Source organism: Neopelma chrysocephalum, unplaced genomic scaffold (genome assembly GCF_003984885.1).
Source record: "Neopelma chrysocephalum unplaced genomic scaffold, ASM398488v2 Primary Assembly neopelma1_96721, whole genome shotgun sequence".
NCBI classification, from domain to species: domain Eukaryota; kingdom Metazoa; phylum Chordata; class Aves; order Passeriformes; family Pipridae; genus Neopelma; species Neopelma chrysocephalum.
Window position 1 is genome coordinate 1 of NW_020925365.1, and position 72,089 is coordinate 72,089.

The 72,089-nt window shown below is 42.5% G+C and overlaps 1 protein-coding gene across 1 annotated transcript; it reads left to right on the forward strand.

Annotated features, from left to right (window-relative positions):
* The first annotated feature begins 556 nt into the window (after positions 1–556).
* LOC113981717 (zinc finger RNA-binding protein-like) lies at positions 557–31,376 on the forward strand. The gene is made up of 12 exons (XM_027709272.1): positions 557–634; positions 1,068–1,187; positions 9,668–9,813; positions 10,204–10,366; positions 12,598–12,803; positions 13,048–13,198; positions 15,385–15,526; positions 24,430–24,527; positions 25,316–25,411; positions 30,096–30,207; positions 30,314–30,411; positions 31,138–31,376. The coding sequence occupies exons 1-12, from the start codon at positions 557–559 to the stop codon at positions 31,315–31,317; spliced, it is 1,590 nt and encodes a 529-aa protein (XP_027565073.1). The 3' UTR covers positions 31,318–31,376.
* The last annotated feature ends 40,713 nt before the right edge of the window (positions 31,377–72,089 follow it).

Below are 72,089 nucleotides of genomic sequence, written 5' to 3' on the forward strand. Positions count from 1 at the left end.
ACCTTCTTTGCTACAAGGGCACATTGTTGGCTCAAGTTCAGCTTGGTGTTCACCAGGACCCCCCCATGACCTTTTCTGCAAGCTGCTTTCCAGCTGGGTGGTCCCCCAGCCTGTTGAGATCTATCTCTCTGGATGGCAGCGCAACCCTGAGGCATATCAGCCACTGCTTCCAGTTTTGTGTCGTCAGCAAACTTACTGAGGGTACACTCTGCCCAGTCATCCAGATCATTAATGAAGATGTTAAACAGAACTCGACCCAACATTGCGCCCTGGGGTACACTACTAGATACTGACCTCCAACTAGATTTCATTCTACTGATTACTACCCTCTGGCCCTTGCCATTCAGCCCACTTTCAATCCACCTCACTGTATGCTTATCCAGCCCATACATCAACACTTTGTCTATGAGGATATTATGGTGAGACTGTATCAAACACCTTACTGAAGTCCACATAGACAATATCAACTGCTTTCCACACATGTTCCAGGCCAGTCACTTCACTGCAGAAGTTGATCAAGCATGACTTTGCTTTGGTGAAGCCATGCTGACTACCGATGATGATTTTCTTCTCCTTAATGTGCCTGGAAATGGTTTCCAGAATTAGTTGCTCCATCACCTTCCTGGGGATTGAGGTGAGGCTGACTGGCCTGTAATTCCCTGGGTTCTCCTTGAAGATAAGAGGGACAAGGCATTGAACCTGCAAAGGCTTGAGCTTATGTTTATGTTTTTGTATTGTGCATGTTTCTTTTGACCTCAGTGGGGCATTCTTCATGTTGGTGGCATGAGATATGTGGATGAAATCTGATGTAAATTATTCATCATTTGTAATTATTCAACTCATTATGTTCAGGGTCAAGTTTAAAGCTGTGGAAGAACTTTGTTGCCAATCACAATGGTGTGTCTATCAGAATTGAAAGTTCTATTTTGCCTTTTTTCAGTTACTGTGTGTACTTTTAAGCATGTTTTGAGATGGGTAGACATTATCCAGTGTCACTGAATTAGATGAATTTTTACATCAACTTTTGTTTAAAAAAAAGTAAAGGTGTTATAACTTTAATTTTCCAGGTAAGAAATGATGAAGGAAAGGTGATCCGCTTTCACTGTAAACTTTGTGAATGCAGTTTTAATGATCCTAATGCCAAGGAGATGCACTTAAAAGGGAGGCGGCACAGACTTCAGTATAAGGTTGGTAGAAGTGCTAATACTTTTATATGAAAATCTGCCAGATGTCAGCTGACTGATTACATGTTGTACTGGGTTTCTGGGGCCAGGCTTTGGTGGTGGTGGGGCTATAGGGGAGGCTTCTGTTAGAAGCTGCTCGAAGCTTCCCCCCATGTCCCACAGAGCCAATGTCAGCTGGCTCCAGGACAGACCCACCACTGGCCAAGGCCAAGCAAATCAGGAGTGATAGTAATGCTTCTGTGATAACATATTTAAGAAGGGAAAAAAAAGTTGTTGGGCAGAGGAACATTGCAGCCAGGGAAGAGAGGAGTGAGAACATGTGAACAGCAATGTAGACACTAAGGTCAGTGGAGAAGGATAGGGAGGAGGTACTCCAGGTGCCAGAGCCGAGGTTCCCCTGCAGCCCATGGTGCAGACCATGGTGAAGCAGGCTGTCCCCCTGCAGCCCATGGAGGACCACTGGGGTGCAGAGATCCACCTGCAGCCCGTGGAGGAGCCCACGCCAGAGTGGGTGGATGCCTGAAGGAGGCTGTGACCCCATGGGAGGCCCATGCTGGAGCAGTGTCCTGCCAGGGACATGCAGCCTGTAGAGAGAGGAGCCCACACTAGAGCACATTTCCCTGGTAGGACTTGTGGCCTTGTGGGGGACCCACATTGGAGCATCTTGTTTCTGAAGGACTGCACCCCATGGAGAAGTGACTCATGTGGCAACAGTTTTGTGAAGAACTGTCTCCCATGGGATGGACTCACACTGGAGAGGTTCCTGAAGGTCTGTCTCCAGTGGGAGGGACCCCATGGGAGCAGGGAAAGGACTCCTCTCCCTGAGCAGCAGCAGAAACAACTGACTGTAACCCCCATTCCCTGTCTCCCTTCACCACTGGGGGGGAGGAGGTAGAACTTGGAAGGAAGGAGGGGTGGGGGGAAGGTGTCTTTAAGACTGTTTTACTTCTCACTCTCCTGCTCTGATCCTGTTAGTAATAAATTAATTTAAAATCCCCACTTTGAGTCTGTTTTGCCCATGATGGTAATCAGTAAGTGACCTCTCCCAGCTCTTAACTCATGAATCCTTTGTTGTATTTTCTCTCCTATGTCCAGTTGCAGAGGGGAGTGAGAGAGCGGCTTTAGTGACTACCTGGCATCCGGCCAGGGTCAACCTGCTACACGTGTTCTTACATTTAAAGACTAGTCAGAAGTAGGTGCTCTGAGTAAACAGTGTATTAAAAAAGCTAGAGAAATATATTTCTTAGGGAGTATAGTCTTTAAAGTTGTATTGCCTAAAGAGACCGCAGAGAAAAAGACTCCAGGCCAATTTAATGTATAAGATAAGATAAAATATTGGATACATTTTACAAAAGCCAAATGCAAATTTTGGTTCTAAACCCAATCCACAGTTACCAACTGTACAGATAATATGTATGGAAGAAACAGTTTAAGCCACATCCTCTTCATCGGTGTCAGGCTCTGATTTGCTAGTTGTTCCAGGAACAGAAGCTTTCTTAACTCTGGAGTAATGAAACCAGGGTCCTTTGCCAGCAACTTTGACTGCAGTGAAGGAGGTCAGCAGGACTTGGAATGGTCCTCTCCACTTAGCTCGCAGAGGGTCACTGTCCCACCATTTAACATAGACCCAGTCTCCAGGCTGGAATTGATGAGCAGGGGTGTCCAATCCTATGGATCTGGATAACTCAATGAATCTCTGGAGTTTCTGTAAAGTAGAGCCTAAAGCCATTAAATACTTTTGTAAATCAATTTTCCCCCTCATGTGAATGTCCCCTGGAATATGCAGAGCTTGATATAGTCTCCCATATAATATTTCATAGGGACTTATGTTATCTCTCCGCCTTGGTTGTATGCGAATCCTCAGCAGAGCTAGAGGCAAAGCCTGAACCCATGACATGGATGTTTCCTGACAAATTTTACCAATTTGCATTTTAAGAGTACCATTCATACTTTGCCCCTTGCCTGAGGTCTGTAGGGAGTATGCAAGTCCCAAACAATTCCCAGGACGAGACAAACCTTCTTCACTACTGTTGCAATGAAATGTGTCCCTCTATCTGATGACATTCCTAGAGGAACCCCAAATCTTGGAATTGTATGATTGAGCAAAGCTTTTACCACTTCCCTTGCTGTGTTAGTGCGACAGGGGTAAGCTTCAGGCCATCCACTGAAGGTGTCAACCAGTACTAGTATGTACTTGTATCCCTCCCTGGGTGGTAACTCAGCAAAATCTATTTGCCAATAATCTCTGGGAAGGTCCCTGACCTTTGTTACCCCTAGCACCACTCTCTTGCTTGTATCAGGATTATTTTGCCTGCAGATTTCACATTTACTTACAGTAGATTGCAGGACTTTGGTCATACCTGTCCCTATTACTACCTTCTTCAAATGTTTTAAAAGATTTTCTGTTCCCTAGTGGGTAGCCTCATGCTCCTGCAGAGCTATCTCCCTGAGGAGTTGGGGTGTGATCACAACCTGTCCTGTAGGTGTAACAGCCCATCCACTTTCCTTGATTTCAGCTTTAAGGGACTTAATTAACTGGTGGTCTCTCTCATCATATTTTGGGGTGAACCCTGTCAGATTGATTTCCTTCTGTGGTGTTACTGCTAGGATACCTTTTTCTGCAGCCCCTTTTGCTACCTGGTTGGCAAAATGATTTCCCAGTTTGGGAGTTGTTTTCCCCTTTTGATGAGCTCTGCAATGCGTGATAGACACTTCCTCAGGCTTCCAAATATTCTGCAGGAGTGCATGGATTTGGTCTGCATGTTTGTTCCCACTGCCTTGGGCGGTTAGTAGCCCTCTCTCTTTCCAGATGTCTCCATGGGCATGTACAATGCTGAATGCATATTTAGAATCAGTCCAGATATTTACCTTCTTTCCTTCGCTCAGTTCTAGAGCTCTTGTCAGTGCAATCAGTTCTGCTTTTTGGGATGATACATCCACTGGCAAGGCCTTCGCCTCAATTACCTCATCCTTGGTTGTCACTGCATACCCTGTCATTCGCTTGCCATCCCGCATGAAACTGCTTCCATCCATGTACAGTTCCCAATCTGGGTTTTCCAGAGGCACGTCCTTCAGGTCTGGTCTGCTGGAATAGACCTCCTCAATGGTCTGCAAACAGTCATGCTCGGGCACACTGTCAGTCAGTGTTGAGGACAGAAACATAGCAGGATTAACAGTAGATGTTGTTTTCAGGATAACATCATCCTGTTCCAACAACACAGCTTGATATTTAAGCATTCTGCTAGGGGACAGCCAGTGGCCCCCCTTTTGCTCAAGCACAACTTGGACTGCATGGGGTACGTACATGACAATGCGCTGCCCAAGGGTGAATTTTCAGGCATCCTGGATCAGGATAAGAGTTGCTGCTACAGCTCTCAAACACCCGGGCCATCCTTGGCTAACACTGTCTAGCTGTTTGGAGAAGTAGGCCACAGCCCTTCACTGGTTTCCCAGGGTCTGTGACAGTACCCCCAGAGCAACATTCAGTTGCTCATATGTTAACAGTTCAAAAGGCTTAGTTAAGTCTGGTGGTCCCAATGCTGGACCTGACATTAAAGATTGTTTCAGCTGTTTAAATGCGGCCCTGGTTTCATCTGTCCATCTCATGACTCCTTCCTTGGCCGCTTTTAGTGCTCCATATAGGGGTTTGACTAGTAACCCATAGTTAGGTATCCACAGGCGACACCATCCTACCATTCCTAGGAAAGCCTGCATTTCTCATATGGTGTAGGGCTCTGGAAGACAACAGATGGCTTCCTTCCGGTCTGTGCTGAGTCATTGATGTCCACGATAGATCTCAAGCCCCAAATAGATGACTATTTCCTTTGCAATCTGTGCCTTTTCTTTTGAGACTCTATACCCACTTAGTCCCAAAAAGTTTAAAAGACTTACAATGAGCTGGATGCACTCATCCCGACTTTTGGCAGCAATTAGTATTGTCCGCATACTGCAGGACAACTCCTTCTGGCTGCTGCCTTCTCCAGTCCTCCAGTTCTTTTGCCAGTTGGTTTCCCAATATAGTCGGACTGTTCTTGTAGCCCTGGGGTAGAACCGCCCAGGTGAGTTGAGTTCTTCTCCCTGTTTCAGGATTTTCCCATTCAAAAGCAAAAAGCTCTTGACTTTCTTTATGCACGGGAATGCAGAAGAAGGCATCCTTGATATCAAGCACAGTAAACCACCCTAAATCATCTGTTAATGTGGTCAATAAGGTATAAGGGTTGGCCACTACTGGGTGTATATCCTCTGTTATTTTGTTGACTGCCCTTAGATTCCGCACCAATCAATAGCTCTTGCCATCAACCTTTTTTACCAGTAGGATGGGGGTATTGTATTTAGATTCACATTCTACCAATAACCCAAATGTAAGAAACTTTTCAATTAGGGGTGCTAATCCTTTACAGCTTTATATCTTCAAAGGGTATTGTTTTTGTCTTACCACTGTTGCTTCTGGTTTGAGTGTGATGCTTACAGGTTCTGCTTGCTTGGACCTCCCAGGACAATTGCTAGCCCACGCTATAGGGGTGACAGCATTCTCAACCTCTGCAGAGATCTCTCCGTGGTTCTCCTGTATGAAAAAGGTAGCTGCCTCGATATATTTAGTGTCAGGAATTATGACTTTTATTCCCTCCCCTTGCAAAATTTAATTTTGGCTTCTAATTTCTCCAATAGATCCCTATGCAGTAAAGGCTTAGGAGAGTTTGGCATATAGAGGAATTGATGAGTTACCCAGTGCTTTCCCAATTTAAATCTCAAAGGTTTAAAGAAAGGCCTTGTTTCGCTTACCCCTGTAGCACCAACCACCGTTACAGTATCATGACTCAGTTTCCTTCCCAAAGTATTTAACACAGAATATGATGCGCCTGTATCAACCAAGAATTCAACTTCTTCTCCCCCCAGCTTAGCTACAACCAGAGGTTCTGCTGGGGAAGAATCCCCCAGTCCTCTTCAGACACCCTGTCCATCCTGGTCCACAGTCAGTTGAAGGACTGGGGTTCCACTTTTCTTCAGATCTGGACAATCCCTTTTCCAGTGCCCTTTCTTTTTGCAGAAAGAACACCAGTCATTCCCCTTATCATGCTGGCAATTCCATTTAAAACACCTGTCTTATCGCTCTTTCTACATAAGTAGCCACCTTCTCTGGGTTCTCTCTATATTCCCCAACTGAGGCCTTCCATTGTTGTAACTCAAGCAGAGAAAAAGGGACTTTTATCAAAATCGATCTTTGATTACCCATGGCCTGTCCCTTTTGTTCTCGTTCTCCTAGCCACCGGGCTTGGGTCTGACAAAGCCTCACGCACCATTCTCCCCCTTCCCCTCGCAGTTGCAGCAGAAACTTTTCCCTTTGTTTTTGGTTTTACTATGGGAGCTCTTTCCTCCTCTGAGATGTTGTCTGATTCGTCATCAGAGGCTTCTGTACCTGGGTCAGTGAGATCACTATCTCTAGTTTTGGTTTTCATGCTCGAAGGGTCAAAGAGACCGGGAGTGACTTGCTTCTCCTCAGGGAACCCATTCCCTCATGATATGGGGCAAAAGCTGAAAAAGCCCCTTCCCCCCCAAATGGGAAAACCTGCATACCGGGGGGGGGCAGTTGGAATGACCCCGCCCCCAGTGTACCCTGAGGGGGGGGTAAGGTCCATACAGGACTGGGAGTTGGAATGGGGAAGAGGTGGCTCTGGCTCTGCCCTTAATGGCGTAGCCAGAAGCACCGGTGTCGATCGGAGCAGCGACAGCGCCTTTAGGCGCCACCTCTGATCCTCCTCCTGTAGCGGCAGTCACTTTGCCTGTAGCTGCCGAGGTATCGTGGGCAGCCGAGTTGGCACCGCTTGTAGCCGCACAGCATTCAGACACGGGGCGAGCCGTGTCTGTGCCGGTCGCAGCTACGGAGTGTTCTGCGCCTGCCACGGTCCCTGTCTGGTCCGCCAGACCCGCAGCAGCCCCTGCTCCAGCACTACTTCCCCCAGGACCCGCGGTTGTGGCTCCTGCCGTGGTGTCCACAGGGCATCCAGTCCCTGCTTGTCCCATAGAGGCAGCTCCCGCTGCCACTGCTCCAGTAGCTGCCACTCCTGTCCCCACCTGTCCTGTAGCAGCAGCTCCCGCCACTGTCGCTCCCACAGCGGTAGCTCCCGTGGCAGCCCCTGTCTCCGCCAGTCCCGTGGCTCCCGCTGCTGCCAGGGCTTTCTCTAACTTATATTCCTTCTTCCATTCCGGACGGTTTAAAAAAACCAGAAACAATTCAGCATACACTACTTCTCTCCACCTTATGGAGGATTGACATAAGCTGTAACACTGTATTCATTTGAAAAGAGCCAAACTTGGGCCAAGTGTCCCCTTCGTGCAGCCTCTGCAACGGCCACATGTTTATAGACAGCCTGCATAACTCCTGCCTCTTTAAAGATGTTTCAGGACCTGTCAAATGCCTCCAGTGCCGCAAAACCAAGGCTAAAGGAGATCCTTTTGGAATCTCCTCCTCTCAGGACTCGATACAACCCATAATGACAACTACCAGGCAGGAAGAAACTCCCCAGCACCCAATGTGAACCCCTGGCCTCAGGATTACCAAACAGGCTCTCTCTCTGCACGCCACCACCGACTTCAAATGAGGGTGGGCTATTTGATGCAGAAAAGGTGTCCCTTTTCCTTCCAGCTGTACCAAGCCAATACAAAACCCCCTGACTAACCACAGTGGTACTGTCCCTGCCCTGCCTTTACAGAAGCCGCACCAGTGAGGGGGGGTCCTCCACCTGCACCCCCTTAACCATCCTGGACCAGTCAAGCTGCCCATCCAGGCGAAATGCTTTTTGCCCACAGACTGGGAAAACAGCGACTTTTGCAACAACACAGGGCCCCAAAGTCTCACTTCCCAGCCCACCATATTCCCCAATTTCCAGGAAAAACCCAATTTACAGTTGCTAGCAAAATTAACCCTAAAAGAACTGCTCTTTTATCTCACCTGTGCCCAGGATTGTTAGGAGCTGGGGCTTCTCAGGCTCAGTGCGGGAACCCTTCAAATAAGTGGTGCCAGATGAAAAGGTCTCGCAGGATGAAATGGCTCTATCCAAAGAAGTTGCAGGTCCAACAGCTTCCAGGGTGCTGGATTTCAATTTCCACCTTTTGGGTGCCTTTTTATTGCCTAAAGAGACTATGGAGAAAAAGACTCCAGACCAATTTAGTGTATAAGATAAAAGGAGCGGGTCCTTTAATCAGGCCTCAGGCCCAGGGGAATACACACGACGCACCCACCCAGACAGTGGTTCTATGATTTTATAATAAGGTCCATCCAATCCCGGATCTATCCACCCCCGGTTCTGCCCCCCGACACACGGCTTCGGGAATTGGGTCTGGGGGCATTTGAGACCCCTTCTTCCTCATCTTCATTTTCTTCACAGCACGTACAGTCCTTGGAGCTACTCCAAAGTTCTGGGCTTGAAGGTTGCTTTGTCTGTGTGATACCTTCTGGTCCAGGCCTAGGGTACGATGTTCTTAAACAGAGGTGTTTTTCTACAATTCTACCTTGAAAGGAAGACTAAACACGCTAACGGAATTTAGAGGGATTGATATGAAATGGGATAATAGGGTTGGGTATGTGTAATTACTATGTTAAAGGGTAAGGGATTATACAGCTACATTAAAATCTACATTTACTACACAACTACTTCTAAAATCTACAATAGTGAAAAAATCCGAAAAACTCTGAGGCATCATTGTAATGCAGACTGTGAAACCGCATTTTGGTTTGGGTGTTTTTTAAACATTCTGAACATTGCTTTGCAACGTTTAAATATTGTACGATGTGCAAGCAATAGTAGGTGCTTTGTTGTTTACCGTGAATTTCAAATGCTTGATATTTTTGGCAGGATAAACCACATAAACCCCTTGTGGAAACATTTGAGAAACAAGTATTGTAGACTTTTTAGTCGTGAATGGACAGACACCTACAGTGACACATAGTGTGCGTTTTCGTTATTGTAAGATTATATAAGAAGAATCTACTGTGGTCTCAGGAGATACAATGGGCCTGCATGATCATGAAAGGGATGAAAGAAGAGGGAAAAATTGCCAGAGAAATGTATTCAGTGACTCGTGATTATGCTCCTGTATGAGGGACCCTTCAGGAACAGTGCATCAGGAAGCACATTGTAGTTAAGATGACATGTTTTTTTTCAGGCTATAGAGTAATCATCCTGCTACAGAATGAACAGCAAATTACATAGTATTTCATGTAACATTTTAACCTTAAATAGCTTTGTTCTCATATAGCTGAAGAGGGAATTCATGCTATATGTAATACATTGCTATTTCTTTCCTTTGTAATACTGGACACAGATTTTCATCAGTTGTTCATTCAGTGTAGTTCTAAAACTGCATTTTACTCCCCCTGATTTTATTGTAGACCAGTAGTGTGTGCTAAATGTGTCAGAAGAACTTCGTAACCTTGAGATGGCAAGAGGCAAACCAACATTTCACTTGTTATTTTTCTGAACTAGAAAAAAGTAAACCCAGATTTACAAGTAGAAGTAAAGCCCAGTATTCGAGCAAGAAAAATTCAAGAAGAGAAGATGAGGAAACAGATGCAGAAAGAAGAATACTGGAGAAGGCGAGAAGAGGAAGAACGCTGGAGGATGGAAATGAGGTAATGCATTCTGTTTTATCAATGAATGAGACAAAGCTGCAGTCAGATTATCTAAAACTACTTCTGTAGTTACTTATTTTGATTACTTGTTTTGGGAACTCTGTACTGTCTTGTTTTAAATTAAGCTGTCATTATCCCTCTGGGGTTTTGTGGGTTTTTTTGTTTTGTTTTGTTATTTGTTCAATCCCTCTGAGGAATGTAGACTTACTAGAATTATTTGCTATAAATTCAGGCCTGCTTTCAAAATAACCATTCATTTTAGGTACCCTCTGGAGCTCATTGGTATTTGCTCTTGATTACTAGAAATGAGTTAGTGAGAACATTCAAGAATTTATTTAGAATGGTTGCAAGTATTAACTGCTATGTAAAGAGAACACTGATGCTCTTCAGGCGATATGAAGAGGACATTTACTGGAGGAGAATGGAGGAAGAGCAGCATCAGTGGGATGACCGCCGCAGAATACCAGATGGAGGATATCCTCATGGTCCTCCAGGACCTCTAGGCATGCTGGGAGTTAGACCAGGAATGCCTCCTCAACCCCAAGGACCAGCTGTGAGTTTCTTAACTTGAGGGGGGAAAAAAAAGAAAGAAATCATACTTACCAAGAGGCACAGTTAAGAACTATAAATTGTTCAGTGATACTTCAGTTGTCTCCAGTGTTTCTTAAAGGATTGAGAAAAGTGAAGAAAAAATTTTATACTAATTAAACTCTGTAGGTGGACCTGTCTTCTGAAATAAGCCCACTTATATGATGAAAGAATGCCTTGAAGACAAATATTGTTTCTTCTGAAATACAAGTCACTCTGGATTTGTGTACTACTTCTTAATTTATTTAGTTGCATTATACTTTTATTTATCGAATTGTGGACAAATGTATGGATAAAAAGTGGTTGGATCGTCAGTCCCAGAGGATAATGGTTAGTGGTGGGCCTTACTTTACCTGGAGGTCAGTAACAAGTGCAGTGACGCATGTGTTTATACTGGGATTTGTCTCATTAGCACCTTATCAATGATCTGAAAGGTGATGGAGTGAGTGCTCACTCATCAGGTTTGCAGCTGACATGAAACTGAATTGGTTTGGGGTGGGGAGAACAGCTTAAACCTTTGAGGGCAGGGCTACCATCCAGCAGGACCTAGGCAGACTGGAGGAATGGACCAACAGGAACTTTATAGGATTCTGCAAGGACAAATTCCTAATGCTGCACTTGGGAAGGCATAATCACTTGCACTGAGGGGCTGGGTAGCAGCCCTGCTGAAAGGTACCTGGGGTTCTTGGCAGATAGTAAGCTGAACATGAGCCAACCATGTGCCCTGGCAGCAAGCAAGGCTAACAGCCTCCTGGGTGATGTTAACAGGAGCATAATCAGTAGATAAAGGGAAGCGATCTGCTTTCATTAGACCCAAACTGCAGTACTGCATTCAGTTTTGGGCTTTCCAGTACAAGAAAGATACTGATAAACTGTAGCAGGTTCAGTGTGGGGCTACTGGGATCAGGGGTCTGGAGTGTGTGCCCTGTGAGGAGAGACTTGAGGGATCTGGGCCTGTTCAGCCTGGAGAAGAGATAGCTTCAGTGGGATGTAATAACCTTCTAATACTTCTAATACCTGTTCATTATAAAGACAATGGAGCCAGGCTCTTTACAGTTGTGAGGGGGCGGGAGATACAACCGGCTTAAGTAGAGACAAAAGGGGTGCAAACTGAATACAGGAATGTTTTTTCTTTTTTTCTCCACACAGACGTTTTGAAGCTTCCATCTTTGGCGGTTTTCAAGAACCGACTGGATGAAGCTCTGAGCAACATGATATAGTCTTATAGCTGACCATGGTTTCCACAGGAGGCTGGACTAGAGGACCTCCTGAGGTCCCTTCCTATTTGAATTCTTCCATGATTCTATGAAAGCAATCATAGATATTTATTTTGCAGCAGTATGCAAGTATTTCCCAGTTAACAAATGACAATAGATATTTATGTTGGGGAGGTACTTTTGATCCTGGGATTTCCCAATTTGTTTATTTTTGATACATTTCATGTTTTTTTCAGATATGATAGATTGTGATCAGTGTAAGTTGTTAAGGACACCAGTTCATGTTTTGTTACATCTCAATAATTTGAGGTTTGAATATTCTGTTGTTTAGCCACATGTTTGGTTTTTGGTCACACATCACCTGTGAATTTGGAAGTATATCATAGAATAGTTTGTGTTGGAAGGGACCTTAAAGATTATCTAGTTCCAACCCCCCTGCCATGGGCAGGGACACCTTCCACTAGACTAGCTTGTTCCAAGCCCTCTCCAACCTGGCCATGAACACTTCCAGGGATGGGGCATCCACAACTTGTCTGGGCAACCTGTTCTAGTACCTCATCACCTTCACAGTAAAGAATTTATTCCTAATATCTAATCTAAACCTACCCATTTTCAGTTTAAAGCCCTTGTCCTATCACTACATGCCCTTGTAAAAAGTCCATCTCCAGACTTCTTGTAGGACCCCTTTAGGTACTGGAAGGTGCTATAAGGTCTCCCTGGAGCCTTTTCTTCACCAGGCTGAACAGCCCCAACTCTTTCAGCCTGTCTTCATAGGAGAGGTGCTCCAGCCCTCTGATCATCTTCCTGCCCCTCCTCTGGACTCACTCCAACAGGTCCACATCCTTTTTATGTTGGGGTCCCCAGAACTGGACGCAGTACTCCAGGTGGGGTCTCATGAGAGCAGAGTAGAGGGGGAGAATCAACTTCCTTTACCTGTTGTGTACCCAAATTTCAGAAATGTGCTTTTTCATCTGTTTAGCCTCTTCGCCGCCCTGACTCCTCTGATGACCGCTATGTGATGACCAAACATGCAGCTATATATCCAACAGAGGAGGAACTTCAAGCAGTCCAAAAAATTGTTTCTATTACTGAGCGTGCTTTGAAACTTGTTTCTGACAATATGACTGACCATGAAAAAAGCAAGAGCAAAGAGGGAGACGACAAAAAAGATGGCAGTAAAGACAGGTATTTTTTTCCTTATTATTTGTTAAGAATTTTATGACTTGTTTCTGAAGTAATTTTATGTTTTTCCTTGTACTGTTATCAGTGCTTTCAGGAATTCTGTTCCTTTTGGGTTTTGATATTACATATGTCACTGTGACCTCAAGAGTATAAGGAATACTTCTATTTTATTTAATTTTTCTATCTGCAGGTTTAGTTTTATGATTTTTATATTATTTTAAATGCAACTTTTAACTGTAATTCACAGAGCTTTGAAAGGAGTTTTACGGGTGGGCGTTTTGGCTAAAGGTTTGTTACTCCGTGGAGACCGAAACGTCAGTCTTGTTTTGTTATGTGCTGAGAAGCCTTCAAAGATGTTACTCAGTTGTATTGCTGAAAATCTTCCCAAACAACTTGCAGTAAGTAATATTTAGATTTTTGGATTTGAATTTTGGTAAAGATACTGTAAAAGTGTGTCCTCGAGTCAAATATCTGTAGGGCTGACCATGCTGCATTTCATAGCTCAGGTTCAGTTTTTTTCAATTTCTGAGCATTTCTGTCTGAATTCAGGGACTATGCTGCATGTTTGGCTTTTTGTATATTGTGTCCATACAAGTGCCTAGGTGCTTATGAGAGTGGTGTAGTATCAATCATTATTTAATAGATTTCATTTAACTGGGAAATAGAAATGAGCAGAAGAAAGGCTATTATCCAGTTACCAGCAGCAATAGAGGTAATTTGTGCAGTGTTGCAGGAAGCTTGCACTGCCTGAAGGTCAAAGTTCTCCATTAATGCCAGTCTGTTTGTACTTGTGTATTAGGGAGAGGTTCGAGGATATACTGAAGCTTGAAAACTCAGACACCATTGAAAGCTTAACAAAAAACCAAGATTTATTATCAAGAGGGTGGCCAACAAAACAAACAAACCCAAAAGGGAGGAAGGAGGAGAGAAATAAGCCCCAGTTACCCAGCTGTTGCCCATAAAGTTATCTTACCGACCTAGCATGCCTATAATTACCCATAGCAGAAGCGGCATCCTTGGAGAGTTAGTAAGTTCACAAAACTGGCAGGCGTCCCCACCGAAAGGCAATGTTGTCCTTGGTGTGAAGTTAGCTCCCCTCCAAGAAAGCACTATCTACTTTTATACAATTAACTGAGTGACCACAACCTCCCAGGTGTGGCCAGCACCGCCCAGCCAGAGGCCCTCAGTTCCACCTTCTGATTATGTAAGTGCATCTCTTCTGCGCATGTGTGAGAACTTCGGAAATCCCCTCACGCAGTTGCAGTATGTTTTGGGGGTCTTTCTTAATTGAGTCTGGGGGTGAGCCTTCCTCCCCTCCTCATCAAAATCTCCCTTCAAATGCCCTTGGCAGACAATTAGCCAATCACAGACCACCAGTTAAAACAGTTTATACAAGAAGCTCTCTTCAAGGACAACTTTCCCGTTTATCAGTGCTTGTTTTCCCATAACTTGGCAGGGAAAGAGCAAAGCTTTCACAGGTGGCAGGGCCAAACACAGACCAAAAATATCAGCATAATTCACCCTGGTACATACTTGTCTTGTTTCCAGTTTGTATGTGTCAATGCTTTGTAGTCCCACAATTATTTAACTATGTCTTGTGTGTGTTTTTTTTCATTTGGCACTAAAAAAAAGAATACACACAGTCTTCAACCATTCAGCAAAATTCATATAAACCATTTACTGTATTTCTATAAGAAATGAAAGTACAGAATAAAGTTTTTAGCTTCAGTGTTCTCTACTGAACAAAGCCTGTCCACCATTATTATAGAATGCTTGTCACAGCATCAGTATTTCAATGCAGTCTGGTAAAATGCTTGACAGAATCAGGGGCATGGTAGAGACATTAGCAGGATCAGATTAATTAGAAAAATAATCTTGGGTTTGCTCTTGTTTGAAATAACACAACAGAAAAAAACTTAAAAACTACACATCTTGGTCTGGCTTTGTGGAGAATTCACTTGTCCCTCTAGTTTGTGGAAGGTGATAGAGGTGCCTACAGCTTTATTTTGGGAGTGTTTAGAGTTATTAAATCTAGTTGCAAGAAGCAATTCTGAGTAACTACCTTGTTACTCTTACTTTTTTTCCCCCTGGTGTTAATCTTGCCCTTTGTTCTCATCAGAGGATGTTGCGATAGCCAAGTATAGAATGTGACTTGCAGTACCCACCCTGTAACTGCGAACTTGAAGAACTACCACTGCATCTTTGTGCTTTTTAAAAGCTCCTATGTTCCAATGAGAAAAATATCGAACTGGCATTTGAAGTGGCACTAAGGCTTTTCTTTATCTCAAACGCTGTTATGTAATTTACTTAGTATTTGAATTTCACTTATGGGTAGGTTTGCTTTTTTCTTTTGCATGCTTGGCAACTGCTGTGTGTTTTCATTAATGATTTGGAAACAGTATGCAAGTCCATATACATATATATCTTAATTGTGTATAATGTTGTTTCTTTGAATACAGAGGTATCTGCTTCATATAATTATATTGTGTTTCTGTCTTTCTGTTCACAAAGACTATGTTGAAAAACATTTTCTTCCCCTTACTTGGCCACATGCTAATAGAAATTTCTGTTTCTTGATATTTAGGTAATAAGTCCCGAGAAATATGATATCAAGTGTGCAGTCCCAGAAGCCGCAATAATTTTAAATTCATGTGTGGAACCCAAAATGCAAGTTACTATCACACTGACATCTCCAGTCATTCGGGAGGAGAACATGAGGGATGGAGGTTGGGAAGTTGTTCAAGATGTTACTTCTATCTATTCTGCTTAAGATAGCATTAAGGTCCTAGAGGGCAACATACTGGCATAACTAATGTAGTTGATCAAAACAAGCAGTCTCAGTAGAGAAAAATTAGTTATAAAAAATGCTTATATGGTGCATTTAATTTTTAAAAATTCTAGCCTAAATTCCAAACTCAGCTTTCTGGAAAAGATACAAACTTGATTTTTTTCCCCTCTTATACAATTCTATGGAAAGTTAAGTATTTTATAGCAACTGGCTATAAACTGGCTTTCTAGTGCAGTCTTGCCCTAAAGGAAAGATTGTATGGTTCTAGAAAAATCACGTTTTCAGATTTTAGCTGGATCAGTATTACCATCATTTACACATTCCAAATAGCAACACTACTTTTGATGGTAACAGTGCTTATAACTTTAAAAGATGTAATTTTTTTTCCAGCTCTCTGAGGTTACTTTTTGGTCTGGAGTGATTTTTGAGTATATTTAGGCTCCTGATATTGCAATCAGTCTTCTATCCAACTGGCAAACTCAGACTTGTAAAATAAAAAATAGCTTTGTCATTTCAGCTGTAGCAGAAAGTGGAGTTTGTAAATAAAATTATGTTTCTGAAGTTAACAGTTTCTCTGGTGCCAGCAATGTTGCTTTAAGGTCTGTTTTGTAATGCTTTGAAAGCTCTAAAAGCTTTTTAAACCAACAAGCATGATTAATGTCTGCAGTACATTGGTTCTTTCTGTTTACGGGTCAGATAAAATTAACTTTTGTTTCCTTTTAATCCTGCATTTTCATAGTTGAAAAAGATTGTGACAAACAGGGTTCTAGTGTTTGACAGTGAATCTACGGATAGGAAATCTGAGGCTATCTTAACATTTCTCCTATGCAGGTTGAAAACAAATTGTGTGTGTATACATACATGTGCTTGTATTTATATAAGCCACAGAGACTTTTTTATTTCATCTCATCATTACATGTCCTCGAAATTTTTAAATTGCATTAGTAAATGTTCTGTAGCATTAGTGCATTGTAAGCAAGCTGTGTCAACCAAGTCATCTTACATAATCAGAAAGAAAAATATCAAGATATATTCTCTAGTTTGGATGACTTCTGAAGAGTCTTGAAGAGTCTTAAAGAGTGCTTTGTACATGATTTTTGAGCTGTACGTATTATTCCTAGCTATAAAGTCTTTGTACATGTACTGTCACACTCAACCAATTCTACTTGTTTTTTGAAAATCTAAGTGTAACATGACTCTAAATTTGTCTATGCTGAATCAGACTTCATGTATTATTTAATTTCATAAAGAATACTTTAAAATATTTGATTATTAAATTACATTAAGCATTAAATGAAATTAACTTTAAACACCATGTTTGTTTATTAACATACTGTGAAAAAGTGCAATATTGATCATGCCACAATACTAAATTTCTGTTTTCTGGCCTAAAACTCTATGATGTAGACTAAAAAGAAAACAAATTTCAAATTACTGTGATCAATCCCGTAATTTATGCTACCTAAAGGAAACAAATCTGTACTTTTGTCTGACCCATACTTGAGTTAAAATGATCATTGTCAGTTTATTCACTTCTGGAGTACTGCCTCTAGGTAAGCAAAATCCAGTTAGATTTCTCTTCTAAGACACTGAGCAGTATATAACATTCACTTCTGAAACTAGAACAAATAGAAGACTGAATTGAAAATTATTGCAGCAAAAAGGCCTTATTATGAAGACTGCTGCTTATTTGCTGCAGAGTAATAGTATGTGTTTGTTTTTTTTCTTGCTGCAGCTCCTCATGCTCTGTGTCTTACAATGGTTTAAAGTTTTCTTTCTTTTTTTTTTTTTTAGCCTGTTTGGAGAGCTAGTTCAGGTGATAAGGAAGGCTTTACTGGAAGAACCAGTTTGAGTAAAGATGAGACTGAGACTTGCATGTGGAGTAGAATCATGTTTGATGTGTAATAATCCTATTACATGATAAAAGGCTAAAAAAACCCCAACAAACCAGTGTCAAATAAAATTGTTAACCATATAGCTACTGTTCCTTACAGTATTGTGCATTTGACAGTTTACCGGATCTGATATGTACAAAGGGCTCTAACCCCCGCTGTGGAGTCTTTCCTTCAGCAAACAAAGTGTACATACTTATAAAAACATATATGTGTGCGCGCATGTCTTTTTTTCATCCTTAGCTAACAGCCCTGGTCCAAAGCCTTCTAGCAGAGGGACTTTGTTTCTGTCAGGGATTGCTGCCAAGACATTGGAAGGATTTTTGACCAAGGTCTTCTAAAGCTCAGTGTCACACCTGCCATGCTTTACAAAGGAAGGGGTTTGGAGGCATAGACCTAGCATCTGCTGTTACTTTAAGTTTTTTCTTTTTGTCTTTGTCTCTATCCTAGAATTAAGCAGTGTTCACACTAGTCTTTAAATAGTTGACTGGGTAAAATGTATTTCACATAATAAAACTTAGCAAAATTGATATGCCTGTTAGCTTTTAATGAAGAGGTAGGGTGGACACAGCATGTCTAACTGAAGATTAACCCTTTATATTTAGGGTAGTAATAAATTAAGTTATATAGGGTAAGAATTCATGCTTGTGTTTTGTAAATTAATTCAATTTTTTTGTCTTAGCTTAACAGGGTGGTAGGTTAGGCATCTGAATTTAAAGACTATTTAAGGGGTTAATTCTGAAATGTGAAATAGATGCAAAAAAATCACATATTAACTATTACAAGAGTTTCCTTGATACATTTTTTTCAGTCAATGTATTCTCAGTGCAATTAGGTGTCTTGCAACTTCTGAATTAGTCTTTTTAAGTTTCAAGGATATTCATATCATACCTATTAGTACCACATTTTAGACTGACATTTCCAGCACTGAGCAAGATTCTCTTCTGTGCACTTAAACTGTAATTCTTTTTAGTAAAATTATTTTCCATATTGAAGTTTTTCAGAGCTAGAAGTAATTGGAGTTTCAAATTATATAGGGAGTTATTGTGATAAAAATTTGCATAGTGTAATCTATTTGCATAGTAGTTTTAAAAGAATGTAAAAAATGGACTGATTAGGCTACTAGACACAACGGACACATATTTTTAATTTCTCAACCTTATTTTGCCTCTATTTACCTGCTGTGGGTTTTCTCTAAATATACTCCTTGTCTTTTTATATCCAAGTTTTACTTGTTTCATCAGTTATCTTACCTGGCACCCCTCTTGTAGAGGTGTGGGTTTGATTTTTTGTTTTAAATGAAATACCACTTTAAATGTCTTCATTTGTTCTGTAAATACCTTGTTGGTGCAGTTCTTCTTCTTTCCACTTTAACATATAGTCCATAAGTTTAAATATCTGTGTGAGAAGATACCTATGTTCTTCTCAGCTTTGTTCTTATTTTGAAATCCTCCCCCTTTTAGCCCTGTGCAGAGCAATGGGACTATCCTATTAAAAAATGTCCAAATCTGAAAGGAGTACTTCATATTTAAGTTTAATTATTATTTTGCAAAGTTATAGCACCATGTTAATTCATGGCTTTTTAGTTCTCTCTAAAGTACCCTACTATTTATTTTGCATTTGTATATAAATAGGTGGTTTCTGAGCTGTCTCTCTGCAGCATCCCTAGAAGCTTCTTCTTGCTGGCATGTTTCATGAGACTACATATATAAATTCTGTTCTCGGAGTTTCACCCCAGATCTAAGCATTGGCACCTCATCGATTATGTCTTGGTGCGATGGAGAGATGTCCGCAATGTCTACCATACCCGCGTGATGCCCAGCGCAGAATGTCAAACAGACCATCGGATTGTGCACTGCAAACTCAACTTCAATCTCAAATTCAAAACTAAAAGGGGCAGTATCCCAAGGAGAAGACTCCAAGTTAACAATCTCCAATCAGCCACAGTGAGAGACAAATTCCAGGCAAACCTTCAAACTAGGCTCGAAAACCTTTCCATAGATTCTACAGATTCCTCTCCTGAAACAATTTGGCACCATATTAAAGACAGTATCCTGCAATCCTCTGAAGAATCCTTAGGGTTCTCCCTCAAGAAGAACAAGGACTGGTTTGATGAAAACAATCAAGAGATCCAGGAATTGTTGAGGAAGAAGAGAATCACCCATCAAGCACACCTTGCACTGCCATCCTGTCACATAAGAAAAGCAACCTTTTGTGTTGCACGCAGCAAACTCCAACAGAAACTCCGTGACATCCAGAACAAGTGGTGGATAGATCTAGCTGAAAAAACTCAATTATGTGCAGATACAGGTGATCAAAAAGGATTCTATGAGGCCCTGAAAACAGCATATGGGCCTACATACCAGGTCCAAAGCCCTCTACTCAGCGCTGATGGTCAAATGCTTCTGACAGATAAAACCTCCATTCTGAATCGATGGTCTGAACACTTTCAGCCTCTTTTCAGTACTAGCCGTGTAGTCCAAGACTCAGCAATTCAGTCCATCACACAATAACCAGTAAAGTATGAATTGGATACTGCCCCCCCTTTAGGAGAAACCCTCAAGACCATACAGCAGGTGAAAATTGGCAAGGCAGCTGGGGTTGATGGAATTCCACCTGAAGTCTGGAAACATGGGGGCCATGCACTCCATGCTAAATTTCACGAGTTTGTGGTGCGCTGTTGGGAACTAGGCGAACTACCATCAGACCTTCGTGATGCAGTCATCACTTTATATAAGAAGAAAGGAATTAGATCAGATTGCTCAAATTACCGTGGTATTACTCTGCTCTCCATTGCTGGCAAAATCCTGGCAAGAATACTCTTGAACAGACTAATACCCACTATCACAGAAGGAATTCTACCTGAAAACTAGTGTGGTTTCAGAGCCAACAGGAGCACCACAGACATGGTATTTGTTCTCAGACAACAGCAAGAGAAGTGTAGGGAACAGAACAAAGGTCTCTATGTAACCTTTGTCGACCTCACCAAGGCTTTCGATACTGTGAGCAGAAAAGGTCTATGGCAGATTTTGGAACGTTTAGGTTGTCCCCACAAGTTCCTTAAAATTATCATCTCACTCCATGAGGATCAGCACGGCCAAGTCAGATATGGCAATGCACTTTCTGAGCCCTTTCTAATAAAGAATGGTGTGAAACAAGGCTGCGTTCTGGCACCAACTCTATTCACAATCTTTTTCAGCATGATGCTCCAAAGGGCCACGGCAGACCTCGATGATCAGGACGGTATCTATATTCGATATCATACTGATGGAAGCCTATTCAACCTAAGGCGACTGAAGGCCCACACCAAGACCTTAAACCATCTTGTCCGGGAGCTGCATTATGCTGATGACGCCACCCTTGTTGCCCACACAGAAGCAGCGCTGCAGCGTTTAGCATCCTGCTTTGCAGACACTGCTGAGCTCTTTGGGCTGGAAGTCAGCTTAAAGAAGACAGAAGTTCTCCATCAACCTGCATCTCAGGAAGTCCTCCATCATCCCCACATCACCATTGGCCAATCAGCTCAAATCAGTCCAACAGTTTAATTACCTAGGTAGCCTCATCTCCTCGGATGGTAAGATTGATGGGGAGATAGACAACAGGTTAGCAAAGGCATATCGTGCTTTCAGAAAACTGCACAAAAGAGTATGGCGTAATAAACACTTGAAGAAAGTACCAAGATCAGTGTTTACAGAGCCATAGTGCTTTCTACTCTCTTATATGGTTCCGAATCATGGGTCATCTACCGCCACCACCTGCGTCTCCTAGAATGCTTCCATCAACGCTGTCTCCGTACAATCCTAAACATCCACTGGTCAGATTATGTGACCAATACATCTGTTCTAGAACAAGCAGCAGTCACAAGTATTGAGGCCATGTTGCTGAGAACACAGCTGCGATGGGCAGGGCACGTCTCCAGGATGAAGGACCACCGCCTCCCTAAGATCTTGCTTTATGGTGAACTTGCCACCAGCTGCCACAAGAGAGGAGCCCCAAAGAAAAGATACAAGGACTCCCTGAAACAACATCTCAGCCTCGGCCATGTTGATCATCATAACTGGTCTACTCTGGCCTCAGATTGGGAGGCCTGGAGACACACCATCTATAACGCAGCTGTCTCCTTTGAGAACGCACACAGGATCACTCTCGAGGAGAAAAGACAATGCAGAAAGAACCATGTCTTGCAGAATATACCACCTAAGGAGTCTTTCTGCTGTGCCTTTTGCAACTGGATATGTCTATCTCGTATTGGCCTCATTAGCCACCTGCGTGCTTGTAACAAATGTGGATAGAGCCTTCCTAAATCTTCGTTCGCGAAGCCTAGCCATGATGATGAAAGTACCCTACTATTTATTTTGCATTTGTATTTAAATAGGTGGTTTCTGAGCTGTCTCTCTGCAGCATCCATAGAAGCTTCTCCTTGCTGGCGTGTTTCATGAGACTATATATATAAATTCTGTTCTCGGAGTTACCTAACTTTATATCTTGCTGGAGTAAACTGTATTCCATACAGTCAGCTCCTGTGAAATGAGTGCCATTGATTGAGGGCTTTTTCTTTTGTCTTATCTGGTATATCACCAGTTATGCTACCAATATACTTTGTCACTAGTCACAATTGCCATTTTCATAATTAGTAAAACAAAAAACTTTAAAAACTGATTATTGCATTATATCCCTACAATTTTTAAAGTAACTTGAAGGTACCATTTCATATTGTTCAGTGTTTCCAGTTTCATTGATTTAAACCACTTCCAAAAGGGCCTTGTGGTCTTTTCCATTTTGGTAACAAAGTTATCTCCTTTGTAATTAATCCTTTTCTGAATATTTAAATATACAAGATCTACTATATTTTAGAGTAATAGAATCATAGAATCATTTTAGTTGGAAAAGCCCTCTAAGATCATCGACTCCAACTGTTAACCTAATGCTGCCAAGTCCATCACTAAACCATGTCCCTAAGCACCCCATCTACACGTCTTTTAAATACCTCCAGGAATGGTGACTCCACTGCTTCCCTGGGCAGCCTGTTCCAATGCTTGACAACCCTTTCTGTGAAGAAATTCCTCCTAATGTCCAACCTAAGCCTCCCCTGGCACTGCTTGAGGCCATTTCCTCACATTTGTTACTTGGGAGAAGAGACCAACACTCACCTTGCTACAACCTCCTTTTGGGTAGTTGTAGAGAGCAATAACGTCTCCCCTGAGCCTCCTTTTCTCCAGGCTAAACAACCCCAGCTCCCTCAGCCGCTCCTCATAAGACTTGCACTCTAGACCCTTCACCAGCTTTGTTGCCCTTCTCGGGACACACTCGAGCACCTCAATGTCTTTCTTGTTTTGAGGAGCCCAAAACTGAACACAAGATTTGAGGTGCGGCCTTACCAGTACTGAGGTACGAGGGGTCAATCACTTCCCTAGTCCTCCTGGTCACACTATTTCTATTACAGACCAGGATGTCATTGGCCTTCTTGGCCACCTGGGCACACTGCTGACTCATGTTCAGCTGGCTGTTGGCCAACACTCCAGGTCCTTTTCCACTGGGCACCTTTCCAGCCACTGTGCCCGAAGCCTGTAGCACTGCATAAGGTTGTTATGACCCAAGTGCAGGGTCACTTTGCCTTATTGAACCTCATACCGTTGGCCTCAACCCATTGATCCAGCCTGTCCAGATCCTCTGTAGAGCCTTCCTACCTTCCAGCAGATCAACACTCCCACCCAACTTGGTTTCATTTGGAAACTTACTGGGGCTACACTCGATTCTCTTGTCCAGATCACTGAGCAAGATAATAAACAGAACCAGCCCCTATACTGAGCTCTGGGGAACACCACTTGTGACCAGCTGCCAGCTGGATGTAACTCCATTCTCCACCACTCTCTGGGCCAGGCCGTTCAGCCAATTTTTTATCCAGCCAACAGTATACCTGTCCAAGCCATGAGCAGCCAGTTTCTGCTGGAGAATGCTGTGGGAAACGGTGTCAAAGGGTTTACTAACGTCTAGGTAGACAACATTCACAGCCTTTCCCTCATCCACTAAGTGGGTCACCTGGTCATAGAAGATCAGGTCATTTAAGCAGGACCCGCCTTTCATAAACCCATGCTGACTGGGCCTGATCCCCTGGTTGTCCTGTACGTGCCACATGTTGGCACTCGATCTGCTCCATAAGCTTCTGGCACCAAGGTCAGACTGACGGGCCTGCAGTTCCCCAGGTTCTTCTTCTGGCCCTTCTTTCAGACCTTCTGCTTTGTTTTTTTCTTTTTTGGCTTTCCTTTTCCCCGCTGAATCAAAAGTAAAGCAGTCCCTTTTCAGATCCTTCCTTGCATCCTGAATGATATTGGAGCAAATATATCATGGGCTGAGGAATTTATATGAGTAAGAGAGGTTATTAAAAAGTAATGGAACTCTAATACTGAAGAGCATTTCACATTCCTTTAGTCAGTTTTTATTAATGCAAAATAATTTCCATTTTAAGGTATGATAAAAATAATATTACAAAATATCTAGTGCTTTTAAGTGGGTTTTTTTATTTACTTAATTTTTCTTAAAAAGAGTAGGTCCCAAATAGCACATGACCATTAAAATTTACATGAAACTAAGTGTGAATGTTTCTACTTTGTTAAAGTGGATTTTTAGTGTTCCTTCTTTCTTGTGTTCTCTGTGTCCAACCATCCTTCCTTCAGTATTTAATTTTAGGGGATATGTGTTTTTCTAGTGTTAACTTAAAGAAAGAAGTACTACATATTGCATTTGAAAATAACCTGACAGCTAAAGTTTAATATGATTCTACAATCTTCATATTGGGTTGATGCCCTAATACTAATTGAATAGCTTTTATTGAACAATTACATTTGTTGTTCAAAGGTTTAAACTTTAAATGGCATGTGTGACATTGAAGCTACTTTAAATGGTCAAACACCCATTCCTCACTGCATTTTGCCAATTCAATCCATTTTAGATGTAACCTCGGGTATGGTGAAAGACCCACCGGATGTCTTGGACAGGCAAAAATGCCTTGACACTCTGGCTGCTCTACGCCACGCTAAGTGGTTCCAGGTTCGGAACATCATTTTACTTTCTTCTTGTAGCCTTATGAGACATTAGTTTAGTTGCAATATAAATGTTTAACTGTGTGAAAACACTCAGTGTTGTTCATGCTAATAATACTTAATATTTTTCTGGTCCCTAAATTTAAATTTACAGTCTTGAGTATGGAGGAACTGCTTTATGCAGTTATTGCTCATATGACTTTTTTTCCTGGTCACTGAGAAGGCGATGTTGAAAGCTTGACTCACTTGGGGGTGATCATGTGTTGTATATTTGTTATGTATTCCATAAGGCTGCAGAGTAACTTTGCTTTAAATAATGGAATATGTGTTTAATGTGGTTAGATTTAAGACTTTTTTTCCTATTTCTTTAAGTATAGGGAATGAAAGGCGAGAAGCAACTGTTTGGTTTAGTGACTTTGGATTCTGGCAAAGGCACAATAAAGAAACCAAACAGATTCCCTTGACCTTTCAGTCTCTATACCTATTTCTTAGACCTTTGTTCTTTTTATTTCTAATATAGAAAAATACTGTATTTATTGTTGCAAGTGAACATAAGTCAAAGTGTAGAGGTGATCAAGAATTATTGATATAACCTGTGCACTTTGACTTCTATCACTTTAAATTACTAACCCTGTATAAAATACTGCTGTAAATGGCAGCTCATGGAATAAAGTTGTAGAATGGTTTGTTTCAGTCTTGTATCTGAGCTTCCATTGAACAGTGGTGTTTTAGTCTTTCAACAAGTCCTATTTGCTGTAGGTGCTGGGATTAATTTGATTTTGTATTGCTCTCAAGGCTAGAGCTAATGGTCTGCAGTCCTGTGTGGTTATCATACGTATTCTCCGTGACCTCTGTCAACGGGTTCCAACTTGGTCTGATTTTCCAAGCTGGGTGAGTAATGTTCTTCTGAATGAGTCTTTTTAATGCAAAGGTTTTTTTTAATCCACTGCAAGTTAAGCATGGGAAAATGTTACTACAGTTTTAAAATGTAGGGTTTTTTTAAGGAGTAATGTAGAGTTTTGCTTGGGTGATTTTTTTATGGTTGGTTGGTTGGTTTTTTGTTTTTCCCCAACAAACGATCCAGATTACCTCTAAAAAATTATTTTTCTGTGGTTTTGCCATTTGGAGCTGGAAACTTTTTTCAAAAGGAATTTTCTTGTTGTTTTGAATTCTTTGAGGGTAGCATTCTTATTCTGTATTTTAGCATTTTTTTCCTTTACTCTGTATAAAAAAATTATTTTTTTCTAACAGCTTGGACTTTACTGAAACTGATTGAAAATAATGTCAGCTGTGCCCCGATAGCTCTGTGATAACAGAAAGGCTACTTGAAAGAATAAATCACAGAAATTCCTGCAATCATTAATATATTGTTTCTGCAAGATGAAACACCACAGTACTAGTCTGTGGATGTGTCACCATTAGCATTTTAATCAGTGTCACCTAGACACAGATCTCTAGGTTGTACCCAGTTACCTCTCTCAATTCTTGCAGCTGAGTGTTTTTGGCACGTTACTTTACCCTGACTATCTTAAATGATGATCTTCAGGAGCGCAACTTGTGTTCCAAATATTAATAAATGTGTAATCTGTGGACTAGACAAAGTTAGTCTGAAACAAAATCTCTGAAGCATATATATGTGGAGGTAAATTCAACTCTGACTCTGTTTCATAGACCAAATCCTGTTGCACTGTGCTGCTTCCTAATGTAGACTTTTCAGTTTTGGCAGGAAGAATGCTAAAATTGTCAAGACAGTTACAGTAGTTGGCATTATTTCAATGAGAAATGTTTTACAACTGTACTAAGCTTGCCAACAGGAAAAAATGTGGAGCAGTTATTTCTGCTTTTAAAAATATTTAAAGTAAAAAAAATAATTCCAATTTCTGTGCTACATTTCATGAAAGATATACTGTACAAATATAGTTTAACAGAAGTTCAGAAGTATGTAAGTGCCCTCAATATCGCTTTCTAAGTTGCCAAAGAATAAACCCTGGTATACTTTTAGAAAAGCATCCTAAAAAATATTCCAACACACATCAGGCACATAGATGAAGAACAAGGAATGTTGTTTCTTATTTCTCATAATATCTGTTCTAAGGCACAGCCAGAAGGAAAGAGAGGTATGAAGCAATGTGTCACAGAATCACAGAATGGGTAAGGTTGAAAGGGATCACAGTCCAACCTCCCTACTCAAGCAGGGTCATCCCAGAGCACATTACACAGGATTGTGTCCAGACAGTTCTTGAATATCTCCAGTCAGAGAGACTTCACACTCTCTCTGGGTAATCTGTTCCAGTGCTTGGTCACATGCATAGTAAAGAAGTTCTTTCTCATGTTCAGGTGGAACTTCCTGTGTATCAGTTTCTGCCTATTGCCTCTTGTTCTATTGCTTGGCATCACTGAGAAGAGCCTGGCTCCATCCTCTTGACACCCACCCTTTAGGTACTTATACACATTGAGGAGGTCCCGTCTCAGTCGTCTCTTCTTGCGGCTGAACAGGCCCAGCTCCCTCAACCTTTCCTCGTAAGAGAGATTCTCCAGACCCTTGATCAACTTAATAGCCCTCCGCTGGACCTGCTCCAGGAGCGCCATGTCCCTCTTGTACTGAGGAGCCCCGAACTGGGCACAGCACTTCAGATGTGGCCTCACCAGGGCTGAGTAGAGGGGCAGGATCACCTCCCTCGACCTGCTGGCAATGGTCTTCCTAATGCAGCCCAGGATACCATTGGCCTTCTTGACCACAAGGGCACACTGCTGGCTCATGGACAGTTTGTTTTCCACCAGGATCCCCAGGTCCTTCTCTGCAGAGCTGTTTTCCAGAAGGTCAACCCCCAGCCTATACTGGTTCCCAGGGTTATTCCTCCCCAGGTGCAGGACCCTGCATTTGACTTTGTTGAACTTCAGACAGTTCTCTGCTCATCTCTCCAACCTATTGAGGTCCCTCTGAAGGGCTGAACAGTGCTCTGGGGTATCAACCACTCCTCTCAGTTTTTTATCATCAGCGAACTTGCTGGGGAGGCATGTACCCCTTCATCCAAGTCATTGATGAACAAGTTAAACAACACTGGACCCAGTATAGAACCTTGGGGGACACCACTAGTGACAGGCCTCCAACTAGACTCTGTGCCACTGATCACAACCTTCTGGGATCTGCCACTCAGCCAGTTGTCAATCCATCCCACTGTCCACTCATCCAACCCACACTTCTTGAGTTTGCCTATGAGGATTTCATGAGAGATTTCAGGTCTAGCAGTGTCTCAGTTCTCTCTAAAATGCTTCCTGTCTTGCTCTTGGCACCTGACGCATTGCCAGTGACATGAATGAATGTTGAAGTTTGTGTATTCAGTTGTTCTTTTGGCCTGTTGGCAAAGTCTTACTGAGAAAAAAAAAAAAGACAGATTTTAAATATATATAATTTATGACAGTTACAGATGAAATTTTGTAGATTAAAAAAATATATTTTTCTGGACACAGAACTTTTCCTGATCTGTATGCTAGAAGCCTGTTACAAGCCAAAGAGAGGCCAGAGATTTTCAAAAAGAGCCTAAGTACTTGTAATAATAGAAAATATTAGGAAATCTAAACACAGACATTTGTATCAGCCTCTTTATATACCTAGAAATAAAAACTAAATTAGAAGAATCTTATCAAGTTCCTACAAGTTAGAAGGAACTAATATTCAAGGTTGATTTATTTTTATTTATTTTGCAAACTTGGAATCTAGTCTTTTGTGTATATAAACACCAGGGCATGATAATTCACATTTTCCTATTATTAAGTTGAGGACTTCAGTGTATTGTATGAGGATCCAAAAGAACTAGACTTGAATAAATGCATTAATGTAAGCTGCTTTTTTTCTTTCCTGCTGTCTTTTTCTTCATACTTGAAAACAACTAAATTACCATTGCTAAAACTCAAAAGCTTGATCCTGAGTGATGCAGTGTAAGTACCGAAATACAATGCTCAAGAATTAAAATTTGTCACTTATATTGAGCTAAAATAGAAAGGAATGGGCACCCTAAGTAAAGGATTGTAATCAACACTGCCTATAGTTACTTGCATGCATCAGAATAGGCATTTATTCTTGGAAATTTAGAACGCTTCCATCAACGCTGTCCTTCAACGCTGTCTCTGTACAATCCTAAATATCCACTGGTCAGATTATGTGACTAATACGTCTGTTCTAGAACAAGCAGCAATTACAAGTATTGAGGCCATGTTGCTGAGAACACAGCTGTGTTGGGCAGGACACGTCTCAAGGATGAAGATCATGCTTTATGGTGAACTTGCCACCAGCTGCCGCAAGAGAGGAGCCCCGAAGAGAAGATACAAGGACTCTCTGAAACAACATCTCGGTCTTGGCCATGTTGATCAACATAACTGGTCACTCTGACCTCCAATTGGGAGGTCTGGAGACACACTATCTTTAACGCTGCTGCTTCCTTTGAGAACGCACACAGGATCACTCTTCAGAAGAAAAGACAACGCAGAAAGAATCGTGTCTTGCAGAATATATCACCTAAGGAGTCCTTCTGCTGTGCCTTTTGCAATCGGATGTGTCTATCTCGTATTGGCCTTTTTAGCCACCAGCACGCTTGTAACAAATGTGGGTAGAGCACTTCCCAAATCTTTGTTCGCAAAGCCTAGTCATGATGAATATTCTTGGAAAATAAAAATAAAAGGCAACATTTGAGCAACTGTAAACTTGGGAGAAGAACCAAAAAACCAAACTCCCAAAAACCCCAACAAAAAAATAAGAGAGATACATTGTTTGAAAATAAAACTTGCCAAGGAGGTGTTATTGAAATATCCATTCAATGCTGAAAAAGCTAAGGAAAGATATTCTTTACTTTTGCAAAAATATTTTATAGGGTTTTTTTAGTGTCTAATAAAATAAACAATGGAAATTTTAACAGAAAAAAAATTTAAAATGCAGCTAATCATTTAAGTAATTTTAAATAATATCCAATAATGTGTACCTTTTAGAAAACCTGTTTATCATCAAGGGGTTTTTTACACTTGTTTAACATCAAGGAAAAGTTTGCTGTGAACTTCAGTTTTGCGAAACTGAAGAACTAGTAACCACTTAAATGTTAAAAGATCATTATAATTTTGATACTTTAAGTTTCTGTATTCTCATAGAAAAAAATAATTTCTCTGTAGCATCCTGTTAATTTCATTAGATGAATCAAATTCATCATTTTCGTACTGTGTGCTGTTTATTCATGTGACTGACAGATTCTGGTAACCCACTATGTTTCATGCTCTCAAAAAATGACTGGACGAGTTGTCCAAGTAGGCTACTACTGTATAAATTTCTAAGAAAACTTTTGGACAACTTGTCATGAGAAGCAGCATATCAGTATCAGTACTCAATGTTAATCTTACAGAGCTTTCTTTTTATTCATTGTTAACAAACATCTGATTTTTTCCATTTTAACTGAAAGTGTTCTGTGATGTGTAATGTCCTTCAAAATTTCAGTATCAAAAGTTCTTTATTGAACAACAGTAGTAGTTTTTTATTTTTTATTTTTAATCAGTCTTCTAAATTGGCTGAATTTTCTTATTGTTGTTCTAGGCTATGGAGTTGCTTGTGGAAAAAGCAATTAGCAGTGCTACTGGACCACAGAGTCCTGGGGATGCATTAAGAAGAGTTTTTGAATGTATATCTTCAGGAATCATCCTTAAAGGCAAGTTGCATTTGATCAGTGTCTGTATACTTATGTTTAAGTAATGTAAAACCTGTAATCTTGATTGAAATAAGGTAGAGATGTGCTACTAATTAGCCCGTTTTAGGTGGTCCTGGCCTTCTGGACCCTTGTGAGAAAGATCCTTTTGATACACTTGCTGTAATGACAGATCAACAACGTGAGGATATTACTTCAAGTGCACAGGTAAGGAAGTAACTAAATTTGATGGCTAGTTTTTTTGGTGGGTGGTTGGTTGATTTTGGGGTGTTTTTTTTGTTTTTTTAATGGAGCTATATGGTGAACTTGAATTTTCCTTTCTTAGAATATAGTCAGGTCATTCAAATGATCAGTCTTAAGCTAGGCAATGAAAATGTCACAACACAGAATGTATAATAGCGTTCATTTTTTTACTAAAATTAACATATTTTCCTGAAAAGTTTGAAGCACTCCCATCTTTCTATATATATGTAAAGATTCTTACTCTACAATAGTATGTTATTAGATTTAAAATTGCATTGGCATTTAATATTTTATAAATAAATCTGTGTAAGCTTAATTTTTAATATTTATTGTATCCACTTACAGTATTGGCCATTCATGCTTGTAACTTAAGAGTTTACTGCCCCTACCTCTTCATTTGATCCTTTAGCTAAAGATTACTAATGCATAATCGGAGACGACAAGCCTTGACTGCTTCAGTGCAAGTCTAGCAGCTACTATTTTTAAGCTAATATGTTGTATTTTGTATAAAAGCAGCAAATGTGACATACACATTTTATTGTGTTGACTTTGTTGGGGGAAGGAAGAAAGGATAATAAGAGCTAAGGATAATATCATATACCACTAATGTTCTTCATTAATTGTTTGATAAAGTATTTGAAATTGACATTTGTTTCTAACAGAAATATCTTCTTTATACCCTTTTTCTAGTTTGCACTGAGACTCCTTGCATTCCGTCAAATACACAAAGTTTTAGGAATGGATCCATTACCACAGATGAATCAACGCTTCAACATCCATAATAATCGTAAAAGGAGAAGGGACAGTGATGGGGTTGATGGATTTGAAGCAGAGGGAAAAAAAGACAAAAAAGATTATGATAACTTTTAAAAATGTCATTAGTGCTAAGATTGAAGGTGATAAAAAGTCCATTTGTTGCCTTGCTTTTAAATGGACATAATAATGTCTGTTTTAAACATCCAAAACCAACTCAATAATTAGATTTGGAAGAGAAAAATGTACCTCTTCTGTGAGAGTCTGAATATTTTAATGATGTACTGTATCAGAAGATTACGGATGGAAAGACTGCAAATGGAAACTGTCATCGGAAAAAATAGTGTTTTTCCCTCATTGCATTTTCTTTAAATGTATTGCTGACTTTAGTCTCCATCTCTCTCTCTTGTGTATTGTCTTATCTTGACTGTATTTAATGCAGCATTTGTGCTTCTGTTGCTATGTGTATTTTGATTTTTGTTTATTTAGAAGGTTTTTTTGATTGCCTTTGACACTAGTTGTATAAGTTACATTGTGTTAATATAAACTGTTCCCCTCCCAATTAATATTTTACAGAACTTCATTTTGTAAAGTGAGATGGCAGGATGATGTTTTTGCTTTTGTTTTCCTAAATGTGAAGGGATTACAACACATAATTATCCTGCCATTTGAGTGCTCAGAATTAAATGGTTTTGCCAGTCTTGTGGCGTTTGTCTCTTTAGTGTGATATAATGGTATAATTAAGACAAATTTTTGTTAATCTAATCAAATTTGCTGTTAGTTGTGTATTAGCAGTATAAAAGCTAATATATGCAGTACGGTCTTGCAACAGTTTTAAATCAACTGCATAATGATCATAATTTTGCATGATGGTTTTGGGGTTTTTAATATAAGGGCATTTAAAACTATCGTTTTAGGTTTAATGCATAGGTTTTGTATGATTGACTTTGTGACATAGCAAGGTCAAAATATAACTTTCTGAATTTCTTTTTTCAACATACAAACAGAAGCAGGCTTTTCCCATTTACACAAAGTTAGTTATTCTTTTCATTCCACTTTGTTGATATTATATTAATGCCTCTCAGCCCTTAAAATAAATGCTTGCCATATCAGTGCCTGTAAGGCTATTCCTTATAGCTGTTTCTGTATAAACTTTCTGTGTTTTTTTCAATAATTCAGATTTTAAAAAGTGATGTATTACTGAAAAAGCGAATGTTATCAAAGGAAAGAAACAACCCAGAAAATAGTTTGATGTGGCCATAGTATATGCTTACGTCTCTTTCAAAAAGCTAAATATAGCAGTGGTATAGTAAAGTTACATCATACTGTTGATGTATGCTCTGGTACACAGGTGTGATTTGTTGTCACTGCACTACAGTTGAATATGCAAATAAAAACTAAAATGTATTAAATTACTAAGATTCATTATACTCTTGAAACCGAAGTTTCACTCATTCTGTTCAATGTGTATTATGCTTTGTTGCAAACCCATAAAACTCACAGATTAACATAGACTAACATTCTGGTAACTATTGATGGCTGTAGGAGTGTATCACGTTATAAAGATCATTTGTTATTTCTGGCACAATTAAAAACCTTTTGTTCTATTTTGAGGTCAAATTTATCTTTGACCTTTTTAATTAATAGCTCTTGGAGTAGGGGGATATTTTTTTTTAAATGCTTACCGCTAACAGCATAGGCCTGTGAAATAGAAATACGGTATTTTAGAAAAATAGAGGGAATCTTAAGGAAAGATTTTCGTACAGTGTTCTTCAAGCATCAGAAGAGTGCAATTTTAAAAGGAGTGGTTAGCAAATAAAAGGAAGGCTTTCTCACTGTAGGAAAGATTTCTTACCAATTTCAGCCTCAAAAATACGTTAATTAACATGTGCTTTAATATTACTAGTTTCTGTTGTCCAGCCTTGATGTGTGGCTCCAAGAATGTACTTGTTCTTAGTTGGTGGTTTCTGGTTGTTTGGGATTTTTTGTTTGTTTGGTTGGTTTTTTTAAGAGGGATATCTTGCTGCCATGGTGTCTAATTAGTCATTACTGCTTATTTTGAAAGCTACGGGTGCTGTTCATGTGGTTAGTTCAACTCCATACCAAAGTTTCTTTCTTCATAAAGCAAACATGTTTTTTCAGGCATGTGATTGACCCTAAAATTTAGGATTAAAAAGGTCAAAGATGTATTTTGGGTTTCCTGTATTTTTGTTCTACTGGCTTTTAACCAGTTTTTGGATCTTTTGAACTATTGTATACTTAAAGTATACATTAAATATGAAGCTGTGACTATGATTTTTGCGCTGTGTGGTGAAGAGTGAATTTGCATCTTATTTCTGTTTTACCTGCCCATTTTAATGGGCTATTTTAACTATGTAACTTCTGACTCTTGTTAAGCTAAGAAGAATGGAAAAACAAGATTTTAAAAAGTACAGAGCTAGCTTTGTTTTTAAATATTACATTGTGTGCTTAGGAAGACAAAGCTAAGACTAAGTAATCAATTTACAAACAGGTAATCATTTTAATACCCTATGTTTTGAGAATGCTAGTGGTTTACTTATAAACAGTGTTTGCCTTTTTTATTCAGCAGTGCTGTGTGTTAAATCTCAAAGTGCCGGACACTAGTCATAATACACAGAAGAGAAATGTACACAGCAAGAATTTTCCCCTCAGTGCTCACTTTAGAGGAACAATTTAGTAAAATGAGAGCTGTTCTGTTTTGAAGTGTTTTCAGGCTTTGACTTGTCTGCCTAGTTTTTAAGTATGTCCTGTCTGTGAGCAATGTGGTTTCACGTGGGTTCCTGTAGAGGCATTGATAGAAATACAAGTCTGTTGGATACAACCCATCAACTTCTTTCCCTATTATAGAATTCTATATGAATTGTTAATCTTATAGAGCTATTGAATGTGATGGATTCATTTGCTGCTTCTATTTTTAGACCTATTTCACTACTCAGAAGTGATTTAATAGTACTTAAAATTATTGTACCTAGCAACTTTCTGAGAGTTGGAATCAACTTTAAATATTCCTACAACAATTTTTATGTGTATTTAACGTTCTTGTTACTTGTTGAATATCTACCGATGATGAGTCAGGGAAAAATTCATGCAATGACAAATTAATTTCTTTATTAAACAATTAAGACTTGTTTGCACTACCCAAATAGATTTTATCAGCATAGCACTAGTAATAGAGAGGAAAAAAAGAAATTGGGAGGCATAATTTGCAATCTGTTGTTTTTTCCTACTTACATCATAGGTTTACAAAGTACAGTGATAGATTCAGCCAGAATATCTGTTTTCCTTCTGTGTTTTTTTTATCTCTGAAAGCTGTAAGCCAAAGAGCTTTCCTAGCCAAAAAAGGCTAGCAAATTAGATTTCTTCTGAGATACTTTTATAAATCTCAAGAGTTCTCTTTTCCTGCACTGTGATATTTCTCAGCCTTTTTAAAATGAAACAGACACCTAGTCTGTTGAGGAGGAAAAAAATTTAAGGAGTGTCATCAACAGTGTTATCACAATGGTTTTGATTTACATCCAAATAAAAATCAGGGTTTTGTTAATATCTGTTAATTTGTATTCTCCCATTTTGTTCCATTTTCTCGTTTGGATTTATGAAAATGTGCAAATTAATGAATTGTTAAGGTTGAAAAAGGCCTCTTAGATCATCAAGTCCGTGTGTATATATATTCCTAGTACTGGGAAAATTTAAAGTTATTGAACTGCTTTCTGATGTTTTAGAGTTTGTATTTGTAGTGGGTTGACCTTGGCTGGATGCCAGGTGCGCACTAAACTGCTCTATCACTCCTCTTCCCAGCCGGACAGGGGTGAGAGAATAAGATGGAAAGACTCTGTAAGGTGATAGAAAGGCTACACAAAAGGAGAAAAAAAACTCCTGATGGTTTCCTGGAAGACCCCAGCACATGGGGAGACATTCCCAGAAACTGATAAGAGGATTAAACAAAGAAAGGAGTGATATGGAGATAACATGGCCTTTTTTCAAAAACATCCTGCCAGATAGAAACTCAGGAAAACCTATCACCCCAAAATTAGTTTATTGACTATAGCCACTCAAACTGCCTAAGAAAAAGGTATAAAAAGAGATTGAACATAAGCAAAAATGGACAAGAAGTTCCATCAACTCTGTGGAGGTAGCTGATGGGCTGCCTTTTCTCCTTCCACTTCTGGGGATGCCTGGAAGGTCAGACGTATCTTATGCATGCTAATTACTTGTTTCTAAAAAACTGGAGCTTACTTTTTCCTCATAGTATTCTTAGTAAGTTGCTGTACTTTATATTTTTTGCTTATATTTCTTCATAGTGTTTTTAGTGCTTTGCTTTAGAGTATGTGCTTAGATCTTGCTTTATTATTACTACATAGTTTAAGTGTAATTTTTGCAGTTAGACTCTATTCCAGACACAACGAATCCCATAAATTGTCACAAATTTGTATTAATAAATATGTTATTTTGTGAACTGTTAGAGTGAGTCCGTTTTTAGGTCAGTTTTGTTGACGTTGAAATAACTCACAGGAGAAACTTGCTGAGAGGTTTCCCTATCGCTATTAAGTGCAGTCTCTATATAAAGGTATCAAATGTCCTGTCCGTCTCAGTGAATCTGTTAAGCGAAGGGTCTCCTCTTAGTGAGACGCTAACAGACTGTTTTGGACATTAAAAGGCTTTGATCTCCTGGGGGACACACTGATCGACAAAAAATAAATTAATACAGGTTGGACAGAAAATTCTTCTTTTCTGCCCCTTTTAATGTGACAGACTCGTAGGTTGAGATAAGGCAGTTTATTAAAACAAATGAGAAAGTTTGCACGTGCACAAGTGAAGAGGAAAATAACAAGGTCTGTTCTCTACTTCCCATTAGCAAGCGGTGTTCGGCTACTTCCTGGGAAGCAGGGTCTCAGCATGCGTAGTGGTTTCTCAGCAGGCAAACGTAAACAACAAATGTCCCCCCCTTCCTCCTCCTTTCCTTAGCTTTTATATCTGAGCTGACATCATGTGGTATGGAATATCCCTTTGGTCAGTTTGGGTCAGCTGGCCTGCTTGGGTCCCCTCCCAAGATCTTGCCCCCAATTAGGGAAGGAATGTTACAGTGCTGATGCTGTGCTCAGCAGTAGCCAAAACACCGATGTGTTATCAACACCTTTCTAGCTACCAATGCAAAGCACAGCACTGTGAGGGCTACTGTGGGGAAATGAACTCCATCTCAGAAAGACCCAATACAGCACTTTAGGAAATGCTGTCCTAATAATATGTGGCACGTGTAAAGTTCCTGACAGGGTAAAGTTCACTGGTTTTTATGGATATATGGTTGGCAGTTACTGATGGGGATTTTTATCCTGCGCAGTGCACACTTTCCCACAATGTAGCCTTACCATATCTGCATTAGCAAAGGTCCTCATTAAGGGTTGTAGTCTCTAATACATGTGTCATGGGTTTACTTGTGTTAAAAAAAACCAAACAGGAATTTTTCTTTCCCCTGGTGCATGTGGGGGAGGGATGTTGAATGGAGAGGACAGTTTTTCTGCCCTGGGTGATTACCTACACAAAGGAGCTGGCTGGCAGAACTACATTCCAGCCTGATAGCCCTCTCTGGGGCTGGGTAGGGGGTGGGGAGTTTTTCTCCCCTCTTCTCCTTGGAAAGCAGCACTTGACTTTCTTCCTTAACAGAGACAAGGGGGGGGGGGGGTTGGAAAAGCTTTGAGGCCGTTTTGCTCTCGACCTGGTCATCTGGCTGCTCTCTGGCCTCGGTTTGCCTGCGCGCTGCCCTGTCTCCAGCCCGAATCTGCTCAAATTTCATCGTAGAGTTTGTGCTCACTGACAAACAAGGGGGGAGTCCTGTCTACAGCCAGCCGCAGACAGCGTGAGTTTAGTGGGAAAGAAACCGCCTTTCTTTCCCCCTTTTTCCCCTTCCCCTCCTCGGTGCGGGGGAGAAAAAATCTCCATATTTCGGCTTCTCCTGCGATCCGGGGCCCCCACGCAGTGACCCTCAGAGCCCAACAGCGCCCCCTGCCGACCAACACTGAGCACTGCAGGCTCTGCTCCTCCAGTGATCCAACAGCGCTCATGCCAGCTGTGATTAATCATGCTAGAGGACAGAGAAATATCAAACTCTTTCCTTTTTGAAGGGGACTTCTGGGTACAGGATTGTTGTTTAGTTGTTTTTGTGTTCTGTTGCTGGTTTTGCCAATATACATATATCCTTTAATAAAGGGTTGTTATTTCTTCCTTTTTCCATACTTCCTCAATTGGAGCCTCTTAATTTCGGATTTATGATTGCTGAGAGAGAGGAGTTTGGTCTACCTCATAACTCATCCTACTTAGCAAAACACTCCAGTCTCCTTAAACTGAGACAAAATGTGTTTTCCTAAAGTGTTTTGCAAAGCCAGGGGCATTAGTATTTATTCTGAAGGTAGTGATTTGTTCATTGCAGGATAGTTTAAATTCTATCAGCCTTTAGATGCTCAGCCTAGCTTAAATACTTTTACATATATTCTACATTAATCCTATTTGAGGTTGATATCCTAAATCAAAAAAAACCCATAGAATGGTATCAAGACACCTCTATGAATTTTTGAACTTTCCTATATTTAAAAATCCAATATTTCAGAATGGAATAGTTGACCAAGAGAAAATAAAACACACTTTCTACAGTAAAAGGTTACTTTATCATTAAAAGAGAGACAAATGCCTTATTTCTACATGAAAATTGTAAACCTTGTGTAATTTTTTTTCTTTTTCTGCATGCTGCATCATGTTTGTGTTAATTGTATGCATATGATTAGGAAGAGTTCTGTCCAGAATATGTAAGACACCCTTTTCACAGACTTAACTTCTGGCATATGTTTAGGTTTATCATTAATTTGCTGGTTATACAACTCCCCCCTGAGGAGGGGGAGTGATAGAGCAGCAAAAAGGACTGTGGTGGGTTGACTGTGGCTGGCCACCAGGTGCTCACCAAAGCCATTCTATCACTTCCCTCCTCAGGTGGACAAGGGAGAGAAAATAAGATGGAACTTGTGGGTCAAGATAAAGCCAGTTCAATAAAGCAAAAGCAAAGCCATGTGTGGAAGCAAAGGAAAAACAAAATAATTATTCTCTACTTCCCATCAGCAAATGGTGTCCAGCCACTTCATCAGAAGCAGTATGTGTAGTGGTTGCTTTGGAAGGCAAATATGGTAATAATGAATGCTCCCCCCACCCCTCCCCCATACACACACACTTTCTCTTAGCTTTTATTGCTTAGCAGATGTCATATGGTACGGAATATCCCTTTGATCAGTTTGGGCCAGCTGTTCTGGTTATGTCCCCTCCCAAGACCTTGCCCATCCCCAGCCTACTGGCCTTTGGGGGTGCTGGGGAATGTTGGAGAGACAATGCTGGTGCTGTGCCAGCGCTGCTTAGCAGTAGCCAAAACGCTGGTGTGTTATCAATACCTTTCTAGCTACAAATACACAGCACAGCACTATGAGGGCTCCTATGGGGGAAATTAACTCCAATCTACAAAAAGGGTGTGAGGGAAGACCCAGGGGACTGCAGACCTGGTAGTCTAAGATGAGTTCCTGGAAAAATTATGGTGAAGATTATACTGAGTACTATCAAAAGACGTGTAAAGAACAATGCAATTATCAGGCACAGTCAACATGAGTTCACAAAAGGAAAGTCCTCTTTAGCTAAGTTTGTATTCTTCTAGGATAAGGTCACCCACCTAGTTGATGAAGGGAAGGCGGTAGATGTAGTTTTTCTGAATTTTAGTAAGGCTTTTGATACTGTCCCTCATAGTTCTCCAACTGTGGGATGAATAGATACACAGTGCAGAACCAGCTGAAGGGCGGAGCTCAAAGGATTGTAGTGAATGGGGCTACATCTGGCTGGTGACTGGTCGCCAGTGGCGTTCCTCGGGGCTCGGTTCTAGGGCCGGTCTTGTTCAATATATTTACCAATGATCTGGATGCAGGAGTTGAATGCACCCTTAGTACGTTTGCTGAGAATATCAAATTGGGAGGTGCTGTTGACTCTCTTGAGGGAGACAAGAGGCCTTGCAGAGGGATCTAGATAGATTAGAGCATTGGGCTATAATTAATGGGGTGAAATTTAACAAGTCAAAATGCCAAATTCTGCACCTAGGACAGAGTAACACTGGACACAAGTATAAATTGGGAGAGGAGAAGCTGAAGAGCAGCCCTGCAGAAAGGGATCTATGGGTGCTGTTCTATAGTGCATTGCTGTTTACAGCAGCACTCCTGAGCAGTAAGTGCTTCTCACGCAAATCTCTTTACATCTTCTAAAGCACCATTCTTCTTTATTAGGTCTCTCACTTGGTCCCACAAAGCTATAACCTTATGGTTGAGAGCCCTGAGACCAGTGAGTAACAGCCATTCCAATCTCCCCCCTACCTTGTGAGCAGACTTATATGCCGCTTTCCATGGTAATTCATGCATAGCCGATTTGATCATCTGCAGAATAACTACTGACACATCTTCTATTTTGAGTGTCAGAGACCGGATTCGTATCTTACCAGATTGTTTGACTGATGGGTCAAATAAACCATGTTGTCTGTGTGTGGGGGGAGGAAGGGCTAGGTTTAGGCCTGGAACCAATGTGTCTGCCCACACTGCACCCCTTGGAGCCTCTAATTGGCTGTGGCACTCCTCACTCTGGCTAGGGGGAAAATGAGTGGCAGTGAACCAAAGGTCCCGCCTAGAGGGAGTGACCACAATAGCCAGAGTCTATAAATAGACACGCACAAGGCCTATTTCCCCTCGGCCTCTGCCCTCCTGACCTGTCAACATGTGACCTCCAGAGTGGTAAATATGTCTATCTCCTCTCTTTCTCTCTTTATTCTTTCTTCTCTTAATCTCTCTTCCTTTACTCCTGTGGGCAACTTGTCTGTATTTCACTTAAGTTATGGGTATTTCACTTAAGTTTGTGTTTGCTGTGATGCCTAAAAGATCACAGAGAAAAAAACTCCAGGACAATTTAGTATATAGATAAGAAGAGCAGGTCTTTAATTACAGCCCTCAGGCCCACGGGAAGACACACAACGTGCACGCCCATGTGTCCAGAGGTTCCACAATTTATGGTATTGTCCATCCAATCCCAGAATTATCCACCCCCAGATCCTCCCCAGTTCTGCCCCCAGCATGCCTCTTCGGGAATTGAGTCAGGGGTCGAGGATCCCTGGTCCTTCCTCATCTTCATCTTCTTCATGGCACGTACAATTCTTGGAGCTCCTCCAAGATTCTGAGTTTGAAGGTTACTTTGTCTTCGGTGGTATCTTGTTGTTCGGGCCTAGGGTGCAATTTTCTTAAACAGAGGTGTTTTCTACAATTCTACCTTGAAAAGAAGTCTAAACAAGCTAAAAAAATTTAGAAAATTTGATATGAAATGGGGTAATAGGGTTGAGTATGTGTAAACTACTGTGTTAAGATGTGACAAATTATACAGCTACATTAAAATCTACATTTACCACACAACTACTTCTAAAATATACAAAAAGCTAAAAATCTAAAAAGTTCAAAGGCATCAGCTGCGTGTAACAAAGGTTCCCTTACTACAGCAATGCTTGCTAGTTTCAGTAACCCATTGTAATGCTTTTGTGAAGTTGCATGTTATTTCTGTTAAACCCCTTTTGCCAAAACACCTATTTTCTCACCAAATTAAAAGAAATCTCTTAGAGAAAAATGTGTCGTTTTTCTCCGGACGTGAACTCAAGGTATCAAAGAATCAAAGACTTTGCAAGGGTTCCTGTGGGCTAAATTTCTTGAACACTAAAATTAAAATGTACACCCAGTAAGAGCTTGGAGGCCTCCAGCAGAGCCATTGTCGCTAGGAAAGCAGCCACAGGGGGCCAGCACTCAGTGCTGGGCCATTCCAAAATGCAGAGAGTCACTGCCATGGCCTCCCCAGTCCCTGACTTTCTCCATAGCCATGGCATGGTCACTCTTGGTTGTAGCCGACTACACCAGATGTAGGAATTGATAGCTGCAGGTTAACCAAGATGGCCACAACTCACAGCTGAAGTGTGCAGAATAGATTTATTCAATCATTGCAAGGACACACACATACACTGCTAAGTCAAAATGTAGCGGGGCAAAAAGTGCTGAAAAGGCCTGAACCTTGCCTTACTTACATACCAAAGCCTAACGCAGGCGCAAATGGGGCACCAGGCTGTTTTTACAGTTCTAAACTTTCTCTCTTATCTCCCTTCCCCCCAAGCCTGTGGGAAAGAATGCATTTAAGTCTTTAACAACATTCTGTTATCTTCCTGGAGAGAATTCCATTTCTTTCAATGGATAGAAAACAACCCAAAGAAAACGCAGTGTGAAAATTCCCACACTGAAACAGTATTCTTAGCATCCCAAGCTGCAAACTTATCTTGAGCAAAAACAATTAAAGAAAAACACCTTCTCATCATATCTTCCGCTTTCATCCCTTCCTTCTCACACTGGATGATTAACACTTACTGGAAAAAACGGCCAGTGGGGTGTCCTGGTACTGGCCAGGACAGGGTTAATTTTTTGCAGTAGCCAGGAGGGGGTATGGCTAGAGCCTGGAGGTTATTCTATACCACCTCACATAATTGCCAGGGGTGGGGGAAAGGGACTCTTTTCTGGGGAGAAGGGGTTCCTTCCGGTTGAGAAAATGTGGCGGGGGGAGCTGTCCAGTAATGTTTATTGTCGCAAGCACTGCGGTGAGCATTTTTGCATGGGAATCACTCTGTCTTTTATATCTCTTGTTATTAATATTGTTGTTGTTACTGTTTGTTTTCTTATCTCATTGCTGTTTCAGGGCAGTGGACGGGACCGTTAGATCTCGTGACTTGGGGAAGAGGCTACGCCTGTGTGGCTGCAGGAAAAGAGCTGAAATGGATTCCTTCCAGGTGTGTTAGACCCTACCTAGGTACACAACCACAGCAGCAAGAACCAGAGTAACGCAGAAGTTATAAAAAAGTTATGTTTACGTTTCAGGTTTACATTTAGGCACGACCAGTGTGGCAAAAAGCAGTCTATAAAAATCCACGAATGTGTGTATGATGAATGGATGATGTCCGTCAATGAATGAGAGTGTGAATGAATAAGAGAGTTGTTTGACTGGACAAGTGTCTTAAACACCAAACACCTCACAAAAATAACACTACCTCTGCCACATGGTCACTTTAAGAGAATTTAGTTTTGCTAAGCTTAGCCTGTTTCTTAAATAAAGTTGAACTCCCCAGTTATTTAAACCCTCAGATTAATAAAGATTATAAGTATGCACGGTTGGGCTAAGGCCCCTAGGTTAATAAAGTTATTTCTCCAAGTTGCACTACCCTTTAGGAATATAAGAAAGTTTTAAAAGATTCACAATAGAAGTGTAAGAGGCCAAAGCAAGCGATGTGCTGGGTCATTGCAAGCTTTGGTAGTTTACAATGTACTGTTCTGATTGTTTGCACTGTTGTTGTTGCACTGTTTTCGTGACCTCCTTAAATAATTGAGAAGGGGGTGATGTAGGAGGCGTGTCCCAGGGGCAGGGAAGCCAAGGGACATGCGCAGGGACAGACGACCCCATTGGTCACAAGGTCACATGGTCTTAGGGGATAAAAGGGAGCGCGAGATTTGAATAAAACCTCTTTGATTTCCACCTCAGCGAAGAGCGGACTGCATTTCTTTATTATATAAAGACCCCCACGCTACAGGGTCCCTGTGGTTGCAAAGGCTAGCTGGGAATGTTGCCGAATGAGAGCTTGCCATTCGTCTAAGAAAAGTGTGGCCTGCATGTTAGTGAAAAAAGCACTTACTAATTCTTTTATGTCATTTGGAGTAAACGCGTATGCAGCAAAAAGTGAATTTAGTACCCTTATTACATAAGGTGACTTTAGCCCGTATTCAGTAATAGCTTTTTTCATATCCTTAAGAACTGGGAGGGGGATAGGTTCCCAGACAGGACAATTGTTGGGGTGATAAAATACAGGAAATGCTTTAATTAAATGCAAATCATCAGCTGTCGATGCTTGTTCCTTTATGTAAGACCATCTGCTTCTCTGGGCACTGGCTCCGGAGAAACCAGGACCATAACTACAGACATGTTGGCATGTATCCGTGGACGGGGAGGTGGAAATGATTGGGGTATGGGGGAGTGGTAGGCCTTGTGGAGGAGAAGCACCATCTACTGATGTGGAGGAATAGGTTGATGCCTGCTCAGCTGGTGCTTAGAAAAAAATCCAGGAGCCGTTAGTTGGGGTGAGATAAGGAAAGGATTTAATTGTGCCAAGGCAAGAGATGTTGCACGACGTGCGCGCGCCCCGGGCTGTGCCCGAGATGTTACATTTATAACAATATCTGACCAATCCCAAGTGTGTCCTCCCCGTAACTTTTGCTCTGGTCCACCCCCTGGCCCACCTCCCAGAATTGGGTCTGGGGGCTTTTTGGGACCCCCTCTTCATCATCCTTCATCATCTTCGGGGTACAGAGAGCAGAGTCACCCAGTTCCTTGACTCCATCCTGCGGTTTAGGCCAAGATACAAGTGTTCCCCAAACAAGACAGGCTTGCCTTGACAAGAGACTAAACATCTTCTACTGGATACGGGGGTAGGGTTGATATGGGGAGTATGGAATGGGGTAAGAGGATTAAGGAATGTATAAACTAAGGGGTGCTAGGGGAGGAGGGAGAACGGGGTTGCTTCTAAAATCTACTTATATTACCTATAAAACTTATAAGGTAGAAAAATAAGAAAACCATTGGGGTTTAAGGCATCAGTCCCCCCTTTGGAGATTAAACAAGATTCAGAGATCTTGTTCAATCTCTACTACTTACACATAATACTAATCATATAAGAAGCTATTATGCAAACTCAACTGGGGACCCCTGGTGGCCTAGTGGTTAGCATGCGGGACTCTCACCGCTGCGACCCAGGTTCGAATCCCAGTCCCCTGGGCAGATGGAGCCCGTTAGCCCTGTGAGGCCATCCATCTATGAGAAGGTCACTCTAAACAAACCTACGTCCTGAGGACCTCACTGCCATTGTCCAAGCGTGCTTGGCCCCGGCAGATGAACCTTAGGATTAAAGGGTGGGCTCAGTTCAGCGCAGGCTGTGTCTCACCTAAAAAATCCATTGCGCAGGCTGGAAAGGTAAAAGACCTTTCCCAAAATCTTCGTTCGCAAAGACTGGCCATTATGCAAACTCAATGCTAACATGAATGGCTGCTCTAACTAGGTTCAGCTTGGTAACTATGAAGTAAGTTTGTGAAGGCAAACTTAGTGAAACATTTTAAGAATTACCCAATATATAATTCAAATTTGTTGCCAAATTCATAGTGCAAATTTAGCACTCACCTTTATGAAGGATGTTTGGTATATTCTACTAAAACCAAATATAAATTTAGGTTCTAAACTCAATTCATAGTTACTGACAGTACTAATTAATACAAACAAGTGAGGAAAACTTAAACACTATTTTAACAGTCCTTAGAAATAACAGTCTTTGTTGCTCTACTCGTCTCAGGAACAGAGGTTCTTTTCTTCCTGGGTGAAATTTAGGATCTTGATGACAACTCTTGACCACGATGGAAATGGTCAGCTGGACTTGAAAACAGTTCTTTTCGTTTGGTTTGCAGGAGTTTCAGTCTCATTGTTTAACATAAACTCAGTCCTTGGGCTGGAGCAGGTGAGCAGGAATGTGTCCAGTCTCACAGGCTTAGATGACTCAATGAACTTCTGCAGTTCCTGCAAAGCAGATCTTAAAACATAGACAATTTTGCAAATAAACCTCCTCAGGTTACCAGGGAGTCGATGAAGTGTGACTCTCTGTCTGATGACAGTTTCACAGGAATTTTAGATCTTGGAATTCCTGTATTTCAATCTTCTGAGAGAGGAGCTCATGCTTTTATCACATAAAGCGATTAACTGCCAGTCACAGATCTAATAGGCCAGTTAAGAGCTTACTTGAGGCAGGCTGCGTCTGGATGCAAACAGCACCCTGGCAGTGCCAGTTACTCACCACAGAGAGTTTATACTCTCTGGACAAATTCTAGGCCTTACCGGGGGCAGGTTGTCCTGTTCCAACCTGTCCCAGACTGCAGTCAATCATCTTTACCTCATGGAGTGGTCATACAGGGGCCTCTTGCCTCCATGGATAAAAGCTTCCACACCTGTTAAAATAGGTGCATTCACAGATACATGAATACTAATGAAATAATAAAGCCAGAAAACAATTTCAGCAAATTATTTAAGTAACTTAAACTAATTATTCCAACAACTGATGTTACCAGGTCATCTCAAAGATTGCAGGCAATGGTGCAAGTCAGATTTTTAGAGGCTTATTTGGAGAGTCCATAGAACCAGTGCTGTTGTAGTGCTGCCTCAGCACTGAAGTCACTTTTTATCTGTCCTTGGTCTTAGTGCAGGACTTCTTCTATGCAATTCGGGTTCACGTATATTCCTAGATGGCACTAGGTATGAAAGCATCTTAAAAACATAAGTAGATAAACATGATTCTACAATTCACATAAAAATTCTATGGGCCTTTATCAAACTGCTTTTTACAAGAGGAATTATTTCACAGGCTGCAGTAGCCTAAGAGACATAGATGTTTATAAATTGCTGCTGGAACAAGATATGTGCAAGCATAAACATTGTAAGCTTTAAAGCGATTCATATAGTAAAAGCAAAAGCAATATAGGCTTTCAATCCTTTAGCAATTAAGCTAACAACAAGAGAAACTTAAAAATAATATAGAAATACTAAAACAGCAAAACAGATACAATAATTGTAATATATGTACATGTACCACCTTTAATGCAAATTGATTTTCAATTGTGTCAGAAGGCTCTTATGTTGGCTTCTGTCTACTCACTTCACTCTTTGGTTCTGGTGTGTTTCATTTGCAGTTAAGACATTTGTCTACTTCTGCAAAAAGTTGTTCTCATGGCTTCCAGTTTGAATTTCGGCGGTACTGCTTTTCAGGTCTGTTTGCTGGAACAGACTACCTGTAAACAGTCAATTTCTGACACATTGTTAGTTTCCATTAAGAGCAAAACAGCGGTCTCCTTTTGATTTTGTCACAGCCCCCTGAAACTCAGTCAGGGCACAGAGGGCAGGAATATTCAGAGGTTGTGAGCCTGAAAGAGGCCTGGAACACAGGGGCCAATATAGCTAGTTCTTCTTCCCCCCCCCTCCGTGTTACCCAGTCTAACAGGCGAGGGGAGGGGACACAGCGGCGGCCGACCAGTCCATGGGACAGTGCTGGTCGGTCAGCCTTCCATACTGTGTCCATTTCTGTCGGGCTCTCTTTGGGAACCCACTTCACTACAGGGACCGGGCCACCCCTTTGAGTTTCCCTTCTCGCTGTTGCAAAAAGTATCTTTCCCGGTTTTTGGCCGCTTCTGGACTCTGTTGCTATAGCAACGACTGCAAGCCAGAGGCTCACCTCGGCAGGGTCGTGCCAACTTAGGAGGCGGGGCAGGCCCAGGGGCGGGCCAGGGCAGGACCATTCCTGTCTGAGCCGCACCTTTCCCTTCCAAAATAGGGAGTCCAAGCTGTCCGACTCAGTCAGCGGCTCCGCCCACAGCGGCCCCGGGGGTCTGAAACTGGGCTTCCCAGAGCCATGGGGGAAAACCGCAATTATTAGGGGGAGAGTGAAGGCGACCGAGTCGCCCTCGGTAACCAAAGCAACCGGTTGGCCACTCGCTGCAAAAGCAGTGAGTCCCTCTGGAGGGTCTGTCACCCCCCTTTTAGGAACAGAAGCGGCCGCAGTGCTGGCAGGGGCGGAGGCAGTTTCCTCGCTTCCCGCACCGTGCGGGTCAGTGGTGGTCTCGCTTGTAACAGCTGCCGCCTCATCTCTGCTCACCGCAGCACAAGCCGCGACCCCCCTCGCAGTCTGCTGCTCCCCTGCGCTTTCGACCGCCTCGTCGGCCGTACCCGCAGGGGCAGCTGCTGGCTCAGCTCTCTGTGCTCCTGTGGCAGCGGTGCCTGCAGGGGCAGCCCCGCCTGCCATAGGTATCTCTCTCTCTGCTGCCGGACGGCCAGGGGCAGTGGAGTCAGCGCCCGTGGGAGAGCCAACGGCTGAGGGGGAATGCTCCCGCTTCTGCCGCAGCTGCTCCTCGGCCACGCTGCTCTCACTCACCAGTGTCTGCAGCATTTCCAGGACTCGCAGGGTCCTGGAGTGCAGCTGGGCGCGGGCAGTGGGGAAATCGGGCCCGGGGCTGAGCTGCATCAGGTCCCGGCCCAGCATGGTCGAGATGTCATAGACATCGTCGGCTGTCAGCTGGAATGGGCTCTTATCCAGAGCCCTCTCTGGGTTAGTATCCATATCCTCCATATCTATATCAGTATAGTCTGTGGGCGACTCATTTGCCTTTTGCTTGACTTCATACATTTTCATAGCTCCCTTGCTGTTATCACTACCGGTAAAATCAACTGCTTCTGCACCCATCTGCAGTGCTGGGCTACTTGGTCTCACAAACACATCTACACCCGGGGCTATCGTCCCCCCTGTACTGCCACTGTCAGAATCAACTCCTGCCGCCGTCTCTACACTGGCTGGTTCCGGTGGCGCTTTTGCTGCGATCTCTAAAATCTCCTCTGTTTCCACAACAGATGCCGCATCTGTAACAACCTTCTCTGGTGTTACAACGTCAAAAGCAACTCTAGTAAAAGCTGACTTCTCAGCCTTCACAGCTCTTATCCCGTTACTGACACAACTATCTGCTCTTCTCGCGCTCACCTCTGCTGTCACCACGGTAACCTCCTCTACTCCGGCAAGGCTGCCAGCAGCAGCTGCAAAGCCACAGGCTCCCTGCACGCTTGCCGGGACAGGCAGGGAAGACCCCGTTTCCATTGCCCCGCTGGGGCCAGGAGTTTCTCCTGGTGTCACTCCTGTTTCGACCAAACTAGATGTTACCTCTGAGCTTAACCCCGCAGCATAACTTTCGCTCTGCTCTGCCACGCTAGAAGCAACTTCCACAAAAGCCGATCTTATCTGCACCGCGGTGCCTACTTCAGCCAAACTAACAGCCTCTGTTTTTACAGCCACACTGGCGGGACTCACTCCCGCCGGCCCCGAGCTAACTCCTCCGGGAGCCTCAATTTGTCTAATCCCTCCTGGTGCAGCCAGACTCACACCCAGGAGTCCTCCAACGACCCGTGCCTGCCCCGCTCCTGCTCGTTCAGCAGGAGCCGGTCCAGGCGCCGCCATTCTTGCAGCTCTGGCTCCTAATTTAGGGCGTGTTAATAAATATGAAAACAGCTCTGCATATCGAATTTCCCGCCACCTCCGTTCTGCATGAAGGAGACAGATTAACTGTAACACTGTGTTCAGTTCAAACGGACCAAATTCTGGCCAAACCACTCCTCTCAATTGTCCAAACAACAACCAGGCATACACAGACAGCCTATAAAGCTCTTCCTTTCTTAAAGCTGCCCTTGGGTCGGTTAAAACCTTCCAATGTTCCAAAACTAAACCCAAGGGGGATTCTTTAGGGACCTCAAACTTTGAATCTTCAAACTCTGAACCTTCAAACTTTGAATCTACACCACCCATGATTGTAAATTGTAAATGGACCACGACCACACACACCAGGATTAGAACTTGCTACCTGCGGGTTACAAGCTGTTCTAGTAACCTCTCTGCTATTGTTCCGAGTCTCACCGACTCCCAGAGTCCACACCGGCTCTCAGAGCCCACACTGACTCTCCCACGGCGTCAGAGCACACAGGAAGGCGTCCCTTCCAACAAACCAGTCCTAGACTGAACCCCGCTCTGACCCGGGTGGGCGGACCACCCCGTCCGCCTCCTGGAAAGCAACTCTCTGAGACTGTATGGGCCCAAGTCTTAAATTTAACTTTCCAGGAACCCGTGTTCCCCACCTCCCGGGAACACAAACTTTCCCGCAGCTGCCAACTTCCCGCAGCTACTAATTAAACCAGGTACCTTTTCCCTTATTTTGCCTTTTCTTATCTCACCTCTATGCTCCAGCTTGCTTCCGTGGGTTCTGTGGAACTGGGCTTCTCAGACCGGGGTGGAAATTGTCTCAGATAAAAGCCGGCTTGATGAGGAATTCCTGCACGATGAAAGTTTCCAGTCTGAAGAAGTTCCAGTCCAGGTTTCCCCGTGAGGGCCACCAAACTGATGCCTGCTCAGCTCGTGCTTAGAAAAAAATCCAGGAGCCATTAGTTGGGGTGAGATAAGGAAAGGATTTAATTGTGCCAAGGCAAGAGATGTTACACGACGCACGCGCGCCCCGGGCTGTGCCCGAGATATTACATTTATAACAATATCTGACCAATCCCAAGTGTGTCCTCCCCGTAACTTTTGCTCTGGTCCACCCCCTGGCCCACCTCCCAGAATTGGGTCTGGGGGCTTTTTGGGACCCCCTCTTCATCATCCTTCATCATCTTCGGGGTACAGAGAGCAGAGTCACCCAGTTCCTTGACTCTGTCCTGCGGTTTAGGCCAAGATACAAGCGTTCCCCAAACAAGACAGGCTTGCCTTGACAAGAGACTAAACATCTTCTACTGGATACGGGGGTAGGGTTGATATGGGGAGTATGGAATGGGGTAAGAGGATTAAGGAATGTATAAACTAAGGGGTGCTAGGGGAGGAGGGAGAACGGGGTTGCTTCTAAAATCTACTAATATTACCTATAAAACTTATAAGGTAGAAAAATAAGAAAACCATTGGGGTTTAAGGCATCAGGTGCATCCACAGGGTGGTGGCACTGAAGGGGTGACAGCGCCAGGTACTGGTGCAGCGGGATAAGCAGCGCTGTCATAGGGGCTGGGGTTTTGGTAGACAGTACATGCATGAGTTGGGGGCGGGGGGATAGAGGGGGGTGGGGGTGGAAGAGGGGGGGAAGGAGGGCGGGGGGGGGTGCGACCATGTGGTTGCTGCCATCTTGGTTGGAGGGGGTTGTGGCGGGGGGTTGCAGTGGGGGGCATTTGTGGGGGGGCAACGTGGCCACGAGGCCGGGACCATCTTGGGAGAGGGGGACGGTGGGGGGTTGGTTGGGGGCTGCAACACGGCCATGCGGTCACCACCATTTCAGGTCCAGGGGAGCGAGCCGAGTGCTCCGTGATGTGTGCGGGGTGGCAATATAGAGGAAACATTTTCCCATCCCGAATCTGTTCCCAACACCACAGTCATGCCGTGATCGGGATCCCACACTGCCCCATCCTCCCAAACGACCGATTTTACAATCTCATTTTTCTGTAACATACTTAATATTAACCACCAGGCGATCGCTGCCCGGGATGCTAAAGAGTCATTCGTTTGTATAGCGGTCCATAATTTATGTCCTAATGTGTCCCATCCCTGGTATGAGATAGTACTGGGGAGCGCGTGATTGTTCCTTGAAATCCATTTAATCAGTGCTTTTAAAGAGTCCTTGTCTAACAGGTGATGCTGTGAAATGTTGATGCTAAAAAAATAACTCAGGAACAGTTAATTGAGGGTGAGATAAGGAAAGGGTTTAATTGTGCCAAGGCAATAGATGTTACAGGATGCACACTCGCTGTGCTTGAGATGTTACATTTTATAATATTATCTGTCCAATCCTAAGTGTGTCCACTCCGTAGCCTTTGCTCTGGTCCACCCCCTGGCCCACCCCTGGGAATTGGGGCTGGGGGCTTTTTGAGACCCTCTCTTCATCAGTCTTCATCTTCTTCGGGGTACAGAGGGTACACAGTCACCTAGTTCTTGACTCTGTTCTCTTGTTCAGGCCCAGATATGGGTGTTCTCTAAACAGTATAGGCCTTGCCTTGACAAGAGACTAAACATTTCTACTGGATTCAGGGGTAGGATTGATATAGGGAGCGTGGAATGGGGTAAGACGGTTGAGGAATGTGTAAACTCCTTGTACTACAGGGTAAGGGAACAAGGGGTGCTGCTTTTAAAATCTACTTCTACTACTTATAAAACTTATAAAGCTTACAAATATTAGAAAAATGAAAAACTTATAGGGGCTTAAGGCATCACAGGTGTCCATGCAAATAAATGAGACTTTTTAAGCGTTTGTAGGTGTCGCGTTCCCGCTTTGAAGATAGAACCCCCATGAACGTGATAAAATAGAGTCCCAGAAACTATACAACTTCAGGCCTACCTAATCAATAGGTCGTAATCCCACGCTGAGTTGCAGGATTCCGTTTGATTGGGAAGCCACGGTCGCTTCATCGCGTGAGCCCAGAGATCCCCAAAAATCCTCTACATAGTAGAAAATTTTGCGTGGTTCTCGCTCGTTGGGCGTCAATTAATGGAACTTGATTGTGGGCTCCCTGCTAGAGATTACCGGAGAACAACTCAGCCGCACGGACCTCCTTAGGCAGGAGGAGAGAGCGACCACGTTTCCTCTCTGGGATCCAAGGCGAAAAGACCTTTATTTTGAAACTCTTGCAGTTTATATGGGCTTGGGGGGAGGGCTAGAAGAAGGAACATGATTGGGCCAAGGTCCGGGGGAAAAGGAGTGGCTTGAGGGCTCTACTGACCAATGGGGGATACAGGAGGACCACGTTCCAGTAACAGGACCAGGGGTTGGGGAGAGGCTGGTGAGGCAGCCTATCCTGCTTATACAGAGGCGGAGTCCAGGATCGGGGAGGAGAGATAACATGGTTCCGAATGGGGCCGTGTGGGTCGGGGGGATTACACAACTCAGGGAGAACCCGTACAATAAAAAATGCAAGTAGTTGTTGTTTTTCTGCTTCACTCGGTCCTGGGAAGCTGCCACTGTAATGGACCTGTTTCTAAAGCTGTTCCTTCCAGGTTTCATAATCCTGCCGTTCACCCACACTCAGGGGGAGGAGAAGGAAAACAGACCAACAGGCACTGTAGCCCCTCAAACTGCAGCTGAACCAGAGGAACAACCCATGCCAGTAGCAGTCGCCCCTATACAGAAGAAGAAATCCAAGACCGAATCAGTTCTCTTAGTGAGGGATGAAGAGGAAGCAGGGCCCACAGAACAGGAGGAAGAGGCAGGACCAGAGATAATCACCTGATCCCTATTTCCGGTTGAGCTGTGAGTCAGGTGAGCCCCTGGTGACCTGGCTGCTCCAATGCTGGGATATCACGACCCACAATATGAAACTAGAGAGTAGTGAAGCCAAGCAACTGGAATCCCTGTCCCAGGATGTGGGCCTTGCCAAGGGGATTGGGAAGACGACAGAAATTCTCAGCCTCTGGAGGCAACTCCTGTCAAGCCTGAGGGAAAGGTATTCTCTCAAGGATGATCTAGTAGTGTGCCCAAGCAGGTAGAACGCCATGGATAAAGGTATCCAGTACCTGAGACAATTAGCTGTGCTGGAGGTAATCTATAGGGATTCAAATAACAAGCAGTCCCCTGTAGATCCAGATGAGGTCCAGTGCACACAATCCATGTGGTGGAAGTTTGTATAGAGTGCGCCATCGTCGTACACCAACTCATTGGCATTGATGTCAATGAAAGAAGGAGCACAGTGCTTCAGGTGACTACCTGACTCTGGCAATATGAAGATCATCTTTTATCCTCCCTATCGACCTGTGCCTTGGTTGTGGAAACACTGTCCAAGACTGCAGAGGGATTTGAAAGCCTCCAGCAAATTAGAGAGGAAATGTCCCATGCCCCACCAGTATGGACCAGAGTCTCTGCTGTTGGGAGCAAGTGTGCCTCTGCTCAAGAGAGAGGGTACACACCACGAAGTAACTGTCTATACTTCTGTTTGCTCTGTTTATCAAAAAATAAAATTGGTTTTGGTTTTTGTTTTGGGGTGTGGGGGGTTTGTTTGTTTGGTTTTTTTCTTCTGGACCTGAAGATCGAGAACTAGTGTGGAAACTTATTTTTGAGTTGCTTTGCTTCTACTTTGAATTATTTAGGCCTTTCAATGCCTTGTTCACTGTTTGAGAACTTTAAAAGACCCCCAGTATCTGTAGAATAAGCAATATTTCCAGTCAAAGCTATGAAAAATGAACTATGATGAACTTGTAATAATCAACTCAAATGTTACAGGATTCTTAAGAGTTTAGCAGTAAGGAAAATTGAAAGAATTTTCAACTTATTCACTGACTGTATTAACTACTCTTCAGTGTGCTTTAGTATTCCCCCCCCTCCAAGTTGTTCTCCTACTGGTTAGAGTATACCACGATACAGATACTTCTAGGTACAGAACTCTTAAACATGTGCAGTTGAACAGTGTTTGGTCCATCTTTAGTAATGTTAATAACCTGGAAGGTTCTCAATGTACTGATTGCAGGAGCTGTTTCAGTCTTATTGTGTAACAATATCTTCAGGCGTACAGTTATGAGAAGCTGTTGGGAAGTTAATGCTGAGTTTAAGATAACAATTGAAATAATTCAATGACAAATGTCAGTTTTGTTGAAAATTAATGTTTCTTTTATACAGGTGAACTGCCGCTTTGCGAGGCAAGCACAGTAAACAATTACATACAAGATGATGTGTCAAATCCTATGGGAAACTTCTATGTACAAGTTGTACGCTTTCCTTGATGATGACTCTGCTTCAGATGAAAATATAGTGTGATGGTTTCAGCCTAGGCCAGGAAGGAACTAGGAAAGTGACAAAGGAAGTATTCCATGCTGTTCTTTTACGTAACCTGGGGTATAAATAGGGCATAGATAAGAGAGCTCGCTCTCTTCTCTTCCGGCGAGGTTCGAGAACAGTGGGTGCCTGTCTTGGTCTGGCTTATCTGGAGCTGAGGCCTACAGTGACTGCTGTTATCTGCCATGTGTGAGGGGGCATCCAGCTGTCCTGCTTCTCTCAAGGGAAGTGGTGAGATTTTGCCAGTTCTTTAGTTTGCTGGTTACCGGGTTTTTAGATCGTGTAGACCTGTTTTGATTTTGTCCCTTTTCGTCCTATTTTGTCCTTTTTCCCTTCTCCCTTCCCCTCTTCCCTTTGGGAAGCTATTTGGGGTTTCTGGGGTTATAGGTATATAATATTCTCCCTGTATATATCTGTTTCATATGTAAAATATATATTTTTGCTATAGCTTTGGCTGCTTGGTTTTTTTTCTTCCCTCTCTGGGAAGCAGACCCTGTTGTCAAGTTTTGGAGACTTGGCGGGAAACCAGTTCGAAACTTGCACATATAGGAAAAGACGTGACCAAACAGGCTCTGAAGACATGTAGCCTCTCTCTGATTAAATAATCATATCTTTCCCTTATATAAGGATGCAGAATTAACATAGATTTATAAACAGTTTTAATAACTCCAGACTCATTTTAATCAGTCTGCATCTACTTGGTCTACACAGATTCTTCCTCAAGGTCTAATGACTAATTAACTAAAAGTGGTGCATGTGGGCACTTACATTAGATATAGTTTATAAATCTAACTTCTGAGTTGGTAATTTTGTGAAGCTTAAGTTAAAAGAATGAATTGTTTTGTAAATTAAATCGGCAGTTGGTTTAAACCTGATTTCTGACTGCTTATCTAGTAGCAATTGCAAAAGCGTGAATGTCAAATGTACTTCTAATGTTGTATAACGTCTAATCTGACTTGACTTTGGGCTACATCTGCAGAAACCTTTCAGGGTTGCACAAGACAAGAGTATGCTGGTATTTGGTGGAAATGCACTAGATAATTGTTTGTGTGGTTCAGTAAAGCTTTGCATTATTCCATTCAAAGTCAGGTGTTAACTGCAAAGATTTAAAAACCTGGTACTATTGAGATGGCAAACATTTTAAAAGTTTCCAATTCTTATAAATGAGCTGAATCTTCTTTCCTTTGTTTTTGATGCTCAAACTGAGCTATCAAAGGGGAGTGGTAATGGCTACCCCTCTAGGCCCTTCACTGTCTTCAAAGCCCTTCTTTGGACTCTTTCTAATAGCTTTATATCTTTCTTATACTAAGGCACCGAAAACTGCACAGAGGACTCAAGGTGAGGCTGCGCTAGTGCAGAGAGACAGTGGGACAATCATCTCCTTTGACCGGCTGGCAATAGTGTGCTTGATGCACCCCAAAATATGGTTGGCCCTCCTGGCTGCCAGGGCACACTGTTGACTCATATACAACTTGCCATCAACCAGTGGTCACTTCATTTAGATGATAAAAATGAAGGAGAGCCTAGTATATGGCTCTCAAGTGCAAGGTGATCTTGACAGTGAAGAATATGATTTGACACACAATTGTAGTTCGAAGTTTATTGGGGTAAAACTTTTGAAACAGGGGCCAGGCCTAAAAGAGTTAACAGAGATATCTTGGCCTGCTAAGAAACCCCAATACCTGTGTTGCTAAAAGAACATTTTAGGAGCACTGGTTAATATCATGTTCTGTTCTGCTCACTGGACCAAAGGCCTTATTATAGAAAGAAATAGTACACACACAGTAATAAATTAGGTAAACTAGATGTTTGAATAAGATCTAGAAGGCCCAGAGCCAGGATTTTGCAAGCTTGAAGAATTCAGGTCACCTAATTGAAGAGGTCAAATTGAGGAAGACGTCCGTGGCGACCACCAGAGGGATGAAGGCTTGAGGAGAAGAGCCCCACAGTAGAAGACTGTGCATGTCTGGAAAGACTCCACCCAGAGACTAGCCTACATATTAATATGTATAATAAATGATGTAACCATGTATCTAAAGTGTATAAAATAGCTTGCTTTTGCACTTCCAAGTTGAGCAAGTTTGTCCAGCGCGAGCTGGCTTACTCCCAATGTTGAATAAACAAATACCTTGCTGCTTAAAGATAAAAAAAATGTCTCTGAGCAGTCTTTCAGACCGAGTTTTTCGGATTCATTTGACGACTCACGGCAGGACACCTTCTCCACCCAGCTGCGGAATTCCTCAGAGACAGGATCCCCTTGGGCGCCCTCGGGTAAGTCTTTTTACCCGAACGGGCTCCCTTCTTTGGTGGCTTCTTGCGGGGACTGGACAAGAACACTGCCTATTGATAAAAGGTATTTGTATCTGGTTTCTGGTTTTGTCTGTTCTGGTTCTGGTTATTCTGGTTCTGAATTCCCATAAGTCGAAGGCGGGACGCTGTCACTCGCAGGGATATGGGAGAGGACGCTCTTCCAGGGGAATATCCCCTCTGGTCTGGTCTGGTCTGGTTTTGTTTGTATTTGGCCAAATATTGTTTATTTAGAGGGAAACAAGGTTGTCTTGTTTGTTTTTGGAAAAGTTATTGTGTACCTGATATACCTTCCTTACCTTGAAACATCCAGGAGCACATAGTTAAAGGTATTATCATGCTAAGAATTGCTATATGAGAGATAGTGCTGAAGAGTTAACTATAAGCACACCACTTTGGATAAGACCTAGAATTAAGATTTGTCCATTTTGCAACTGTTATATGTACGAGCCTTGTGTAACAGATGTAAGGTTTGCCTCCCCGACAGACAAGGTTGGGTCAGAACCAGCGTGCATACTGTAGAAAAGAGGGACACTGGAAGCAAGAATGCCCTGAATTAACAGGTGGAACTACAGGCACAGGAGGGGCTGTTGTTGCTTAGAGTACTGAGTGAAGGGGGGGGGAGGCAGTGGGCCAGCACCTAGGGGACCTGCTGGTAAAAATTAAGCTAGGGGAAGAAAAAGAAGAATTAGATTTTCTAATTGATACCGGGGCTACATTTTCTGTTTTGAATCAAGAATTAATACCTAAAAGTGATAAATATGTTTAAGTTGTGGGTGCCACTGGCCAATCAGAAAAGCTTTCTTTTGAAACCCCTGAAGTTCAAAATTGGAAAATCTGGGAGCTGTAATAGAATTCAAACAAGGTAAAATTGAACTTAAGGTAAAGGAAGAACAATTAATAGCACCTCTGAGTTTAGCAATGAGCTATGTGGAGTCAAGCCAGGATAATTCAAATGTCAATCAAATTTTAGATCAGGTATACCCAGGAGTTTGGGCTATTGAAACACCAGGAAAGTCAAAAAGGGCAGTTCCCATTCAAACAGAATTACGACCAGGAGCAAACCCAGTAATTAGGAAGCAATATGCACTGAGGCTAGAAAATAGAAAAGGAATTGAGCCAATAATAGATAACTTCTTGAAATTAGGACTTTTTGTAGAGTGTGAATCAGATTTCAACACCCCAATTTTACCAGTCAAGAAGTCAAATGGAACACATAGGTTGGTTCAGGATTTAAGAGCAGTAAATAAAATAGCTAAAACATACATGCAGTTGTTGCAAACCTATATTCCCTATTAACAATATTAAAAGAAAGTCTGATTTGGTTCACAGTATTAGACTTAAGAGAGGCCTTTTTCTGCCTTCCCTTAACACAGGAAAGTCAAAGGATATTTGCCTTCAAGTGGGAAAATCCCACCACAGGAAGGAAAACTCAGCTCATTTGGACAGTGTTACCTTAAGGGTTCGAAAATTTTCCCACAATTTTTGGGAATCAATTAGCTAAAGAATTGGAACAATGGCAGTCACCACCGGGAGAGGGTGTACTTTTATAATATGTGAATGATCTATTGATTGTTACTGAAAAACAAGAAGAATGTGTCCAATGGACAGTAAACCTCTTAAACTTTTTGGACTTAAATGGTTATCGAGTCTCCCAACAGAAAGCTCAGCTGGTCCAGGAGAAAGTCATGTACCTGGGATATGAAGTATTGAGAGGATAATGATCTCTGGGGACAACAAGAAAGGAAACCATCTGCCAGACACCGAAACCACAGATGGTGGGAAACCTTCGAGCCTTTCTAGGAATGACAGGTTGGTGTCGTTTATAGATATATCTGTATGGGCTAATTGCAAAGCCTTTATATGACCTGCTGAAAATAACTAAGGGCAACCCTAGTCTGGACCCCCGAAGCAAGTGGAGCCTTCAAACAACTGAGGCGAGAGCTCATGAGGGCTCCGGCGTTGGTATTGCCAGACGTAACAAAGCCCTTTTGGTTGTTCTCACATGAACAACAAGGAATGGCTCCAGGGGTCCTGGTTCAGCAACTTGGGCCATACAAAAGAGCAGTAGCCTACTTCTCCAAGCAATTGGATGAAGTAAGCAAAAGATGCCCCACCTGCCTAAGGGCAGTAGCAACAATGATCATAAATATAGAAGAAGCCAGGAAATTCACAATGGGACAGAAAATGACTGTGTTAGTGTCCCACACAGTATCTACAGTACTGGAACAGAAAGGAAATCATTGGCTGTCACCCTCCCAATTTCTGAAATATCGGGTAATCCTGGTTGAATCAGATGACAATCATTCAGGTGACTAACATTGTTAACCCAGCTTCATTCCTAGAAGGAAGAATCTCGGCTGCACCTGTCATGCACGACTGCCTGGAAACCATTGAAGCAGTGTACTGCAGCTGCCTGGACCTTAAAGAAGAACCACCCCTGGTTTACTGATGGCAGCAGTTTCATAAGACAAGGTGTGAAGATGGCTGGGTATGCTGCGACCACCACTACTGAGGTAATCAAATCAAATCCTTTGCCTGCAGGAACCTTAGCCCAGAAAGCAGAACTGATGCCTCTCATTCGAACTTTAGGATTGGCAGAAGGAAAACAAATTAACACCTGGACTGACTCCAAATATGCCTTTGGCATAGTTCATGCTCATGGAGCAATTTGGAAAGAAAGAGGACTTTTAACTCTTCAAGGAAAAGTTGTGAAATATGCTGAAGAAACTCTACGATTACTAGAAGCTGTACAACTCCCCTCTCAGGTGCCAATTATGCACTGCCGAGGACACCTGAAAGGTAACACTGTCCCGGAAATAGGAAACAGAAAAGCTGATGCAGAAGCTGAATTAGCTGCTGCAAGAAGTAAAGAACTACCAGTAGTAGCTTTAGTGCTAGAAGAACTAGACACAGATCAACAGGTAGAATATCAAGAAACAGATTATAAGTGGATACATGAAAATGAAGGTAAGCTGTTAGACAATGGGTGAGGTTAACTAAAAACAGGTCAGTTAATACTATTAGAAAAATTAGTGTGGCAATTTGTAAAAGTAAAACATGATAAAACTATTGGGGCTTGGACTCACTCTTTTAATGACCAGAGTGGCAGGACCAAATTTATTTACCACAATAGAGCAAGTCACATCCCAATGTGAACTTTGTCTGAAATGCTGGAACAAAAATACTCCAAGGGGCAATAAGCAAAGGGCATTTCCCAGGTGAAATTTGGCAAATTAATTTCTCTGAGCTTCCAAGAAAAGGGGTGGTTTCTGTTATCTCTTAGTTTTGACTGACACATTTTCTGGATGGCCTGAAGCTTTCCCATGTAGAACAAATGAATCAAAAGAAGTGGTTAAAGTCTTGTTGAACGAGATTATACCATGGTTTGGAATGCCTAAGAGCATCTCTTCAGATAGAGGTTGACACTTTTGTGCACGAATTGTACAAGCAATAAGTAAAGCACTAAAAATCAATTGGCAACTGCATATGCCCTACAGACCCCAAGCAAGTGGGCAAGTAGAAAAGATGAATCATCTCATTAAGCAACAAATTGCTAAAATATGTCAAGAAACAAATTTTCATTGGTACCAAGCTTTACCTATTGCTTTAATCAGGCTAAGGGTCAAGCCGAGATCAAAAGAGAAACTGAGTCCATTTGAAAATCTATTTGGCAGATCCTACATGATGCAAGCTGTGAATAGTGAAGCTTTGGATCAAATTGGTAATCAGTATGTGTATGATTATGTTATGGCTATAGGGAAACAATTGCAGAAAAATGCTACGGTGGTGTTAGAACACCAACCCAAGCAGCCTGATAGTAAATTGCATCCATTCAATCCTAGTGATTGGGTATATGTTAAGAATCTTTCAGGAGAACCACTACGAGAGAAGTGGGATGGACCCTACCAAGTGCTGATGACCACCTTCGCAGCGATCCGGGTGAAAGAGAAACCCACGTGAATCCACTACTCTCAAGAGGGCTCCAGAGGAAGCATGGACCTCAGGAGCAGAATCATCTACTCTCAGGCCTTCTCAATGGTGATTTTTGGACTGATAAGTACATTGGTGTTAGAACAAGCCCTTGCCCAAAACTCATTATGGTCTCAGGTGTATAATGGGGTCTCTGGTCTATTATTTTATTTACAACCAGATCTTCTGCCTCAGTCAGCCCAAATGAACCAATACAATGCATCTGTTATAGTCCTCCAAGGAACGAGGGTACTGACTAATTGCCAAAATCCTGGTACCCCATACAGTGCAAGTGTTTTAATAGGCACAGATTAGATGGTCACTCAAAATTGACGTTACTGTGAAATGTAATTAGTGGACATGCACATGATTCTGATCAATGTTGGCACACCTTCACTCTAGATAAATCAGTTTCTGTGATGTGTCAGTGGACATTCAGGGAAGGAAATATAACCAGGAGATTTATAATTAATGCTTCATCAAGTATTCCAACTACCAAATCTCTTACCACCCCATTGACTAAGACCACCACCAGCTCTACAACTCCTTCTTTAACCTGTGAGAGTGTCCACAATTTAACTTTTGCTGGACCTTACGTAATTAGACAATCAAATGAGCAGAAACTCACTGAAAAGAGTTCAAATAAACATTCAAGTAAACATATCACACATAAAAAAAGATTGTCAGCCCTATATTCAGCAGTCTTAAGGGCTGGAACGCGTGGCTGGTAGCCAGATCCCACTGTACCAGAATCCAAAGAGATGTAGATGGATGGTTTGGCACAGGATTAGGTGTACTAAACGCCATAGACCAAAAAGTGTTAGCGAATAAACTAAGTGCCGTCACTTCTGATTTGGGAAAACTCAAAGTCTCTTTAAGATCATCTTTACTCACTTTGGCTCTATACTCAGATTGTTGACACTAGTAGCTAACCACACTGCGGAAGATTTTACCAAGATTGCCGACTATGCTGGCAGCATCCATAAAAGGTTTGCACTTGCGATCACTCACTATCAGTGCTGCCAAAGAAAAAGCCATCTTTCCTATCTTGACATTAGGAGCCATACACCAAAACGTAATTATCAGACCCATAGGCCATAATGTTTGGGCAAGTTATGATCACACCAAGAAAAAGTGGCAGTCAGTCAGTACTGAGGCATGTTGTAGTGGTTTGAGCCAGGTTTTCCCCCTGAAACTAGGAAAGTGGTAACCCCCAGGGGGTGGTGACCCTTGGGGTTTGACCCAATCAGTGCTCCTGCAAAATATAAACATATCTCTCTGGACCGGAAAAGAAGCAGTGGTACTTGTTAGAGGAAGAGGTGGCCATGTTGTGGTGAGGCCACGAGGAGCCCCTTGGGGGCTTTGCCCCCCCCAGCCCCCGGTTGGGGGGTTGCAGGGACTCGGAACAGTGTTAGCTGGGCTGAGTGCCTGTGGCTAGGAACTGGGGGAGTTTCTCCCCTGTAGGCAGCAGTGGGAGATGCTGGGAGCGGCAGACGGAGCAGCAGTAGAACAGCAGCGTCCGAAGAGCAGTGGCAAAGAGCCAACTGATAAGGACTGAAGGAGCAGCAGAAGCCGGTATGCAGCTGGGGCAGACAGAGAGCTGTCTGAAGAAAAGAGAAAAGAGCCAGCAACAGAGACAGAGTTTCGGGGTAAGAACTGGACAACCAAAACCCCCAAACTCCCTTGGAGACTCCTCTGAGAGAGAGGAGGATGATTGGACTCACTTGAAGAGTCTTGGAGTGCAGTATGCACTGCTGAGAGGAGCTAAGAAGCTCATGGCCTCCTGAGGGCTAAGCCAGGACGGCCAAAGGAATGTGTGTGTGTGGGGTGACCTTGGCCCCCCCCACTGCTGCCAGGCTTCAGAGAAGCTGGCAGCCATCTTTGAGTCAGAGCATGGGAGCTCTGTGAAGGGGCTTGATTTCCCCTGAGGATACCAGACCGTCACGAAGACCCCTGTGCTTTGTGATATGACCGTGGTGACGCAACCTTGTCTGGGGTACCACAGCCCACGGAAAGACCCCTTGTTTGGAGACAGGGGCCGAGAGAGGCTTGGAGGCCTCCCTCGTGTGTGCTGGCAGGGAGCCAGCAACTGCTTCTGCTGCATGGAAGAGAAGAGAGCCTGCTGCCTAGAGAGAGACCTGCTGCTGAGAGACTGGAAGGGGTCTTTTCTTCTTCTTCTCTCCTGGACTTTTATTTGGAGGGAGAAGAGATTTGGCCCATTGTAAATATTATTGTCATGGTAGAGATAGAAATAGAGTTAAGATTATATGTAATGTATTATAGTATAAGTATTTATTTATTTTTACAGTCCTGTAATATATTCCTTTCCCCCTATATTGAGTCTTGTGTTTTTGTCTGGAAAACCCATCTCACATGGGGTTGAGATGTGGGAGGGGGGCTAGGAATCAGGAATTGGATTTTGAGGCTGCTCAAACCATGACACATGTATTCCTAAAGGAGAATTAGGATATATCTGTGAAAATGCTGTAGTAGAAAATGAAGATTTATGCTTAGATACTGAAGATAGTGTGTCTACCTTTGAGATGCTTCCCCATACTAAAAACCAATCACAAGTCTATTACATAGGAAATGGATGTGCATGTGTTTTTTGTGTTAATTTTACTATAGATACTTGTCATGAAGTAGCAAATGGTACTAATTTTTGCATATGTAATTTTACTCGAATCATACGCTGTGACTTTGATTATATTGTTCCAGTGACTACTAGACAGCTGATTGAAGCTGATTATACAATGTATCGTGATGTGCCAAAATTGCAGATAGGAATGAACATTAATCTTTTTAAAGCAATGCTTAGACATCCTGATATAGAAAAACTGGTCCAGGAAGTGAACAGAATGACTCAGCGAATGCTCTGGCAATTAGAACATGATGCTGAAAGTATAAAGACCATATTGACAAAGGTAGAGCAAGTAGGAGAACATCATTGGTGGGACATCTTTACAGGGTATTCCCCCATGGCAACACAGGTGTTTCACTATTTGATACATCCAATATTAGTCCTAGTAGTAACAATAATTCTGCTATCCCTCTTAAATGTTCGTCTGTGATACAGATTGAGTACCATAGTCAAAAAGATTCAGATAATGTGAGCAATGATAAAAATCTACCAAAACTCTTTGCCCTTGAAACTTGACGAAAGAATTCGCAAGTCAAAAGAAAAGGGGGGAACTGAAACAGGAACCAGACCTAAAAGAGTTAACAGAGATATCTTGGCCTGCTAAGAAACTCCAATACCTGTGTTGCTAGAAGAACATTTTAGGAGCACTGGTTAATATCATGTTCTGTTCTGCTCACTGGACCAAAGGCCTTATTATAGAAAGAAATAGTACACACACAGTAATAAATTAGGTAAACTAGATGTTTGAATAAGATCTAGAAGGCCCAGAGCCAGGATTTTGCAAGCTTGAAGAATTCAGGTCACCTAATTGAAGAGGTCAAATTGAGGAAGACGTCCGTGGCGACCACCAGAGGGATGAAGGCTTGAGGAGAAGACCCCCAAGTAGAAGACTGCGCATGTCTGGAAAGACTCCGCCCAGAGACTAGCCTACATATTAATATGTATAATAAATGATGTAACCATGTATCTAAAGTGCATATATAAAATAGCTTGCTTTTGCACTTTCAAGTTGAGCAAGTTTGTCCAGCGCGAGCTGGCTTGCTCCCAATGTTGAATAAACAAATACCTTGCTGCTTAAAGATAAAAAAAAATGTCTCTGAGCAGTCTTTCAGACCGAGTTTTTCGGATTCACTTGAGAGAGTTTAAATGTTAAAAACTAGGGGTTCTGCAGCCAAATATGGATTTTTGGACCTTCTGGAATTAATTGGGACAAAGCTTCAGAGCTCTTTCCACAGATCACATGAGATTTATTCTAAAGTTGGTAGTGACCTTGCTAATTTATTTCCATCACCAACTTGTAAATCTTATGTTTATAGCATTCCAAGTCAACTATATTTTTCTTAGGAAAAGTTCAGTATTAGTCACCTGATTCGGAGTAGTAAAGATCTGGAAATAACCCGGGTGAGGTTAACTGTTTACAACTGTCTTCATGTAAAATGTAATTTGCTGATGTAGTGTACATCAGTTTTCTGGTAGTAACATTTAACATAATGGTGTTTAATTGTGGTATCACTCATGTCCTTTTTTTAAATTCAGAATTAATGGAATGATAAAAGTGAAGGAAGCCCCAAATCACTTTAAGTTTGGCAAAACAGTAGAAAAGAGAATTGGGCTGTATATCTTCATTTTGCCCAGTGATAAATCTGTCTGACATATTGAAATATTCTTGTGATACTTGTTCTTTTAGGAAACTGTTTCCTGCCAGGTTCCCATAGCAAGGAAACTTTGCCATAAAAATGCTTGGATTACATCAAGTTACTGTATTTCCTGTTTACTGCAATGATTCTAGTTTAAAAAGTGACCCTCAATAGAAATGTATGATTTTGAAAGCTAAAAACTTTATCTACATTTCAAACATGGCTGAGACTTAAACTGGATCTGCAGTTTATAAACTATGTTTGTGTAACCTGCGTCTGTTTGTATTTTAATAATTGTTCTTCAGTGTTCTGCCTTAACTTATAAGAAGTAACATTGATATTAAAATATATAATGAATACATCCTTTACTTGGGAGAAGGTGCTACTTGCTTAATAGTGTGATATTTATAAGAATTTTTTTCACGTTCTAGGAGGCTCAATTTAAGAATAAGATTGTAGGAGAAAATTAATTAACCCTGCAATGTGTAAATCAAATTAATTATCTTGCTGGGACAGACAAAACAATTGCTTCAAAATGCCATGATTCGAAGGCAAACATACTGTACAAAGTCTCTGGCTAAGATTGGTGTGCAAGTCTGTTCTTCCAATATATCAACTATTTCTATAAATATGGAGGTATTAGCTTCATTTGAGTTAATAGCACTGCAAAGCAGTACAGGTATCGAATTCCCAAACCATACCTTTTGTTCATCTAAGGGAACTTTGTTTTATGAGATTGAGGATGTCTTCAAAATATCAAAGGAGACAAAATAACCCCCAAGTTTTTGATTTATTTGTAAATCAATGAACTCTGTATTTTGCAACAGGACTTTCAGGTATGCCTGTGTTGCTAAAAAAGGTAAATAAGAATGGGACTGCTAATTTGTAAGTAGTAGGGAAGGCTAGTGGTGTGGATTGGTGAAGGAGTGGACTAGGAGGAGACTAGTGGAGGCTGGTGTATTGGGTCTGGCTGAGCTGGAGTTCATTTCCCCATAGCAGCCCTCACAGTGCTGTGCTTTGCATTGGTAGCTAGAAGGGTGTTGATAACACACTGGTGTTTTGGCTACTGCTGACCACAGCATCAGCACTGTAACATTCCTTCCCCAACTGAGGGCAAGATCCTGGGAGGGGACCCAAGTAGGCCAGTTGACCCAAACTGACCAAAGGGATATTCCATACCATATGACACCAGCTCAAATATAAAAGCTAAGGCAAGGAGCAGGAAGGCAGGCATTCATTGTCTCCAACGGCTGCCTGCTGAGAAACCATTACGCGTGCTGAAGCCCTGCTTCTTGGAAGTGGCGGACCATCGCTACTGATGGGAAGTAGAGAATAAACCCTGCTATCTTTTTCTTTGCTTTTGCATGCTTTTGCTTTAAAAAATCTGCCTTATCCCAACCCACGAGTCATTTTTCCACCTCCCCTGTCTGCCTGGAAAGGGGAGTGATAGAGTGGCTGGGTGGGCACCTGGCATCCAGTCAAGGTCAACCTACCACATCTGGTTATAAAACACTATTTAATTTCATATACTAGGACCTACCTGGCAGCACTTGAAGATGTGAAATCAAACATTCTCAAACAGAAGTGAAAAAAGAACTCTCTTGGGTGCTTCATAGTGGTTAAAAAACCACCATGTTTTTTAGCAACTTAGAATGAACTCGGTTGTTTGGGGACTCTCCTTTGGTCAAAACTACTAAATTATATTCTTTATGTATCTCAACTTTGAAATTGCCATACAGTCAGAAGGTGAACAGAAATAATCACTGACCACCTGGCTTGCTGCAAGTTTGGTTTCTACCTTGTAGGAAGTGGTTTGAATGGACTTTAAAAAAAATTAGCATAAGAGCTTGACAGTCTGTGTTGTTTTGATTTGGTAAAACTTGGGCTTGAATTAGTTTCTTGAAAACTTTGAAAAGTCAGGCAAGAATAGCTTTATCAACAAATGGCAAAGTTCTTTTTGATATTTACTTAGACTTTTTAATTTTGCAGTTTACGATGAGAAAAAGAAACTTCTAACTGGACAACTGACAAAATACCCAGAGAAGCTAATTATCTACTGTAAAGATCTTAGAATACTTAATTTCTGCCTGATATACACAAAAGAAGAGGAAGTGAAAAGAATAAGTATAGTAACCTAATTTGTTTTTCTATTTTAGGGTTAGTGTTGGGTGTTTAGTTACTGGAACTTTGAGAGATCCCTTAAACTTGTGTTCTCTGATCATTTCCAACTGAGAGTGAAAGTAAAAGGCTTTGATTTATAGCTAACTTTACTCATTAAACATCTTTATGTATAGCAGTTAATAAGATTAGATGCACTGGCTCTTTGAAGATCACTGTTTAAACCTGGGAGAGGATTAAAAAGTCATGTTTTTTTACACTGACAGTCTTACTCTGTGTTTGCGTGTTAATTTTTGGTCCTTTCCTAGATCATCATTGATATCGTAGCCAGATTCCTAAGCCACTTAAACACTTGTTTCTGTTTTCTCATGCATCAGCTGCCCCAAACAACACAGGTAAATGTTTTTTTTTTATTTCTGAGTTGCATTTATTGCATACTGTTAGTTCCTTAAGCAGTCTGGGACACTTAGTAGCTGAGTTTGTGCTTGGCTTATGACTCTGCCCTGCTGGCAGATAGCCTCAGAAGATCAATTTTTCTCTGCATTGTTACACTTGTTGCTAAAAATCTCTGAATTGTCTACTATTGGTCTCTATGTACCTCAGTGTAGATGACCAGAAATCTTTCAAGCAAGAGTAGTATCACTGGATTGAAAACTTACTGTTATAAATACATGCAAATACTTTTCATGTGCTTCTGACCAGAGTGCTCTCATCTAGAAAATATTTTGCTTAGTTTATCAATGTTTTTTCTGTCTTATTGCAGTAAACCAAACTCCCTCCTCTTAATTCTTAAGTTATTACAGTTTCAGTGGCATCTGACAAAGTATTTCCCTTTTGTTGTTATTTGCAAGTGATCACAGAATCAACCAGGTTGGAAAAGACCTCTGAGATCATTGAGTCCAACCCATGACCCAACACCACCTTGTCAACTAGAGCATGGCACTAAGTGCCTCATCCAGTCTCTTCTTAAATACCTCCAGGGGTGGTGACTCCACCACCTCCCTGGGCAGCCCATTCCAATGTCTGATCACTCTCTGTAAAGAATTTCTTCCTAATGTCTAACCTAAACCTCCCCTGGCAGAGCTTAAGACTGTGCCCTTTTATCCTACTGCTGGTTGCCTGGGAGAAGAGACCGACCCCCACCTGGCTACAACCTCCTTTCAGGTAGTTGTAGAGAGTGATAAGGTCTCCCCTGAGCCTCCTCCAGGTTAAATAACCCCAGCTCCCTCAGTCGCTCCTCATAGGGCCTGTGCTCCAGTCCTTTCACCAGCCTTGTTGCCCTTCGTTGGACACTCTCCAGCATCTCAACATCCTTCCTAAACTGAGAGGCCCAGAACTGGACACAATACTCAAGGTGTGGCCTAACTAGTGCTGAGTACAGGGGCAGAATCACTGCCCTGGTCCTGCTGGTCACATGTCTCAGTTTAATGGGATTGAAGTGTTTTGCTAAGGAGGATGAGTTATGAGGTAGACCAAACTCCTCTCTCTCACCAATTGTAAATCTGAAATTAAGAGGCTCCAATTGAGGAAGTATGGAAAAAGAAAAAAATAACAACCCTTTATTAAAGGATATATGTGTACTGACAGAACAACAAAAGAACACAAAACCAACTAAACAATTATCCTGTACCCAAAAAAAGTCCCCTTCAAAAAAAAGAAACAGTTCAATACTTCCCGTCCCCTGGAGCAATTCGAATCACGGTCGGCAGGGGGCGCTGTTGGATCACTGAAGGAGCAGAGCCTGCAGTTGCTCTTTGTTGGTCAGCAGGGCCGCTGTTGGGCTCTGGCAGTCGCCGCGTGGGGCCCCAGTTCGCGGGAGAAGCCGACAATGGAGATTTTCCCCCCACTGAGGAGGGGAAGGGGAAAAGGGGAAAGAAGGGTGGTTTCTTCCCACGAAACTCATGCTGTCTGTGGCTGGCTGTGGCCGGGACTCCCCCCTTTTGTCGATGAGTACAAACTGCTGCCAAAACACGGGATCAGAGGAGGGAAAAAATCGACCCCCTCCCCAAAAGGTTCCTCTGCGGGATGGGCCAAACCTCTCCGATGAAATCCAAGCAGGTCTGGGCTGGGGACAGAGCAGAGCGTAGGCAAGCCAAGGCCGGAAAACAGCCAGATGACCAGGTGGAGAGCAAAATGGCCTCAGAGCTTTTCCAACACACACACCTTGCCTCCGTTAAGGCAAAAAGTGAAGTGAAGTCGTTTCCAAGGAGAGGAGGGGAAAAAAACTCATCACTCCCCCCACACACACACAGCCTTAGAGAGGGCCATCAGCCTGGAATGCAGTTCTGCCAGCTAGCTCTTTTGCGTAGGTCAATCACCCCCTCCCCCTCCCTCATCCAACATTCCTCCTTTACAGGAGGCAGGGAAAAGAAAAATTCCTGCTTGGATTTTTAGAACAAGTAAACTTATGACTCCACACTATTCCTGAAAAAGACCAGGATGCCATTGGCCTTCTTGACCACCTGGGCACACTGCTGGCTCATGTTCAGCTTCCTGTTGATTAGAACCCCCAGGTCCCTCTCCGCCTGGTTGCTCTCCAGCCACTCTGTCCCCAGCCTGTAGCACTCCATGGGGTTGTCGTGGTCAAAGTGCAGGACCCAGCACTTGGTCTTGTTGAACATCATACCCTTGGATTCAGCCCATCTCTCCAGCCTGTCCAGGTCCCTCTGCAGAGCCCTCCTACCCTCCAGCAGATTGACACTCCCCCCCAACTTGGTGTCATCTGCAAATTTGCTGATGGTGGACTCAATCCCCTCATCTAAATCATCAATAAAGATATTAAACAGGGCTGGGCCCAACACTGATCCCTGGGGGACACCACTAGTGACTGGCCGTCAACTGGATGCAGCACCGTTTACCACTACTCTCTGGGCCTGGTCATCCAGTCAGTTCTTAACCTAACACAGAGTGCCCCTGTCCAAGCCGTGGGCTGCCAGCTTTTCCAGGAGTATGCTGTGGGAGATGGTGTCAAAGACTTTGCTGAAGTCCAGGTAGACTACGTCCACAGCCTTCCCTTCATCCACCAGGCAGGTCACCTGATCATAAAAGGAGATCAGGTTGGTCAGGCAGGACCTGCCCTTCCTAAACCCGTGTTGGCTGGGTCTGATCCCTTGTCCATCCTGTAGGTGCCATGTGATCGCACTTAGGATGATCTGTTCCATAACCTTGCCGGGCACCGAGGTCAGGCTGACAGACCTGTAGTTTCCCGGGTCTTCCTTTCAGCCTTTTTTGTGGATGGGCATCGCATTAGCCAGCTTCCAATCATCTGGGTCCTCCCCAGTGAGCCAGGACTGGTGATAAATGATAGAGAGCGTCTTGGTGAGCTCTTCCGTCAGCTACCTCATCACCCTAGGATAGATCACATCTGGTCCCATAGACTTATGAGGATCCAAGTGGCTCAGCAGGTCACTAACTTCTTCCTCCTGGCTAACAGGGGGGCTATTCGGCTCCCTGTTGCTGTCTACCAGCCCAGGAAGCCAGTTGTCCTGTGGACAACCTATCTTACTGTTGAAAACTGAGAGAAAGAAGGTGTTAAGTACCTCAGCCTTTTCCTCATCTTTGGTGACTATATTCCTCCCCACGTCAAATAAAGAATGGAGGTTTTCCTTGCCCCTCCTTTTGCTATTAATGTATTTATTAAAACACTTCTTGTTATCCTTAACAGAAGTGGCCAGATTAAGTTCTAATTGAGCTTTCGCCTTTCTAATTTTCTTTCTGCATGACTTAATGACATCCTTAAACACTTCATGAGTTGCCTGCCTCTTTTTCCAAAGGTGATATATCCTCTTTTTTCCCTCATTCCTGCAAATGCTCCCTGCCCAGCCAGTCCAGTCATCTTCCCCACTGGTTCATCTTTTGGCACATAGGGACAGCCTGCTCCTGTGCCTTCAAGATTTCTTTCTTGAAGTATACCCATCCTTCCTGGACCCCTTTGTTTTGAAGGGCTGTTTCCCAAGGTACTCTCCAAATCAGCCTCCTGAATAGGCCAAAGTCTGCCCTATGGAAGTCCAGGGTAGAGGTTTTGTTGATGCCCTTCCTTACTTCACCGAGTATTGAAAATGCTATCATTTCGTGGTCACTGTGCCCCAGACAGCCTCTGACCACCATGTCTCCCACCAGTCCTTCTCTGTTTGTAAACAGCAGGTCTAACGGGGCCCTGGCCCTGGTAGGTTCATTTATCAGCTGCAACAGGAAGTTATCCTCCATGCACTCCAAGAACCTGCTAGACTGCCTCTTCTCCACTGTGTTGAGTTCCCAGCAGACATCTGGCAGGTTAAAGTCACCCACAAGAACAAGGGCTGGTGATTTTGAAACCTCCGCCAGCTGCTTGTAGAATAATTCATCACCCTCTTCATCCTGGTTGGGTGGTCTGTAACAGACTCCCACCAGGATGTCAGCCTTGTTGGCCTTCCCGCTGATTCTGATCCATAAGCACTCAACCTTATTGCCACTGACCTCAAGTTCTACAGAGTCAAGAGACTCTCTAATATATAGAGCCACCCCTCCACCTCTCCTACCTCACCTATCTCTTCCGAAGAGCTTGTAGCCATTGCTGCCTTAAGATCGTGAGCCAAAAAAAACTCCAGGTCAATTTAGTATAGAGATAAGATATAGAGCAGTCCTTTAATTGAAGGCCTCCAATCACGGGAGTACAAAGACGCGCACCCATGTGTCCAGGGGTTCCGCAATTTATGGTATTATCCATCCAATCCCAGATCTATCTGCCCCCTAGATCCTCCCCCCAGCACACCTCCCCGGAAATAGAGTCAGGGGCTCTCAAGACCCCTTCTTCCTCATCTTCCTCTTCTTTACAGCATGTACAGTCTTTTGGAGCTCCTCCAAGGTTAAGGGCTTGAAAGTTGCTTTGTCTATGATGGTATCTTGTTGTTCAAGCCACAGTGCAGATGTTCTTAAACAGAATGAAGGCCTGCCTTGAGAGAAGTCTAAACAAGCTAAAAAATTTAGGAAGTTCAATATGAAATGGGGAAAAAGGGTTTGGGTAAGTGTAAACTACTGTGCTAAAGTGTGAGAAACTATACAGCTACATTAAAATCTACAAAAAGCTAAAAATCCAAAAAGTTCAAAGGCATCACTATCCATTGCAGCATTCCAGTCATGCGAGTCATCCCACCACATTTCCATGATGGTGACTACATCATAGCTTTCCTGCTGCACGATGGCTTCCAGCTCCTCTTGCTTGTTTCCCAAACTGCGTGCATTAGTGTACATGCACTTCAGCTGGGCTGCTGATATCACTCCTAACCCTGGCTTTCCACCCTTAGGCTCATCTCTGGAGAGCCTGGTTTCAACCTCTTCCCCCTTCAAACCTGGTTTAAAGCCCTCTTGATCAGCCCTGTCAACTTATTCTTTTGCCCTTGCTAGACAGATGAAGCCCATCCAACTCTAGCAGGCTTGGTACTATGAATTTTGCCCCATGATCAAAAAATCCAAAATTCCGCTGGTGGTACCAATCCTTTAGCCACCTATTAATAAAATGGGGTTTCCTACTCCTTTACTCATTCATCCTTGCTACTGCAGGAATTGAGGCGAACACCACCTGTGCTCCTGTCCCATCAACTAATCGACCCAAAGCCTTAAAGTCCTTTTTAATTGCCCTGGTACCTCTTTTATCAATCTCATCACTGCCAACCTGTACTACCAACAGTGGGTAATAATCAGAGGGCTGAATAAGCTCGGGGAGTCTCC

Excerpts from the sequence above, each read along its gene's own strand:
- LOC113981717 (XM_027709272.1), top strand. The coding sequence starts at position 557 with ATGATGATTTTCTTCTCCTTAATGTGCCTGGAAATGGTTTCCAGAATT. Across the intron at positions 1,188-9,667 it reads GGCACAGACTTCAGTATAAG|AAAAAAGTAAACCCAGATTT; the intron begins GTTGGTAGAAGT and ends TTTCTGAACTAG. Across the intron at positions 25,412-30,095 it reads GGTCTGATTTTCCAAGCTGG|GCTATGGAGTTGCTTGTGGA; the intron begins GTGAGTAATGTT and ends TTGTTGTTCTAG.